Genomic DNA, 72,089 nt, shown 5'->3' on the forward strand with positions numbered 1-72,089 from the left:
TGGCTTGCAATCCATGAACGTCTTGAAAGTAAAGACAGGCAAATTATTCTGACTTTGATTCACGTGTTGACCTGGAGATGAAAGAAAGTACAACGCACAAATGAGAGTTGAGTATACGATTCGAGAATTGGAATCGTCTTGTTGTAAATATCGTACCAGCTTGTTGAGCTGCTAAGGCTTTAGCCACACGTGTATTGATTAGGTCCATCAACTCTACCTGAGTCATGACAATATTTCCACGCCCACCGCCATGGCCACCACTGCGTCCACCTCCGCGTCCACCATGTTCATTCATGATTCTGCATCCATGAGAAGACTGGAAAGGTAAGGGTCACGGTTGAGTAGAAGTCAATCATAACTGTGACTTCTATAGATTGCTGAATTCCCCCACTATGTTGGATAATGGGTCAAAATCCCTTTCCACACTTGCTAAGCCTCACTGGGACTCACATGCACCCCACATTATTATTACGTGTGCACCCGTAATGATATTGTGATTTGCTTTTTCATCTCAATTCCACTTAACTTGTGTCAAAAGGTTCCTCAGATTCAAGTGTCAAACAGGTATTGTCACAAGTCTAGAGATTATGTTATACTAACAACGCCTTGTAATGTAAACAAGTAATACATATAGTCGTACTATAGTGCTGAGTATGCAACCATATGCAATGCTATTAATAAGTGCATGCTAGATATGTAATGTATACAATAAATAAAAGACGAACCTTGCAATCTGGAGCAGAGTGTCATGGTCGATTTCGGAATTGTTTCGCTTATAGTCTGGTTTTATAAAAACGTTTTAAAACCTAATTCACTATAACCAGTGGCTCTGATACTAAATTGTCACACCCCCAAAATACCACAAGCGGAAAAACACTGCGAGGCATGTGATGTACAAGGATCTAGCCACTAATCACATTGAACTAACAGTAATCTAATAAATGAAATTCCCATTCAATGTAAATAGTGTAAATCAAAACATTAGTTTAACAAAAATTTATGTTTAGCGGAAGCATAATGAATTGTTTAATCGTTTAATTGGCAAATGCTTAGTTTAAAGACATGTTGATAATTACTCGATACCGCAGTGACGTATGTTTGTTTGCCCTCATCAGTGCCTATCAACACTGGCCATGTGGTTAAGGTCATTAGTTCACGCCCGTCCTATCCAGGTACGGTGTGAGGTTGTCAAGCCTAATAGCGTTATCAACTAATACCCCGTTGCCCTCCGTGCAATTGGTTCGGTAGTAAGTAGGGACTTTGAGTGATAGAGTTGAGTTGATTATCCAACATTGAAATTAAAGTACAGTTTGTAACGTATCCCCTACAGGGACATATATATTCGTAAAGTATCCCCTCCAGGGATGTAAGTTTACTTGTTTGTTCCAACGGGACGCATGCTTGTGAAAGAGCAGTGAACTCACCTTAGATTTGCCCGGTAAGGTTACCAATAGCAGTTAGGGTTTTTATCTAAGTATTTCACATGTTAAGAAAATTACATGCTATAAGAATCATCACGTAACACATCATAGACATTTGGGCCACATAAGAATTCATATCACAAGTCCACGATCCACGTAATAACTTAACAGTTCATTTCATAATTCACAAGAGTGTGCGGCCCAGTTAGTTCTATGCCCAAATGAGAGTGTGCGACCTAGTTAAGAGTGTGCGGTCCGTTATACTATCCAACCCAAACATGAAGTGTGTGGCCTAACATCGGTGGCCCACTAGTGGAGTGTGCGGCCCAGTAACGTGTACAGCCCGGGGAGTCACTAAGCCCAAGTAAGTGTGCGGCCTGCTATAGTATGCGACACCCAATAGAGTATTCGGCCTCACCTTAGTGAGCGGTCATGCTGTCACATCCCGATATTTCCACGTATTACCGGTGGGCCCGGTGGGGAGTATCGTGACGTAGTAGATATCATCATAGTCAAACAACACAAATTATAAATGCAAAGAGGAAGCAAAAAGATAGATTCATTTCAACCAAATAGAATGTAATATTAAGTATCATAAGTGGCTGAAACAGATCCACAGGCGGATCAGATAAAAAGGAAAGCTGTTCAACAGACTTTGACATCTAGAGCTTGCAAGACTTGATTATTGATGCCTGGAGTAGCCAGCCTATTACGTATAGTACCTGTACTTAGCCTTTTTGGAAAATACGTCAATTTACACTGGTAAATACAACTTAACTGACTCATTTTGAAAAGAGTTTGAAAATTTGTTTGAATGCCCTTAGGCCAAAAATATCTTTTATAACTTTGGACAATTATTAAAAATAATCTTGTATACAGTTTTACTTATTTGTCGTCCATCAGGGCCGGTTTGTAGGGCTGGTCTAGATTAACTGACATGCCACAGGTATAATACCCACAAGGCTGATTCCTTTAAGTGGGCTACCAGTTTTTACACATGCAGCTGTCAGGTGTACGCCTACACCCCGTGCTTAGGTCGTGGCCATTTCTTTGAATGATGCCAAGGATATCCGGGACATGGTCATTTAACCCCCAAAGGCCATATACCAAATAATACATATTAAACGGGTCATGCAAATACATTAATCACAATACGATTTAAATGACTACACATACCCGACCAAGCGGTACTTTTATAGTATCGTATCCCAAGCCCGCATAGGGAAAATAAGTTAAGAATACTTACCTAAGCAAAGTATAAATCAAATACAGCAAGTGCACGTAGCTTTTACTGGGCTCCTAATCTGGAACGAAGGTTTTTAATAACCTATTAGAATCCTAATGGGTCTTTAATTAAGCTTAGACTTAGACCAGTTAGTTTTCAAAAGGAAGACACGGTTCAAACGCATGATAAAGCGAAGACCGGTTTAGAATGTGGTTTTGACCCGACAAGCTTGTATGCTTGTCTAATATGGGTAACTTAAACACATTCTGGATTTTGAGACAAAAACGATATGGTTTGACCCGTTTCGGCTAATATATGAAAACTAGTTACATAAGCCGATGCGAACGCGAAAAGTGCGTAACGAGTAACCATAAGAGTCATATACAAGTTTCCTAAGTTAATATGCCTTAATATGTTGTGAAATCAGTAAGATATCTTCTATTATGCCCTATATGAATTTAAACTCAAATTATGCCCCGTAAGGGCATTTTGGTCATTTAAAAGGTTATAAAAGAGTCTAAATATAATTCTGAGTTTCGGGTCTGATGTAATCAGTAAACATACTTAATTTACTAAGTTATATCAGTAGTGTATAACCTATATGTGAAATTTATCATTTCTAACCATACTATGCACCGAAGGGGCATTTTGGTAATTTCACCTAAGGTTTAAAGGTAAAATCTGGAATTCTGAGTTTAAAACTTTTGCTTACTGCTAAGGTATTAAAATTTACTTAAAACATCAGTAGGTATCAAGTCTTATATGTTTAAAATAGTTTTATTACATTCTATGCGTTAAAAACGCTTAAAAAGGCGATTTGGAGCCATTTCCGGGGTTTGAAAGGAAAGCTGATATTTTTATTATTCCAGAAGGCTCAAAATAACTTATTTATCATATTAGATCAGTAGAAAAAGGTTTGGGGTCAAAAGGTTTGGTAAACTCATTTTATAGCCTAAAAGGGCAAAACCGACAACTACCGAATTAAACTTAGAAGTCTAGGTTATGATCAGCCTAAAAATAAATAAAAATCTCCAAAAATCCCAAAATATTATTTTATATCAGTGGGTAAAATGTTTGGTATCAAAAAAACAGGTTTAGATAGGCTATATGCTAATTACGCCTATTTAATTACTAAAAAGTTTTCTAATTATGCTATTGAGCGTAACTCTTAATCTAGACCTCAAACTGATGTCAAATTCTAGGTACAAGTTTATAAATAAGTACCTAAGGTTTCTACTCTTTTACATTTTCAAAATTCATGTTTTAAGGTCATAAGGGCATAATAGTCAACATTTTTGCATTTAACGGAAATATGCATATGAATCGGATAACTAATGAACCAAGTCGTATAATCACATAGGGTTATACCTATATGAAACCTGGTCGTAAATAAGCTCTTAGGCATTTCTAAACTATGCTCTAATGGGTCAGAACTGAAAGTCAAAGCGAAAGTCTACTTTTGCGACTTTCGGTTCCGAACCGAGCTTAAACTGAAAATTGTCGAGTTGAACATGTTTAGACATTTTCTTATATTAATTACCAAGTTATATTAATGATTAAACAGGTTGCATAGCTTCTACATTGCTAATTATGCATTAATTTGAAAATAAGCTTTCTGTTGACTTTTTAAGATCAAGTTTGACTCGACAATTGACCTAGTTAGAGTGGGAATCAGAGGGTGCCCTTTTAAGGGTTTATTGCCCACATAATTACCAACTCATAGGTACTTTCAATTTGAATTTTGACTAGAGGGATTAAGATTAATGACGAAGTCAAATCTTAATTACGATGGTTTGACTTTACGCTAAATAACTAAGCTAAACTGAATTAAGAAAGGTTAATGATGCTTACCAAGGTCCTATGCACGACTAATGATCACTAGGAATGAGTCTTGAGCTCCAGGAACCTCCAGAAACCAAGTTGTGAAGGTTTTGAATGAATGATCCAAATGTTTGCAACAATGAGCTTCTTATATAGTGGGTTTGATGCAATTTGATCATGCCATACAAGTCTAGGATCGATTCCAGATGATTACAAGTATCCCTAGGCCCTTTAAAACCATCAAACAAGCCCCAAGTATAAAAAACAAGCTCTCAAAGTCGGTTAAACAGGCTGTACAGGCAGTTGTGCTTATTTTCAGCATCTGGGGGACTCAGGCGGCCCGCGTAAGGACCCTTAAATGTCTTACGCGGCCGGTATGAGGGTTGATTCCGGTCACCAAGTTTCAAAAGTTGCACAAATGGTCCTTGGTCCTTCCAAAAGGTGGTTTTTTACTTTGATTCTTGCACTTTTAACCCCCAAACTTTACTTTTAAGAACCCCAAGTCATAAACCAACTTTGTTAAGTCCCCGGTTATTCATACGTTCACCGAAAAGTCTTAAATTTTAACGTTGACGCTTTTAACCCCTCGTATACGAATATTGTCATAACTTTCTCATACGATATCGAAACTTTGTGAAATTTTTATCACACATTCTCGTGAGTATAATTTATCATTACAAAGCTTCGGGTTCGCTAAAAGGTCACTCAGAGGTATACTTTGAACATGTTGACACATTTAACCCCTGTAGTTTGTAATTCCTCACTTTCTTTCACAATTAGCTTCGTATGATCCATGATTTATTCGTTTAAGGGTATAAACATCATGTAGGGTTTTTGTAAAGTATATTTATCCATTGTTGAAATTTTGAACCCTTATATTCACATACTTTCTGTTTGTCAACTTTAGTCCCTCTAAAGTATTCTTTCACGTGTTTAAAGCTTATGACACGTGTCAATACATTATTGGACATAAATTTTCTAGGTGTTACATCCTCGCCCCCTTAAAAGAAATCTCGACCTCGAGATTTACTGAAACAAATCAGGGTACTTCTCTTTCATTGTGGACTCTACCTCCCACGTGTATTCGGGACCCCTACGGGCATCCCATTTAACCTTTACAATAGGCACATGCATCCTCCGAAGCTTCTTTACCTGTCGATCCTCAATCGACAAAGGTTTTTCCACTAATTGCAAGCTCTCATCTATGTGCACATCTGTATGTGGTATGACTAGCGATTCATCTGCTAGACATTTCTTTAGATTGCAGATGTGGAATACATTGTGTATACCACTGAGCTCTTCAGGTAAGTTTAACTTATAAGCCACTGTTCCTACACATTCAATGATCTCGAATGGTCCTATATACCTTGGACTTAACTTACCTTTCTTACCAAATCGCATCACCCCTTTCTAGGGCGACACTTTAAGCAGAACCTTATCTCCAACCTCAAACTTCAGAGGTTTTCGCCTTCTATCAGCATAACTTTTCTGCCTATCTCTGGCAGCTTTCAGGCGATCACAAATCTGGACAATCTTGTCCGTCGTTTCAAAGACTATATCTGGTCCTGATAATTGAGCTTCTCCTACTTCTGCCCAACAAATAGGCGTCATGCATTTCTTACCATATAATGCCTCAAAAGGCGCAATCTGAATGCTTGTATGGTAGCTATTGTTATAGGAGAACTCGATCAATGGTAGATGGTTATCCCATACCACCTAAGTCATTCACACATGCAATAAGCATATCTTCCAAAGTTTGAATTGTACGCTCACTCTGCCCATCCGTCTGAGGATGGTAAGCCGTACTGAAATTTAAGCGCGTGCCCAAAGACTGTTGGAAACTTTTCCAAAAATGTGATGTGTATCTGGTATCTCTGTTAGTGATAATAGACACTGGTACGCCATGCAGAGATACAATCTTATCTACATACAATTGGGCTAACATGTCGGAGCTATAAGTTTCCTTAATGGGTAGGAAATGTGCTGACTTAGTCAGTCTATCTACTATTTCCCATATGGTATTATTTCCTTTCTTTGTCTTTGGCAACTTGGTGATGAAATCCATTGTCACCATCTCCCACTTCCAGGTGGGGAGCTCAGGCTGTTGTGGCAAACCTGACGGCTTCTGATGTTCGGTGTAACAACTCTCATTAAAATCCATAATTAGGATGATAATTAGTGAATAAGAAAACCCTAACTGAGACACCCAAGTAATTCTGCACTAACCCTAAAATTTCCAGAACAATTGGAATTAGGATCAGGGCCCCTAAAACTCAGGGGGGGGGGGGTAAACCCTAGTTGATAATTATCAACAATTTTCGTTGTCTAAGCTGAGAATTCTCGAGGTAATTGATTCACCAAGCCTATATCACTGACTAGGCTACCCTATAATTAGACCGCACCCTTACGGACCGTAAGGGTTACGGCTTACGGTCCGTAAGCAAGGCTATTTTTCGGGTATAAATAGAGGACCTTGGGACTTGAACAGGGAAGTTAAAACGACGCTCATAAGTTCTGTGTACGTCGAATTATTACAAATACAGTCCAAAAACACACACTAAATCACGAAGTGCTGCCGCAAAACAGGGTAATCACTCGATTGCTATTTCGATTCATTTTCCGACTGATCAATATATCCAATGGATGTTTAAGTGCCGCCCACATAGGGTTATACTTTGTCGTTCGTCGTTAATTCGATGGATGTTTAAGTATCGCACTTTGTCGTTCGTTGTGAGAATTTGATCTCGTGAGTTATCGTAAATGCTGTATTGATCACTAACCCGGTTTTGTGTGCATTATTATTTAAATTAGGTTAACAAGGCTAAACCATATTCTGTCCGTGTTAAATCTGCAATGTGAGTCATTCTCTTTTTATCAATTGTTTTACAATACTCCAAATTATTTTCAGAATTATAAATTACAGTGATTAAGTTTATGTAATCACCAAATTACAGCCGGTATGTGGGGTATTGTGCACATTACTACTGTTTTAATCACATTAGGTGGGCGAACCTAAAATTAAGTGATATACGTCATTCATTGGGGCAGCCAATGGTGATATGACCACAGTCACAGATCCGGTCGAGTGACAAATACTGTGGGTAGTTGGTAGACATCAGAAACATATGTAAAAACTCTTAATACTGTAAATTATAATAAACGAGTCATTTTAGTAAACTGAATGATTCACTCAGTATTTCCCGCTGACAAAACCTTTTTCAAACATGTTTCAGGTGATCTATTGTAATTCAGGAAAAGTGCTGGGGAGCATTTCAAGCTTAAGAAAGTGGCTCATTATAAATAGAGAAATATGTTTTCTAAAAATAAAGATTTCTCAGTAAAATCATGTTATTGTAAACTACCGGGATTTTATCCCGAGTTGTGAAATAAAATAATCGGGAAAATTTAGCTTTACAACGATCCTGGTAATAAACTTCCGCTGTTAAACTCAATTAAATAAATATCACGGGATTTCTGTCCGCGGCTCCTGAAACGGGTCAAACCGGGTCGGGGGCCGTGACATTCAGCTTTGACTTGCGCGTATGTCAAACATTTAGCTACATAGGCAGCTATAGACTTCTTCAAGCCTATCCACCAGTAATTTGTCTTCAAATCCTGGTACATCTTGTCAGTTCCAGGATGAACGGAATATTTAGAACTGTGGGCTTCCTGGAGGATGACATCCCAAAGTCCTCCATAAACTGGAACCCATATTCGTCCATTTAATCTTAGGATTCTATCCTTGCCGTAGGATAACTGTTTTTCAGTTACTCCTAGCTTTTCCTCAGGGTAGTTAGCTTCTAAGATAGCTTCCTTCTGCGCAGCTAACAACCTTTCATTCAAACTATTCTTTATCTCAATGCTCTTGGCATTGATTCTTATAGGCTTCACTCTTTCCTTCCTACTTAAGGCATCGGCAACCATATTTGCCTTGCCTGGATGGTATCTTATCTCACAGTCATAATCATTTAAAGTTTCCATCCACCTTCGCTGCCTCATGTTCAAGTCCTTCTGATTGAACAAATGTTGAAGGCTCTTGTGATCCGAATAGATCACGCACTTGGTTCCATACAAGTAATGCCTCCACAATTTTAGTGCAAATACAACGGCACCCAACTCTAAATCATGGGTGGTGTAATTCTTCTCGTGCACTTTTAACCGACGTGAAGCATAGGCAATGACCTTGCCTTTCTGCATAAGCACACATCCCATCCCGGTGTGTGATGCATCACAATATACTACAAACTCGTCAATTCCCTTAGGCAACGTCAGCACAGGAGCGTTGCTTAACTTCTGCTTCAGAATGTCGAAAGACTCTTGCTGCTTAGGCCCCCAATCAAACTTACTATTCTTGCGGGTGAGAAGAGTCAGGGGTGCTGCAATTCTTGAGAAGTTTTCGATAAATCGCCTATAGTATCCTGCCAGTCCTAGAAAGCTGCGAATCTCCGTAGGCGTCTTCGGCTCTTGCCAGTTCATGACAGCTTCAACCTTAGCGGGATCTACTTGGATGCCACGCTCACTAATCACATGTCGAAGAAATTGGACTTTACGAAGCCAAAATTCACACTTCGAGAACTTAGCAAAAGCTTCTCCTGCTGAAGTAGTTTCAGAATACATCGAAGGTGCTTCTCGTGGTCAGCTTGATTCTTTGAATAAATCAGAATGTCGTCGATGAAGACGATGACAAATTTATCTAGATAAGGCTTGCAGACGTGATTCATTAGATCCATGAACACTGCTGGTGCATTAGTGAGCCCAAAAGGCATCACTAGGAACTCGTAATGACCATAGCGAGTCCAAAATGCAGTCTTGTGTACATCTTCATCTCTAACCTTCAACTGATGATAGCCTGACCTCAAGTCGATCTTAGAGAAATAACTTGCTCCTTGCAGTTGATCGAACAGATCTTCGATCCTGGGCAAAGGATACCTATTCTTGATAGTGACCTTATTAAGCTCACGGTAATCGATACATAAACGCATCGATCCATCCTTTTTCTTGACAAACAATATTGGCGCTCCCCAAGGAGACGAACTAGGTCTAATAAAACCTTTAGTTAACAAATCATCTAGCTTCGTCCTCAATTCCTTCATCTCTGTTGGTGCTAACCTATAACGTGCTCTTGCAACGGGCGCTGCTCCAGGGATGATGTCGATTCTGAATTCTACTTGCCTATCTGGTGGTAAACCAGGTAGTTCTTCAGGAAATACTTCAGGGTATTCAGAAATGACTGGAATATCTTCAATCTTGGACTTCTGCTCATCAATAGTCACTTGTGCTATATAAATGACACAACCCTTCTTCAGACATCTAGATGCCTTGAGCATAGACACTTGCCCAGGTAATCCATACCGGGTATCTCCTTGAATGGTAAGTGACTCACCAGATGGAGTCTTGACCACCACTTGCTTCTTATTGCAAACGATCTGGGCTTGGTTATTAGATAACCAATCCATGCCTATAGCTATATCGAAACCGGCTAACTTCAAAGGAAGCAAGGACAAAGGAAAAGAGTGGTTCCTAATGGATATAACACATCCATCTAACACGGTCGAGGCGGTTTCTATGGTACTGTCAGCTAATTCAACCTCATATTTCACACTTAAGGTTCTAACGGGTAGGTTTAACAACTTACAGAACTTATCATCAACAAAAGACTTATCTGCTCCAGAATCAAATAACACTCTTGCATAAACATCATTAATGAGGAAGGTACCTGTGATCACGTTGTCATCCTGGATAGCCTCCTGTGCGTTCATCTGGAAGACCCTAGCATTGGTCTTCTTGGCTTCCTCAGGCTTCTTGGCGTACATAGGGCAATTGGTCTTAATGTGCCCTTTCTCATTGCAGTTGTAACATGTAGCATCTCTAATCCTCTTGCAATCTACAGTCTTGTGCTCTTTAGACTTGCATAACCCACATGCAGGTGGTCCTGATTGAGACTTAGTCTCAAGCCTGCATTTCCCAAAGTGGCGTTTTTGGCAAGTCATGCACTTTGGCTATTCCTCTGATCGCTGATTACCTTTGTTGGACCCAGACTCTCTCTTGTGGTCTGTATTACCTTTGTGCTTCTTCTCAGATATTCGTGAGGTATCATCCTCACACTTCCTCTTACTCTCTTCAGAGTTCTTGAGCGATCTTAGCCTGACCGCATCTAAAGTGAGGGATAAAGATAGATCAGCTGCTGATCTAAAAGTAGCAGGTCTTGAAGCCTTAACACTGGCTTTGATTTCTGGGGCTAAACCCCCAATGAAGCGAGCAATTCTTTTGGGTTCCGGGGTTACCAGATAAGGAACAAACTTAGACATGGTATTGAAGCTTGTAAGATAGGCTTGGCAATCTAGGTTTTTCATAACCAATGATAGGAAATCTGATTCAATCCTTTCAACCTCATGCTGCGGGCAATAATTCTCTTTAATGAGAGCAACGAACTGATCCCATGACATATTGTAGAGTGGGATCTTCCCAGCAGCTTGAATGAGAGACTTCCACCACGCTAGTGCCTCTCCCTTGAATGATTGGGATACATACTTCACTATATCCCTTTCAGCACATCCGCTGATATCAACAACAGTGTCCATTTCATCTAACCAAGTCATGTAATCAATTGCCCCTTTCTCCCCAGTGAAATCCTGGGGTTTGCAGGAAACAAAGTACTTATAAGTACAGGATTTGGTACGCGCTCCATCATCAAACACTATCCTCTTGGATGGAACACTGTGTTGGTTTGAGGAATGTTCAACATTCTCTTTCTTGGGTTCATCTTTCTTAGAGGGTGGCTTGTTGTGAGCTTCAGAATGAGTTTTAGGGACAAACTTAGAGTGGGGAACTGAAGAGGTCCTACTATGCGTCCCATTAATCTCCCTAAATTGCTTATCTACAGCTTTAGATATAGCTGTATCAATCAGTGTACGGAGCTCTCCTCTGGTTATATTAATCCTATCGTCATCGTGGTTTTCCAGGGAATGACTGTTTACTTCTTCTGACCTAGCCATGTAGCTCTAATTGCTACATAAAATCAAACAAGGACAAGGTTTATACAGAAGCTTATACAACATTTGATGATTTATTAACCATAGTTTTAAGAACCATTTTAGTTAAATATATAATTATTCAGGATCTTTATCATAAATCCTAAGTAATAAGTTAGTGATAGCACAAAATACCTAGTCACGTAGACAGATTTAATTTATAAACCAAGATTTTATAGAATCGAGGTATTAAGGTTTGAATCAAAGTTCATTACCTTTCCTTGATAGGGAGTTGTAGGCTACCACTGTCTTTAGTCTCAGGGGACATTAATTATAGCCTGTGGGCACTTCATCCTTAGGGGATGATTATATAAATAAGGGAATTTTAGAATAACTTAATCCAAGAATGACTTATGTGATTCTATCTGATCACATTTGTCAAGCATATTAATATGCTTCAAGATGTTTAACAAGGAATTGAATCTTTTGAATAGGTTTTACCATCTTGGCCATGTCTGCAACGACATTTAGGCTAGGTTTTACCTTTAAGATTCTTTTTAATATTTAACGCAGAACAATCCTAAATTGAGATGTTAACAAGGATCTGAATCTAATTGAGGAACTACCATCTTGGCCCTGTCTTTAGGTGACACATGGCTAGGTCTTGTCCTTTTTAGATTTTGCCATTTTATTATAATGGTAGATCTTATAATAGGAATATTATTTTAAATCTAACCGTTCCATTAAAATTTAAACAAGTACATGGTTGCCCAAATCGGGACTTCTAACTGAAATGACTTGCCCATGCAAGGGCAAATCAGAAAAATAACAAAGGAAATAAATAAAGAACAAAATAAAACGAATTAGGATTAATCCCATGTTCTTTGTCTAGACTCGAGAATGTGCAACTGTGTAACTGAGATTAAACACAAAAGGCTAGTGTTTAATTCACTAAGTGTCGGCTCTGATACAAACCTGTCACACCCCGATATTTCCACGTATTACCGGTGGGCCCGGTGGGGAGTATCGTGACGTAGTTGATATCATCATAGTCAAACAACACAAATTATAAATGCACAGCGGAAGCAAAAAGATAGATTCATTTCATCCAAATAGAATGTAATATTAAGTATCACAAGTGGCTGAAACAGATCCACAGGCGGATCAGATAAAAAGGAAAACTGTTCAACAGACTTTGACATCTAGAGCTTGCGAGACTTGATTATTGATGCCTGGAGTAGCCAGCTTATTACGTATAGTACCCGCACTTAGCCTTTTTGGAAAATACGTCAGTTTATACTGGTAAATACAACTTAACTGACTCATTTTGAAAAGAGTTTGAAAATTTGTTTGAATGCCCTTAGGCCAAAAACATCATAACTTGGGACAATTATTAAAAATAATCTTGTATACAGTTTTACTTATTTGTCGTCCATCAGGGCCGGTTTGTAGGGCCGGTCTAGATTAACTGACACGCTACAGGTATAATACCCACAAGGCTGATTCCTTTAAGTGGGCTACCAGTTTTTACATATGCAGCTGTCAGGTGTACGCCTACACCCCGTGCTTAGGTCATGGCCATTTCTTTGAATGATGCCAAGGATATCCGGGACATGGTCATTTAACCCCCAAAGGCCATACACCAAATAATACATATTAAACGGGTCATGCAAATACATTAATCACAATACGATTTAAATGACTACACACACCCGACCAAGCGGTACTTTTATAGTACCATATCCCAAGCCCGTATAGGGAAAATAAGTTAAGAGTATTTACCTGAGAAAAGTATAAATCAAATACAGCAAGTGCACGTAGCTTTTACTAGGCTCCTAATCTGGAACGAAGGTTTTTAATAACCTACTAGAATCCTAACGGGTCTTTAATTAAGCTTAGACTTATACCGGTTAGTTTTCAAAAGGAAGACACGGTTCAAACGCATGATAAAGCGAAGACCGGTTTAGAATGTGGTTTTGACCCGACAAGCTTGTATGCTTGTCTAATATGGGAAACTTAAACACATTCTGGATTTTGAGACAAAAACGATGTGGTTTGACCCGTTTCGGCTAATATATGCAAACTAGTTACATAAGCCGATCCGAACGCGAAAAGTGCGTAACGAGTAACCATGAGAGTCATATATAAGTTTCCTAAGTTAATATGCCTTAAATATGTTGTGACATCAGTAAGATATCTTTTATTATGCCCCATATGAATTTAAACTCAAATTATGCCCCGTAAGGGCATTTTGGTCATTTAAAAGGTTATAAAAGAGTTTAAATATAATTCTGAGTTTCGGGTCTGATATAATCAGTAACAATTCTTAATTTACTAAGTTATATCAATAGGGTATAACCTATATGTGAAATTTATCATTTCTAACCATACTATGCACCGAAAGGGCATTTTGGTAATTTCACCTAAGGTTTAAAGGTCAAATCTGGAGATCTGAGTTTAAAACTTTTGCTTACTGCTAAAGTATAAAAAATTACTTAAAACATCAGTAGGTATCAAGTCTTATATGTTTAAAATAGTTTTATTACATTCCATGCGTTAAAAACGCTTAAAAAGGCGATTTGGAGCCATTTCCGGGGTTTGAAAGGAAAGTTGATATTTTTATTATTCCAGAAGGCTCAAAATAACTTATTTATCATATTAGATCAGTAGAAAAAGTTTTGGGGTCAAAAGGTTTGGTAAAACTCATTTTATAGCCTAAAAGGGCAAAACCGACAACTACCGAATTAAGCTTAGAACTCTAGGCTATGATCAGCCTAAAAATAAATAAAAATCTCTAAAAATCCCAAAATATTATTTTATATTAGTGGGTAAAAAGTTTGGTATCAAAAATAAGGTTTAGATAGGCTATATGCTAATTACGCCTATTTAATTACTAAAAAGTTTTCTAATTACGCTATTGAGAGTAACTCTTAATCTAGACCTCAAACTGATGTCAAATTCTAGGTACAAGTTTATAAATCAGTACCTAAGGTTTCTACTCTTTTACATTTTCAAAATTCATGTTTAAAGGTCATAAGGGCATAATAGTCAACATTTTTGCATTTAACGGAAATATGCATATGAATCGGATAACTAATGAACCAAGTCGTATAAACACATAGGGTTATACTTATATGAAACCTGGTCCTAAATAAGCTCTTAGGCATTTCTAAACTATGCTCTAATGGGTCAGAACTGAAAGTCAAAGCGAAAGTCTACTTTTGCGACTTTCGGTTCCGAACCGAGCTTAAACTGAAAATTGTCGAGTTGAACATGTTTAGACATGTTCTTATATTAATTACCAAGTTATATTAATGATTAAACAGGTTGCATAGCTTCTACGTTGCTAATTATGCATTAATTTGAAAATAAGCTTTCTGTTGACTTTTTAAGATGAAGTTTGACTCGACAATTGACCTAGTTAGAGTGGGAATCAGAGGGTGCCCTTTTAAGGGTTTATTGCCCACATAATTACCAGCTCATAGGTACTTTCAATTTGAATTTTGACTAGAGGGATTAAGATTAATGACGAAGTCAAATCTTAATTACGACGGTTTGACTTTACGCTAAATAACTAAGCTAAACTGAATTAAGAAAGGTTAATGATGCTTACCAAGGTCCTATGCACGACTAATGATTACTAGGAATGAGTCTTGAGCTCCAGGAACCTCCAGAAACCAAGTTGTGAAGGTTTTGAATGAATGATCCATATGTTTGCAACAATGAGCTTCTTATATAGTGGGTTTGATGCAATTTGATCATGCCAAACAAGTCTAGGATCGATTCCAGATGATTACAAGTGTCCCTAGGCCCTTTAAACCATCAAACAAGCCCCAAGTATAAAAAACAAGCCCTCAAAGTCGGGTAAACAGGCTGTACAGGCAGCTGTGCTGATTTTCAGCATCTGGGGGACTCAGGCAGCCCGCGTAAGGACCATTACAGGTCTTACGCGGCCGGTATGAGGGTTGATTCCGGTCACCAAGTTTCAAAAGTTGCACAAATGGTCCCTGGTCCTTCCAAAAGGTGGTTTTAACTTTGATTCTTGCACTTTTAACCCCTAAACTTGACTTTTAAGGACCCTAAGTCATAAACCAACTTTGTTAAGTCCCCGGTTCTTCATACGTTCACTGAAAAGTCTTAAATTTCAAAGTTGACGCTTTTAACCCCTCGTATACGAATATTGTCATAACTTTCTCATACGATATCGAAACTTTATGAAATTTTTATCACACATTCTCGTGAGTATAGTTTATCACTACAAAGCTTCGGGTTCGCTAAAAGGTCACTCAGAGGTATACTTTGAACATGTTGACACATTTAACCCCTGTAGTTTGTAATTCCTCACTTTCTTTCACAATTAGCTTCGTATGATCCATGATTTATTCGTTTAAGGGTATAAACATCATGTAGGGTTATTGTAAAGTATATTAATCCATTGTTTGCATTTTGAACCTCTATATTCACATATTTTCCTGTTTGTCAACTTTAGTCCCTCTAAAGTATTCTTTCACATGTTCAAAGCTTATGACACGTGTCAATACATTATTGGACATAAATTTTTGATGTGTTACACATGCATATTTTGTTTGTACCTTGTGCAGTCAAAGGTTGTACCATATGAGAGTGTGCGAGGTGTGCATCAAGTGTGTGTACATTATGCAATCTGAAGGTGTACGGTGTATGAGTGTGCGGCTATTAGATGTGCGATCACTATTGAGTGTACGACCCCATGAGGTGTGCGGGGTTTGTTATGCCTTGCCGTAAATTATGGGTCAATATCATAACCACCCATGTTTCCAAAAATCAAAAGAACTTTCCATAGATTTACACTAACCCCTAACTTACAACCATTACATCCATATCAATGAGAACAACAACGTGTTCAATGATTCCCATGAACTCAAATCATCATTTAATCATTCATAAAGATTAGCATCATAATCCGCATTCAATCGGATCAAATAGCACAATCATCTACCAATCATGCAACCCTAGCTCATCAACATTAAAATCAAACCACAAAATCGGATCCATCAATTTATCGTTTTCATCATACTCAACAACTCTAACACATACATGACCCCTAAGTCAATGATTAAGTATCATAAAAAATTTCCAAATTCGTGATAACCATTATCAACATAGCCGATTTATCACCAACCCTTATCATCATACCGCTCTAGTTGTCAAACAACATGCCAATGATCGACCAGATTTAATTCAGTTTACAAACAAAACCTTAAATCATGTTTTAATCTATACACACTAATACACACCAACACATAAACACGTAACCAAGAACACCAAAGAATGTAAGTCAAATCAGTGATGGACATTGTCACACCCTCAAATTCCACACGCGGAGTGTTATCGTGAGGCGTGTGACTGACCAGGATCCAGCCACTAATGATTAGTAATAGTTAAAGTTTAAGTCCAAAACATTTAAGTTCAACCAACATAACTGATGCGTAAACGTAATCTGTTTAACGCGACAAACACTCCGGAACAGTGACATGGGCTTAACATACCTTAAGTAACCTTTACATAACTTAGAAATAAGTTTTAGAGGGTTTGGTGTGTTAAAATCAAGTTTATTCGATCGCATGGACTATTTGCGTCAAACTGTGAAAGTCTGCCGATTCGTATGGTATCGAACCTTCCGAAACTTGATCATAAGTTAAACATGTCCTAAATATCATTTACATAGCTTAGAAATAGGCTTTGAGGTGTTTGGTGCGCAAAAATAAACTTATTTGATCAACAGGGACTAAAAGCGTCAAAAAAGTGCATAAGTTTGCATTTTCGCGCATATCTTACATTCTGAATATATCCGGACATCCAAAAATTTATGTAATCATTAAAATATTTTATTTTAGTGATTGGCATGATAAAATTCCATTCGTTGCGTAATTTGGATCGTTTTTCGCGTCCGTTCGTGTTTCGTCGTAATTAACCAAACAACGCAACCGTACGACCAAACGAACCGACACCCGAGATATTTTTTAGCATATTTCATGTTCCCTATACTTTAACTTCATTGTAGAGCCTTGAAATGGGGTTAACAGGGCTTAAACATGTCAAAAATGCATCAAAACCAAGTTTTTCACATGCAGGGACCAAAACTGATTTTTTCTGAAAGTTAGGCCAGGCGGGGCGCGTAGTGTTGGTACACTACATCTGTTGATTTCGTCTTGAATCAAGTCATTCAATGTAATGTATAGATTAGGGCGCGTTTTACGAGAAAACTGGAGAGTATATGTGTTTAGGCAGTTAGTTTCGCTCTTTTGGACATGAGGTTCCGCTTTTCTGTCATTGTAAAGGTTCCGCTTATGTGTCATGTACACATAAGCGAAATCATGAGGCCAATATATAGCTGTTCCCATGAGCGAAACTATAAGCATCACCTTGTATTCCACGCCGAAGTGCTGCCGGTGTGAAGAACTGCATGTAATCGAGTGATAATCAATACGATCAGCAGTTTTAGTGAAGATTCAGGTGTTTCTACCTACATTTCTTGTAATTCCGCACCTAAAACGTAGTTGAACGCCTCTGAACGACTCAATCGGGTCAGAACACGATCCTACAAGTGGTATCAGAGCTTGGGAGGAGGAGTTCTGCAGAGATTAGCTGGATTTCATCATCTTTTCTTACTTCTACACCTTCTTTATTCAATTCAGAAAATTTTCACGGTCGAAATTCGCTCAAAATTTCACAGACTATGCGCAATTGAACATAGACAAATCCTGGAAAGTTTCAGATCAAAATACGGACTAAAAATGGATAAAATCACCTTCGGACTTGTTTCCGCTCTTATGGACAGTGTATAGTTTCGCTTCATTGATCATCAGGTTTCGCTCGAGTGTCACATTAGTGAGAAGTTTCACTCCAAAGTGCTTAGTAGTTTCGCTCGTGTGTCACCAGTATCAAGGTTTCGCTCCAAATTGCATTGTGGTTTCGCTTTTGTGAACACAAGTTTCACTCCAAAGGACATCAGTAGTTTCGCTCATTCGAACATCAACTAGTTTCGTTCTTGTGAACATACTAGTTTCGCTCTTGTGTCATACAGTTGAAGGTTTCGCTTGTTTGAACTTTATAGTTTCGCTCCAAGTACACATTAGGGTTTCGCTTATAGTGCAACATAAGGCTTCGCTCATTAAGACATCAACAGTTTCGCTTTTGTGTACATTCAGACAACTGGTTTCGATTTTGAAATACGTGTTGAAAAATCATGGATACCGAGTTTTATAACGCGTTCGCAAGACCGTCTAGTCCAGCTGCCGTTGTTCAAGCTATAAATATAGAAAACGAGACGGGAACCACCCAAAAGCCCCCGAAATTGATGAATATCGAAGAATATTACGGGAGGAAAGATAGATTCGAGAACTAGGTTCAGGCTAACCATCTTAGGTCTTGGGAATGCATATTAAAGAAATACGTGTTGCCTCGAACAGGCTTACAGGTTCTTAAAGAGTTATCAGAGTTCACGGATCAGGAACGGGTTATGTACAAAGCAGAGAAAATGATGATCAGTGTCACACCCCCAAAATCCACCTACGGAGTATCACCGCTTGGGAGCGTGACTGACCAGGATCAAGCCACCAATCATATCGAACAATGTAATTAATGTCAGTTATAATAAATGTAAACCAATCATTCAATACGATTGATGTTTCCAACAAAACATAGTTTAAGTAGCGGAAGCGTAACAATGAGAATCCAATGTATTTAAATAGTTCAAGTGTTGTAAGTGTAGCATAACATCCACGATCCAAGCTCCACAACGACCTGCTCCTCCCTGTGCAAGCTCCATATGTACCTAATGTCCTGCAAGGCATGTAACAGAGGATCAACAACTAGTTGAGCGAGTTCACAGTTAACAGTTCAGTAATAGTATAGTGTGAGTAGTAGTATGTTCGTTCGTTATGTCGTGTATCGTAATAGTTTCCATCGCGGCCTCCCAGGCAGGTATGCGAAGATATTAGGGGGATGTTCATCCCGTATATTCTAGACTAGGTTTACTTGTATCGCGACCTACCAGGCAGGTGTGCGAAGAATAGTAAATTACAGTTCGCGGCCTTCCAAAGGCAGGTGTGCGAAGTCAGTCATAATATCGCGGCCAACCCTTGGCAGGTGTGCGAAGATCAGTTCAATAAGTGTTACTAGTCTAGTAGTAGTTCTAACAGTGGAGTATGTACAATAGTTCAGCAGATCACATCACTACGTTCCCGTATAGATAAGTACCAGTAAATAATCAAATCTCATTCCCACCCTGGGAACCCCATGCCTTGGCTGTGTGAACTCACCTTGGTTTGCTCGGTATGTTATTGCTTCTAGGGTTTATTAATCGTCTATGTTCCGTTACACACGACCTAGGATATGTTGCACATGATACGATGTAAGTGGTTGCGTCAAATTAGGGTTTACAAGTCTATGATATCAAGCAATTGTGATCCGTGTGACATTTGTGCATAATTTGGTATGATAATGGTTGTTCGCACATACGGTATCATTCAGTATAGTATCATATAGTTTCTCATACAGGTTACTGAACTTGAATCACAAACACACAGTCTTTTCTAGTATAAGCAAAGCTCAGGGCATGTAACGTCGCTATAATTCACATCATATATATCAAATCAACAATTCAAACAGTTCATCAATAAACGTCGGATCTTGCATGCATATTAACCTTAGACATCATGTATTAATACAGTTCGGATCCCTTATGTGATGTGAATATAAAAGTCAGGCATGATTATGTAGTCCAAAGTTCGGCCAAGGATGAAATCATATAACACAAACAAACTCAGACAAGCTCACAACCACAAAGCTCGGTCCCTTGAGTCCTCTTGTAAAACTCGGACATTGGCAAGATGCCCACAAAATCGGGTAGGGGCTAGGGGAAATATAGTTCGGACCAAATAACACAATAACCTCGGCCCAATTAACTTAATAAACTCGGACCATATGTGTGTTGCTGAAACTCGGACCATGCATGATGCATTAAACTCGGACCAGCCATCAGTTAAACTCAGGTAACACAATGTCAAGAAATTCGGACCAGGTGGTGGGGTTCTAATCAGCAAACTCGGACAAGGAAGTCCATTAAACTCGGATCTCCTTTCATCTTAAAAATTCGGTCCAGCACTATTAAACTCAGACATGGACCCTTCCTAAAACTCGGACAGGTGCTGATGTTTAAGGTCGGACAACATGAGATACTCGGACATGTTATTCATATAGATACTCAGACAAGTATTTTAACAAAAGATACTCGGACATGTATGTTATATGATTACTTCGGACCACCCATACATGGCATTAAACTCGGACTTCATTCACATGGTTATTAAACTCGGACTTGTAACATCATAATAAACTCAGACAAACAAATGTTCATATTCCAGTTCGATCGTAGCAGTTACATTCTTAATTTCATACGAACAGAAACCCTAAATTTATCACTTTTGCATAGCAGGAAATCATTTTAACAGTTAACAACTTCATATTACCAAGCATATTTTGCCATCAACAATGATTTTACGACTAACCATTATCATAACACGCTAATCAAGATTCAATTCAGCAAATACAGGACCATTATATCAAGAACTAGGGTTTGCAAGAATTACAAGAATCAAGAATAGATGACAAATCAACAATCAATAATCAATGATTAGCAATTACCTTGTGTTGATCCTAGAGAAAGAGAGGAATCAATCTTATGATGTCTTGCCAATGCTTGGGTGATGATTTCCAGAGAATTGTGAACTACGTGCTTGGATTTTTGTGTGTGTGTGGTTTAGTGAAGGATTAGGGTTAAGTATAATTAAGTTTTCACTAATTACTCAATACCCCCTGAATAATTTTCTTTTACACAAGCATACCATCTTACAAGCATTTCACAGTTTGACCACCAAGTTCACATAATTGGCAAGTCTATCACAATTAATCAAACAACCATGCATAATCACACAATACGATTCATTGTATCAAAACGTATAAAGTTCCATAGCAATAAATTGTGTAAATAATTACCTACACAAACAATGAACGTGTAATAAATGCGAAATAGAATCTTGGAAATTCGAGTTGTCACATTATCCCCAACTTAAAAGAAATTTCGTCCCGAAATTTGGTACGCACTCACTGAGGAAGCTAGGTAAGTTATATCGTTCACTGGTTTTCCTGGGGTGTCTCATCATCCCCCCGTTGATTTGGAATTTCGTCCCGAAATTCAGTAGTAGTAGCTTCAGCCTCAGTAGTGGTTGCATTGGTTTCGAATAACTGGGGTACTTTTCTGTCATCTGATCTTCGCGTTCCCAGGTGTACTCTGGGCCACGTCGGGAGTTCCAACGAACTCGAACAAGAGGGTTTCTCTTGTGTTTGAGGACCTTAACATCCCGGTCCGTGATTTCATCTGGTTCCTGGACGAACTGCAACCGCTCGTCGATAGTGAGTTCCTTAAAAGGAATTATGAGGGTCTCATCTGATAGGCACTTCTTCAGATTCGACACGTGAAATACATTGTGAACTGTACCGAGTTCAGCTGGTAGGTTCAGTCTGTAGGCTACTGGGCCTATTCTTTCAGTGATTTCGAACGGTCCAATATACCGTGGATTGAGTTTGCCTCGTTTACCAAAACGAACCACACCCTTCCAGGGTGAGACTTTTAATAAAACCCGGTCCCCGACCTGAAATTCCAATGGTTTCTTACGCTTATCCGCGTAGCTTTTCTGGCGATCGCGAGTTGTCGCCATGCGTTGTCGTATCTGTGCAATTCGTTCAGTAGCGTCAACTACCATTTCTGGGCCTGTAATCTAACTATTCCCCCCCCCACCTCTGCCCAACCGAGAGGTGACCGGCATTTACGTCCGTACAATGCCTCGAATGGAGCGGCTTGTATGCTGGTGTGGTAACTGTTATTGTATGAAATCTCTACTAAAGGGAGATGATTTTCCCAGCCGTTGCCGAAATCGATAACACACGCTCGAAGCATGTCTTCTAGAGTTTGAATCGTGCGCTCAGACTGCCCATCCGTCTGAGGGTGATATGCTGTGCTCATGTCTAAACGTGAGCCAAAGGATTTGTGCATCGCTTGCCATAGCTCTGACGTGAATCGTGCATCCCGATCCGAAATGATGGAAATGGGCACCCCGTGCCTCGAAACAACTTCATGCTAGGCCAACATAGGTGGCGATGTGGGCCTTCATGCTAGGCCACCAATAAGTAGTTCTGATGTCGTGGTACATTTTGTCTGACCCTGGGTGTACCGAGTAGCGAAACTTGTGTGCTTCGTCCATCACAAGCTCTCGTAAACCGCCATAAAGTGGGACCCGAATACGCCCCGTTACATAGTAGGCGCCGTCTTCCTTTTGTTCCATTCGTTGCCTCGAACCGCGTAAGGCTTCAGCCATGACGTTTTCGGGTTTCAATGCCTCTATCTGAGCAGTTCATATCTGTGCAGGAAGACTGGACTGAATAGTAAGCTGTAGCGCTCGCACGCGCTTAGGTAGAGTGTCTTTCCGACTGAGGGCGTCAGCCACAACGTTGACCTTGCCTGGATGATACTTGATGGCGCATTCGTAGTCGTTCAGAAGTTCAACCCATCTCCGTTGTCGCATGTTCAAATCCTTTTGCTTAAGACTATGCTCGAGACTCCTATGATCGGTGTAAATCGTGCACCTGGTACCGTACAGGTAGTGTCGCCATATCTTAAGCGCGAAAACAACAGCTCCCAGCTCTAAATCGTGCGTCGTGTAGTTCCGTTCATGAATCTTGAGTTGTCGCGAAGCGTAAGCAATTAACCTTATCCCGTTGCATCAACACACGACCAAGACCCTGTATCGATGCGTCACAATAAACCACGAAGTCATCTGTGCCCTCCGGCAATGAGAGAATAGGTGCACTGCAAAGCCTATCCTTTAGGTACTGAAAAGCGGTCTCTTGGGAATCTCCCCAACGGTAGGTGACACCTTTCTGTGTCAGCATAGTAAGCGGCTGCGCGATCTTCGAAAAGTCTTTGATGAATCGTCTGTAATACCCCGCCAAACCCAAGAATTGGCGTATTTCCGTCGGTGTACGCGGTGCAGGCCAGTTCCTGATCGAATCTACCTTGGATGTGTCAACATGGATCCCATCCCCGTTCACCACATGGCCTATGAAGTGGACTTCTCGGAGCCAGAAGTCGCATTTCGAAAACTTAGCGTACAGCTGTTCCTTCCGTAGGAGTTCCAAAATAAGGCGTTGGTGCTGCTCGTGCTCCTCCTGACTCTTGGAGTAGATCTGAATGTCGTCGATGAAGACAATGACGAACTTGTTAAGATAGGGTTTGCATACCCTGTTCGTAAGGTCCATAAATACGGCAGGTGCGCTCAATAATATCAAACCATCCATCATATCAAACATAAAATATAGTAGGTAAAATAATTCATAAAACCCAATACGATTAATGTTCAAACCAAACTTTGTTTGAGTAGCGGAAACATAATAATGAAAACCCAAAATAAGTTATAAGTTCAAATATCGTTCATTGCGTCTCCTCGTCCTAACACGAAAACTCGACCTCTTGCCTCGTTGCCATTGTTGTTGTTGTTTCCCCCGTTGTTGTTGTTGTTCCCGTTGCCCTGGTTATTGTCGTGGTTCGGATTCTGGTTCAACTGAGGACAATCGCGTTTGTAATGACCTTCTGCCCCACACTGGAAACATCCCTGGTTTCCACGCTGTGGTTGCTGCTGCTGGTTCTGTGGAGCTGGCGGTGGGAGTTGCTGGTTCTGATTTGCTGGCCGTGAGCTTCTACAATCCTTAGCCTCATGACCCATCTTGAGGCATCTTTGACAACGTTCCCTGCGACATCTTCCGCTGTGGTGTCTGTTGCACTTATTACACAGTGGGTGAATTCCCCGATATCCACCCTGCCCCTGACTGCCAGATGATTGCTGACTCGAATTCTGGTAGTCATTTGTCTTGCGCTGCTGAGACTGAACAGAAACCGATCCCTTGCTGGAATCCCCCTCCCATTTCCTCTTGTTGTCACTGGGAGTAGCAGAAGTGGTGACAACAGCAGTGGTAGCCTTGACACGTTTTGGCAGCCTGTTCTGATCCACTGCCTGATCTGTAATACGATGAGAAAGGCGCTGAATAGCCTGGATATTATCAAGATTAGCCGATGTCACATGGCTCTGGATCTCTGGCGCCAAACCCTTGAGATACAACTCAATACGTTTCACTGGAGGGTCCACCATAGTTGGGCATAGCACGGCCAGTTCATTCGACCGTTTGGCATAGGCTTCGATCTCTGACCCAACCATTTTCAAGTGATACAGTTCATCTTCCAACTTGTGAATGTCTTCACGAGTGCAGTATTCCCTTTTGATTAATTCCTTGAAATCATTCCAAGGGGTGGCGTTAGCAGCTGCCAACCCTAGGATCTGTACTTGCGCGTTCCACCAAGTCAACGCGATTCCTTCCAAAGTGCCAGTGGCGTACTTAACCCTGCGAGCCTCAGGGCATTCACACATTTCGAACACAGATTCTAGCTTCTCGAACCAATGGAGGAGTCCCACTGCCCCCTCGGTGCCACTGAAAGTACTTGGACGACAGTCCATGAAGTTCTTGAAAGTGCAGACGGGCTGCTGCGCGTGTTGACCTGCTTGAGCAGCTGCAAGTGCCGCAACAACTTGAGCTTGAACGAGAGCCTCTAGCTGGGCTTGAGTTATGTTAATTCGTCCGGCCATTGATCTTCACATCAAAGGCAACATAAGTGAGGAAGGTTCGCGAATAGTGCGATGACAGAAGAGTGTAAGCATGTAAGTGTTCTCAAGCAATAACAAGTAGTGAGCAAAGTAATGTAAGCATACTACGAGCAAAGTTCTATGCAGTTCTAGCAAGCAGGTAATAAACATAAACCTTATTACCTAGGATGTCGAGTCTTGCACGTGGAGCGAAGCGTCGTTGTGGATCGTTGAGAGCACTGTTCTGGTTATAGTCTGGTTTTAATAAAAACGTTTTTTTCCCATATTAAAACCAAGTTCTCTATAACCAATGGCTCTGATACCAATCTGTCACACCCCCAAAATCCACCTGCGGAGTATCACCGCTTAGGAGCGTGACTGACCAGGATCAAGCCACCAATCATATCGAACAATGTAATTAATGTCAGTTATAATAAATGTAAACCAATCATTCAATACGATTGATGTTTCCAACAAAACATAGTTTAAGTAGCGGAAGCGTAACAATGAGAATCCAATGTATTTAAATAGTTCAAGTGTTGTAAGTGTAGCATAACATCCACGATCCAAGCTCCACAACGACCTGCTCCTCCCTGTGCAAGCTCCATATGTACCTAATGTCCTGCAAGGCATGTAACAGAGGATCAACAACTAGTTGAGCGAGTTCACAGTTAACAGTTCAGTAATAGTATAGTGTGAGTAGTAGTATGTTCGTTCGTTATGTCGTGTATCGTAATAGTTTCCATCGCGGCCTCCCAGGCAGGTATGCGAAGATATTAGGGGGATGTTCATCCCGTATATTCTAGACTAGGTTTACTTGTATCGCGGCCTACCAGGCAGGTGTGCGAAGAATAGTAAATTACAGTTCGCGGCCTTCCAAAGGCAGGTGTGCGAAGTCAGTCATAATATCGCGGCCAACCCTTGGCAGGTGTGCGAAGATCAGTTCAATAAGTGTTACTAGTCTAGTAGTAGTTCTAACAGTGGAGTATGTACAATAGTTCAGCAGATCACATCACTACGTTCCCGTATAGATAAGTACCAGTAAATAATCAAATCTCATTCCCACCCTGGGAACCCCATGCCTTGGCTGTGTGAACTCACCTTGGTTTGCTCGGTATGTTATTGCTTCTAGGGTTTATTAATCGTCTATGTTCCGTTACACACGACCTAGGATATGTTGCACATGATACGATGTAAGTGGTTGCGTCAAATTAGGGTTTACAAGTCTATGATATCAAGCAATTGTGATCCGTGTGACATTTGTGCATAATTTGGTATGATAATGGTTGTTCGCACATACGGTATCATTCAGTATAGTATCATATAGTTTCTCATACAGGTTACTGAACTTGAATCACAAACACACAGTCTTTTCTAGTATAAGCAAAGCTCAGGGCATGCAACGTCGCTATAATTCACATCATATATATCAAATCAACAATTCAAACAGTTCATCAATAAACGTCGGATCTTGCATGCATATTAACCTCAGACATCATGTATTAATACAGTTCGGATCCCTTATGTGATGTGAATATAAAAGTCAGGCATGATTATGTAGTCCAAAGTTCGGCCAAGGATGAAATCATATAACACAAACAAACTCAGACAAGCTCACAACCACAAAGCTCGGTCCCTTGAGTCCTCTTGTAAAACTCGGACATTGGCAAGATGCCCACAAACTCGGGTAGGGGCTAGGGGAAATATAGTTCGGACCAAATAACACAATAACCTCGGCCCAATTAACTTAATAAACTCGGACCATATGTGTGTTGCTGAAACTCGGACCATGCATGATGCATTAAACTCGGACCAGCCATCAGTTAAACTCAGGTAACACAATGTCAAGAAATTCGGACCAGGTGGTGGGGTTCTAATCAGCAAACTCGGACAAGGAAGTCCATTAAACTCGGATCTCCTTTCATCTTAAAAATTCGGTCCAGCACTATTAAACTCAGACATGGACCCTTCCTAAAACTCGGACAGGTGCTGATGTTTAAGGTCGGACAACATGAGATACTCGGACATGTTATTCATATAGATACTCAGACAAGTATTTTAACAAAAGATACTCGGACATGTATGTTATATGATTACTTCAGACCACCCATACATGGCATTAAACTCGGACTTCATTCACATGGTTATTAAACTCGGACTTGTAACATCATAATAAACTCAGACAAACAAATGTTCATATTCCAGTTCGATCGTAGCAGTTACATTCTTAATTTCATACGAACAGAAACCCTAAATTTATCACTTTTGCATAGCAGGAAATCATTTTAACAGTTAACAACTTCATATTACCAAGCATATTTTGCCATCAACAATGATTTTACGACTAACCATTATCATAACATGCTAATCAAGATTCAATTCAGCAAATACAGGACCATTATATCAAGAACTAGGGTTTGCAAGAATTACAAGAATCAAGAATAGATGACAAATCAACAATCAATAATCAATGATTAGCAATTACCTTGTGTTGATCCTAGAGAAAGAGAGGAATCAATCTTATGATGTCTTGCCAATGCTTGGGTGATGATTTCCAGAGAATTGTGAACTACGTGCTTGGATTTTTGTGTGTGTGTGGTTTAGTGAAGGATTAGGGTTAAGTATAATTAAGTTTTCACTAATTACTCAATACCCCCTGAATAATTATCTTTTACACAAGCATACCATCTTACAAGCATTTCACAGTTTGACCACCAAGTTCACATAATTGGCAAGTCTATCACAATTAATCAAACAACCATGCATAATCACACAATACGATTCATTGTATCAAAACGTATAAAGTTCCATAGCAATAAATTGTGTAAATAATTACCTACACAAACAATGAACGTGTAATAAATGCGAAATAGAATCTTGGAAATTCGAGTTGTCACAATCAGTTTGCTTCAGCAAGCTATAAAAGAAGGCATATTCATTTTGCTACAGCAAGACAAAATTGCAAAGTCAATTTGGGATGCACTTAAAGTCAAATTTGAAGGTAGTGAGAATATGATCAAGAGCAAGAAAGCGCTGCTAAAGAAAGAGTTTGATCTATTTAGTAGCTTACCGGGAGAGGATACAAAGAAGCTGATCGAACGCTACTGTCACCTAGTACGATCAATGTCGATGTTGAGTATTACAAAAGATCGTGAAGAGTGGGTAGACAAGTTAGCCGATGCGTTACCACAGAAAGAATGGGGAACGTATTTGATGATTCTGAAAAACACGGGTGTTTATGATGGGTTAACGATTTCTCAGTTCATCGAAAAGATAGAGAGTCAAGATCTGGAACAGCAGAAGATCGCCAGGATGAACAGTCCGAGTGGTCAACAGGATGTAAAGATGTATTACAAAGGCAGTGTTCCGGTTCCAGAATCTGAGAGAAGTCCGAAAATCCAAACTGCATTTAGTGCTAGAGATTCATCAGAAAAGGCTGATCAGGGTTCAAGCAAAATCAGCATTTCCGAGTGTCAATCCTAAAGAGTCCAACACAAGCTTTCAGTCTCAAAGCACGAAAACTGGAAATGGCTACGTAATTCAGTGCAACATAGCTCTACATCTTCCAGAAGGTCAAAGCTTTTCAGAAGATACTGCTAAAGACCACATGGCTTTACTTGGTTCTGTATTGTTGTCATATGAGGGTCTTGTAGCTGGTAGGATTGGAAATCCTATGCTTACAAAGGAGGATTACGATCAGATAGACGCCGAAGAGATGGAATTAATGGATATCAAATGGTGTCTTGCTAGTGTTCTTAGACGTGCTGAAAAGTTTAAGACAATTACTGGGAGAAATGACTTTCTTGATGCTTATGTATCTACTTTAGGTTTTGATAAATCTAAAGTTACTTGCTTTCGATGCAGGGAGAAAGGCCATTTCAAACGAGAGTGCAAGGGTAGAGAAGCTAGTGGAGCTCAGAATCCGTTCGGAAAAGATGACTACTACCGGAAAGCAATTTATCAGCAGGTTGGTCAATCACAAGATTCACAGACGGCTCATGGTAGGAAGATTGAGGATTCTAAGAGAGCATGTTTGGTGGACTTCAACTGGAGCAACTACATATCTCCTGATAGCAAAGTCTGTTTAGTTGATCAACATGATGAACAACTACCTGAAGGCTTCAGTTGGGATATGTTTGTTGATGAAAAGGGAGAGTTCAAAGCTTTCATTGCAAAGATTGTCAAAGAACCAGACATGTTTGCCACCTGGATGAAGTCTATTGGAGAGACGGTGAAAAGTGTGGAGGAACAGTCTGTTACGTCTGATGAAAGCTCAGAAAGTGTTGATGAAAGTTCTCAGAGTGCTGATGAGAGTGTACAGAAAGATGTTAGTTTAGAAAAGGAAGTTGTATTTGATCAAACACCATCAGATTCTGGTGGATCAGATGCTGATGCTGAAAAATCTGTACAGTTTGATCAATCACCAGTTGATAGTAGCAGTGATGATGAGGAAGAAAAACATATCAATATTGCTAAAACTCATCTTTCTCCTGAAAGTTTTCATTTCTATTTTGCAGATCGCATGGAGAAACTGGAGGAGAAACGAGCTGCTAAAGAACAACAACAAATGAAATCTGAAGATGTTGTTCAGAACGAGAGTGTTGAAAGTGTTGCTGAGAAGAATGTTGAGAATGAACAAGTGAAAAAAGAAGAAAAGATGTCTGAAGCTGAGAAGGTGATAGAGACAGAAAAGGTGGTTGAAGTAGTGAAAACAATCGAAGTTGAAAAGATTGTTGAAGTTGTAAAGCCTTGTGAGAAGTGTTTGGAAGCTTGCAAGGGATGTGCAGCAAAAGATGAGATAATTGCTGAGTATGAAAAGAAGATGGAGCAGTTACTGTTCAACCTCAACTATGTGAAAGAATCCTATGATGTCTTGAACAAAACAGAAACTGGTCTCCAAAAGACAAACTCAGAAAGAGAACAAGCACTAACGATGATGAATGCAGTCATGATGACAAAGCAAAAAGCAATCAATTTCTACATCGAAGAAAGTGCTAAATGGAAGCAAGAGTTAGAGACTGAGAAGATCGAGAATTAGAGAATTAGACGTTTATTACAAAGTTATTCAAGTTATGATTATCTCATTGATCGTATTTACCCAACTGTTGCAGGAATGGAAGCTTTTCAAGATGAGAAGCCGAAGAAAAAGAAAGACAGTGGTAAGAAACCGACTCTTAGATATAACAAGTGTCCACCTCCGATTTGGGAAGGATATTCACCTAGAAAACCAAACAAGGAGCAACTTGAAAAAGCAGTCAATATAAAGCTAAAAACCGACACAACTGACGTTTTACTAGATAACATTGATGTCACGTTTACCTCGACTGACACTGATCATGAGTCTGAGTTAATCAAAAAGGTGGTCGATCAGGTGTTGGATACTAATGAGGATGAGTCAAAGTCAGAGTCTGGAGGGTCAAAATCGTCAGTCAACAGTTCAAAATCGTCGGTCAAACGGTCTTACAGTAAAGAATTTTTGTTATCAAAAGCAAATTTGGATGATGAAACATTTGAAGTAGCATACACTTTAAATGATTCAGACAAATTATATTCTGACAAAGAATTTCCAATAAGAAGTGTTCGTTTTGACTTGATCAAAAAGGTTTTCAAAATGACAAAAATTAATATTTCTGAAATAAAAGATTTAAATCTTACTGAAAAACTTAAAAAGTACACTTCAAGAGTTCAACAACGTTTAAACAAGAAAAAAGGTTACAATTCTGGTTCGGGTTCTCAAAAGAAATCAAACCAAAATCGTAGCTACAAAAAGAAAGGTTTAGGCTTTATTCTACCAGAAAATCATAAAAATATGAAAAATTCAAAAACAAAAACTGAATTTGTTTCAGGAGGAAGTTCAGAAGACGAACAGAAGAAACCGTTCTGGAGACAGTCAAATCAAGAGTTTCTTGCTGATAAAAGAAAGAATGGAACTGAAGTGTGGCAATCAAAAGAAACTCGTACCTGTTACAGATGCAATGAAGTTGGTCATATTGCATGGAACTGTCAGAAAAATGCCAAAACAAAACAGGGAGTTTCTCAGAAGTTGAAAGAAAAGGTTGTTGATGTTGAACCATCAACCGAAAAACTTAAAGTTTTTGAAAACTCAACTTATGAGGTCGGTGAGTGTTCTAAAAAGAATGTTATCAAACAGAAAGCTGAAACAACCAAGTGTGGGTTGTTAAAAAGGTTAGTGAGAAAGTCGGCGATGAATCTGGTTCCACAAAGCCAGAAGAGCCACAGATTGAGGAGAAAATTTCAGTGAATGATGAGGAATTTCCATCACTGAAGTTTGAAGAGGTTAAAAAGAAAGTTGGAAAAATTGAAATCTCGAATCAGTTTTACAAAGAGAAAAATGAATTTGATGTCGAGAAAACATTTAATGGAAGTGCAAAGAAAATTTTTGGGAAAATGTTGAATGGGAAAGCAAAGGGGGTTAAAGATTTTTATGCAACTAAAAAGGCAACATACAACCCTACTGCGCAAGAATTGAAAGCCATCAAGTCTGAGAAGACTTGGATGTAAGTCTGTTTCCCATAATAGTCTTAGGACTATGCCAGAGATCCCAAGTTTTTATCATGGATCAGGAATCGTCATCATTTTAGTGATTGTAAAGTTTGTTTGAAAGATTTTCAAAGTGTTTAAATTTTACAGGTGAAAGGACTACGCCAGAGCTTCCAGGTTGGTAATTGAGAAGCAGGAATCGGCATCTTTGTGACTAATTTTACAAGTGGTATTTGTTGGTCATACCTACAAATGGTATTGATTGATGATCTTACAAGTGGTTATTTTTACAAGTGGTACAAAGATTGTTTGAATGCAACACGGTAAATCAGGGACATTAAGTTGTACTTGATTTACTAACATAAAACTGACAAGATGATGAACCATAACCCCGATTTTAACTCATGTGTAATCTACAAGTGGTAAAAACAAATTCATTATTCCGGAAAAATCATTTTGATTAAAATAAACTTAAGTGTTTTGAAATCTAAATGAGAAAATGATTTCTGAAAGGGGGAGTTCTGATTGTTTATGCCTTAGTGGATGGCGAATTGATGTGATTCGATGTCAGTTGTCAAGTTTTTGTACAGTTTGTTTTGTGTTCTAGTGGGTCAAGAGCTTAGTGTGTTTTCAATTTTTCTTTAATGTGTTTGCATTTTAGGGGGAGTAGTATATTTTCAGAAAATCCAAAAACATTAGAAAAATTTGAAAAATACAAAAACATGATAAAATCAAAAATGAGTTTTGTTGTGAAAAGAGGAAATGATAGTACATCAGTAGACTGTCACAGCATGCTAAAGATATGTAATGAGAAAATGTGATAAACAATCTCACTGAGGATATGCCAGTAGATTTTTGCACATTTAGTAGATTGTGACGAGATATAAACATAAAAATTTCAAACTTGTTTGTTCTATGGGTTAACAACGACTTGAATATATGGGTAACCCATGCGATCTTGTTTGAAAGATCCCTTATTCTGAGATACTAGGTCTTTATGCTCAGTGATATCTGGGGTATTATCCTGGGACTTCTGCTGTATGGAAGTACTGACCTAGTCCCCGGATAATGCTTTCCACAAATGCTTGAAACATGGCATCGCCCTCAGCAAGCTGATAAAACAATAAAATTGATAGTCGCTGCTGTTGTAATCAAAAGATCCTCTAAAGGGGACACACCGAAAAGTCGAAGCCGTCATCTCTTTGCGTATACGGAAGTATCGACCTGAGCTCTCACGGCCCTCGCATCTAACCCCTGACAGATATCAGCTGTGGTATACTCACCTGTAAGACTGAATATTGGGATCTGGATACGGGAGTATATTCAAGAAGTAGGACACACGAATAAGTTTAAGTGCTTAAAACATTAATTCGTATCTCGAAGCAGTTGAAATTTGTGTGAAAATTTAAGTGGAGAAACATACTGACAATCTAAGTGAATTGTTTAGAACTTAAAATGAAATACAGCTTAACGGTGTTAGTGACATGTCTCATAAACTGATATGATCCTCTTACATGAACTCACAAAAATATTGCTTGTAATATTTCAGTTTCTACTTTATTCTGATCTTGCAAATAGTGCTTATTTTCTTTCAGAAAAATCCAAAAAGATTTTGTGTGCGCTTTAGCATAAACTTTTGAAAAAGTAAAAAAAAAAAAATTCGACAACTGATGTTGGAAAGCTGATTTTCAAAATTCTATGTGCTAAACATGATGACATTGTTGTGAGGGGGAGTGTGTTTTGAGTCTCAAAATATGTTTTCTAAAACAACAAGTGGTTCATCATGTATGTGTAACCTGAGAGAAAGTAGTTGTTGGTGAATATGTTATGAGAGGGAGTCATCTGACTATGTGAGGAGTTAGTGCACTATAAATTGTTAAATCTAGAAGATTTACTTCTGGGTTAAGTATGTGCAGGTTTATCCAAGTTTCGATCCTGGAAATTGAAGTTTCTGTAGTTTGAGCCAAGTTTCGATCTTGGAACATGAAGAACCAGACAATGATCCTGAAGCAGAAGTTGCTGAAGAACAAAGGAATGCCAGCAAATCGAGAGGGGGAGTCTGAAGATAGAGAGAGAGAGAGAAAAGCCCAGAGACTGATCAAGACTGAAGATGTGAAGACACAGCATTGTCGTAACTCGATGAACGACTCCATCAACATCTGAGGGGGAGTTTGTTGGTACACTACATCTGTTGATTTCGTCTTGAATCAAGTCATTCATTGTATTGTATAGATTAGGGCGCGTTTTACGAGAAAACTGGAGAGTATATGTGTTTAGGCAGTTAGTTTCGCTGTTTTGGACATGAGGTTCCGCTTTTCTGTCATTGTAAAGGTTCCGCTTATGTGTCATGTACACATAAGCGAAACCATGAGGCCTATATATAACTGTTCCCATGAGCGAAACTATAAGCATCACCTTGTATTCCACGCCGAAGTGCTGCCGGTGTGAAGAACTGCATGTAATCGAGTGATAATCAATACAATCAGCAGTTTTAGTGAAGATTCAGCTGTTTCTACCTACAATTCTTGTAATTCCGCACCTGAAACGTAGTTGAATGCCTCTGAACGACTCAATCGGGTCAGAACACGATCCTATACGTAGCCCAATGCCTCTTCTTACGCCGCCCGTGTAAACTGCCCAGTTCAGCAAACTAAGTTTTCTGTTTCAGCAGCTTGTTTTCTGGTTTTGTACTTGGTTTCTTCATACCATGGGCTTGTTTTAAGCACCCATAGGTTTGTAAAAACAGTGGGCACACTTGGATGGTTGAGAGCAAAGCTCGTAGTTCAAGAAACGATCCTAACGATTGTCCAATTTCTATAAATACCTGCTTTCCCCATTTGCAATCCTCACACCTTGGTTCATTTCTGCTCTAAGTTGGGGTTTCCACACCTCATACCTGAGCAACTTGAATCAAAACTCCATTTCTTGGACCTCTTGTAAGTTTCTTTCATGCTTTTATGTGTTTTTAAGCAAAAAGTCAAACAGTGTTTGACTTTTTGCTTTGACCAGTCTTTGGTCAACACGAAGTTCATTTGAACTTCGCAACGTGGGCGTAATCACGATGGTCATAGTCCGTTGTGACTATACCTACTGATTACCACGTTGATTAGGTGTAGTGACGAGTCATAGTTTTGATCAAAATACGCGTTTACTCGTATTTTGCAACCAAACTATTCTTGGGTATCAAAACCCTTTGTTTTGATAACAAACTTGTTTTCTAACTTCGTTAAACATGTTTAACTCGTCACTTTAGGTTTAGTGCTTATATAGGGTCGTAAGATAAGCGGTCTAAACAACCGCTTAGACTTTCGAACCCGACCCATTTGGTCGAATTTTAGGATCCGACCAAACATATTTTGTGACCATAGTTGTATAGGGAATAACCTTCCGAGATTATACCTTATGGTCACTACGTTTAGTTAGATGTATGATAGGTAGTTTATATGCCTTAGGAAAATGACAGAAATTCCCTTTCTACGCATAAATTCATTTTAAGCATATGTAACCTAAATTTTGACATCTAACCTGATTAGGTAACATTATTAGACATGTTAATGCATATAACAGTTGTCATAGGACTAGTTAGGCGGTTCGAACGCGTTTTACGTGAACGACACGTTAAAGTAGCGTAAGCTACCTAAACGAGTCGTAATGAGTCGTAAGCACTTAGGATAGGATCTGTTTTAGAATGTAGGTTTTGTTAAACCATATAACATGAGTTACTAGACTCATTTGGTTTACGAAACCTCATTTTATCCAATCCTCCGATTTAGGTCCGGTTTATTAACGTAGTTACCTATATTAGGTGTCGTTTGATTCCGTGATCCCTCTAGCTTAGCTTGGTTGTTATTCAAGACTTCTAAGCATTCTCAAGTGAGTACATAGTTCCCCTCTTTTAGTGCTTTCAAATGTTATGGGGTGATACACATGTGCCTACTTGTTACTTTCATGTTTTTCGTGCTTTTATAATATATACACATGTCCCAGTCTCTAAGACTAAATCCCTGGCCTCTAAGACCAACCTCCCAGTCTCTAAGACTAAACCTCCCCAATCTCTAAGATTGAACCCTTCAGTCTCTAAGACTGAACCTCCCCAGCCTCTAAGGCTGAACTCCCTCAATCTCTAAGACTGAAATATGAATTTTGAAATGTGTAATTGTGCCCTTTTGTTTGTAAAATGTTTGTGCCCCGGATCTGGACTTTTAGTGTATGCAATGTAAAAATGTTTTCATGAGAGCCCTGGTGATCATAGTCTAGACTCGAGAAAGAATCCTAGTTCGCTATGATCGAGGCTCTGATACCAAGCTGTCACACCTTGGCTTTTGCGGAAACGTGGGTTTATTTGGTGTGACTTCTTAATACCATAGCAACAATCACAACAATACTATATGAAAATAAAACACAAGATATTCATCCATTCATTAATTTTAACAATACCATAACACAATTGTCTGGAAACAACTACCCAAATTAAGTTACATCCATGACTTGCTTAAAAATGAGTTCACAACCGACTTAACAAAAGACTCTAAATAAAACGGGGTTTGGAGACATGTGACCCGTCCAGCCAAGGGTTACACCTCCCAAACCCAACAAACTTGGATGACATCTTTATTTATTACGCAGCTTAACGTGCATCACCTGCCAGATCCGATCAATTCCCTGAAATACATGTAGTTTGAAAAATCAACAAAAAGTTGAGTGAGTTCATGTGTACGTGAGTATGTATAAACCTTTGTAAACAGTGTATGTATGAAAGTCCCTGGTATGTAGCAATAAGGAAAAAGAGATCACCAATGGGTTGCAAAGCCACATGTATGTGTGAAATGGTGCAGGAAGTACTCAAACCTAGCAAATTTGTACCGGGCTTCCGGCTGGAAGACATAGTCAACCACTATGGGCCGCCCCGGCCTCACGGGTGTGGGCTCGCTACACCCAAATAGATCTATCACTCATGTCCCTCGGTCCTACGACGAGGATTAATGGCCTTCAGTGTTGTACCCACCACTTACATGATCTAAGTAGTAAACCCTCCTTAAGCTAACCATACCATGTATAAAAATGTCTGTATAATTGTAACATGTATTCCATCCCCGAGGTTGTAAAACTGAAAACAGTTAAAAAGAAAAGGGGGACATGAACTCACTGAAGTTCGTCTCCTGTATCGTAACGTCAACTCAAACTTGACCAGCTGCCTAACGACCTACAACGTACTAATGTCTATTAGACGAACGGGCCGTTCCTTGCTTTTGTATTTCAGGTTTGAGTTACGTTACTTTGTTATTGTTCCAAGTCATAACTTCTTGTTAAAATAATACTAATTATTTTAACTTGATTTTTATTTTTAGGATTTCGGAATAATAGTTAGGCAACTATTTCATATTCATACTTCTCAAGTATTTTATATGTGTATTTCCTTCCCAATGATGGGGGTATTTATACAGGTATTTTTGGTGGTTCCGAAAATAATATATTTTTAAACTCCACTTAGAAAAATATATTTAACACATTTGTCGAAAATAATGTATTCCCAAGATATATATATTTTTTCCCAAAAATAATATATTTTCATTCTTTGTGTCCAAATAATATTTCCCAAAATATATTCGTAAAAGTATTTCCCGAATTATAAAACGTGATGGCATTTTGCTAAGTTACGTTATTTTGCCCTAAATAATATAACTAGTTCACAAAATAAACAAATAATCACACAAGCGTTTTAATGTAAAATATATATTCTAAATATATATTTATCCATTTTTATTTAACAAAATCAACCTCCGATACTTATATTTTGATACAAAATTTATAGCGAAGTTTATGTGCGTAGCACAAGTTATAAAATATACTTGTAACACTTGTTTAGAAAATATTTTCTAAGTGTTGAAATTTTTAGAAAATTTCGCCAGAGTTTCCCCTAAAAACGGAGGTGTCCATGCTTACTAGCATATCTTTTTGTTTTCAAAGTCAATCAACAATCATCAACAATCAATCTTTACATTACCAAGAGCAAAAATATATGGGTTACACCCTAATCATGAACTTGGTAAAGCTCTTAGTGGACTTAGTCACCTTCCAAAGCGTATTTATTTCTTTAAAAATCATTCTTTTAAAATAATTTAGTGTTTACAACTTGTAAACAATTTTTACAAAAATAAAACTCTTGAACTCTTCTTGTAAATAAAAGATTTTCACACTTATTTCACTTCCAAAAATATGTAAGTGTATGTAAAAATCATAATTTTTTAGAGATCATTTCTTGAACTTGGTTTGTTTACAAAAATATTTTGTAAAACTTGGATCAACATGATCATCCATCAACTTGTTCACTTATATTTTAAGAAAATCATTTTTATTCAAGTTCATGATTAAACTAGAAGGTGGTTATTTTATGTATCACATAACCACTTTCTATTCTTGTTAAATCATGTTCCTAAACATTATTTAACAAGATCATATGGTGATTAACATCACACAACCAAGCATCATCATAAAATTAACAACATACTCATAATAACATCCTACTAGTCACATTTCATCTTCATGTAACTTTTATATGTAAAGCTTCATGTTCATTATTCTTGTTCTTGTTTCTTTAGTGTTTTGAACATACTAGTCTTACTACAACTTTTAACCATAAAAGCAAGATGATCAAGAGTTAAACAAGAGCTTACTACTAGCACAAGGCTAGGGAAGAATCTAGTGAAGAAGATGATGAGAAATGATGATGAAGAAGCAAGAAACAAGGTCCCTTGAAGCTCCACAAGTTGCAAGCTCCTTTAATCCTTCTACTACAATTGAATGAAGCTTGAAAAATGGATGGAGATGGTGGTTTAGTGGTGGTGATGGGGGCGGTCAAGGTGAGCCGAGAGGAGGGAGTGGGGTGTGAGGGTGTGGTGTGATAATGAGAAGTGATGGTGGTGATCTATGGCTCCATACTTATATAGATATGTTCTTAATGTTTTGGTAAGTTCAACAAGTGACCATGTATTATAAAAATGGAATTAAATCAATGAGAAGATTATGAAGTATGGTGTAGATGCTTGGGACCGAAATCGGTTTGGGGGGGGGGGCTAAGGTAAAGATTTTGCAACTAAATGGTTAAAGGTTAGTTAGAATTCAAGTATAACTTCCATATGTTAGTTAGTTGCTTTTTAGTGGGTGTTAGAGTGTTCGGGGATCAAGACTAGCCAAGAAATAAATAAACAATGTATTTGGCAAAAATTTGGTGTCCCGGGTGATGTCCGGTTATACAGTTAGATACTATTCCGTTAAAGTACTTAATTATTCCTTAAAGTGTCTTATATATATATTTTTGTAACACAATTGATCCCCGGCACTTAGGAAAGTATACAGGACCATTCTGCCATATTTTTGCACTTTACTAGTATGTTGCGGTGCTGAATTTAATAAGTAAATGCAGAATTCTGCATTTAAAGTGTGTTTTAGGCACTTCTCGACACTATAACTATCACCTAGTGACGTAGTTTTATGGTCCTCACTTCCCTACACTCCATACTAGTGTAGTACCTTATTCCTGGCCCATACTGGGTCTCAAAACACTGTCTGTCTATGTGCTGGCATTGTCAGCATGTTTCTGAATTATCCGTTCAGTGTGCTAACTGTGCTTTGTGCATCAAGTATGTCACTACTGTTTGTGTGTAATAAATGGAGTGACAATATGAAATATGATGCATATGTATGTATGATACAAAAATCATAAAGCAGTTTAAATTGCCAGTTGTAATCAAGCACAATCATTAAGCACATAATTAAAATTAATTAATTGTACGGTACCTGTAATGGTGAGGGTTGTCACATTCTCCCCCCGTTAAGAAAATTTCGTCCTGAAATTTTAAGTTCTGCTTCTAGTTGCAGGGGTCTTGGGGAATAAATGCGGGTACTTTTCTTTCATACGATCCTCACGTTCCCACGTGAATTCTGGCCCGTGCCGTGCATTCCATCGAACTTAGACGAGTTTGACACTACTCCGGCGTGTCTTGTTAACATTCCAATCAGTAACCTCAACAGGTTCTTCTATAAAGTGGAGTGTGTCGTCAACATGAACTTCGTCAGCAGGAATGACTACTGTTTCTTGAGTTGGACTCTTTTTCAAATTAGATACATGGAATGTATCATGAACACCATTATGTTCAGTAGGTAGGTCCAACTTGTATGCTACCAAACCAACCCTTTTAAGAATTTTGAATGGACCGATGTATCGCGGATTCAACTTTCCACGCTTTCTGAAGCGTGCCACACCCTTCTAGGGTGAAACCTTCAATAAAACCATGTCTCCTACCTCAAATTCTAGAGGTTTCCTTCTTAGGTCCGCATAACTCTTTTGTCGATCACGAGCCGCTTTGATGCCCTCTTGGATCTATGCAATCTTGTCTGTCGTTTCCTGGACCAATTCCGGACCAACTAGTTGTCTATCACCAGCGTCAGCCCAACAAATCGGTGATCGACATTTGCGCCCATAGAGAGCTTCGAACGGTGCGGCTTGAATACTTCCATGGTAACTGTTATTGTACGAAAATTCAACCAACGGTAGGTGAGTGTCCCAACTCCCACCTAAGTCTATAATGCAAACTCGCAACTTGTCTTCTAGCGTTTGAATCGTTCATTTGCTCTGTCCGTCTGTCTGCGGGTGAAATGTTGTACTCAGATTTAACTGAGAACCAAATGCTTCTTGAAAGGATTGCCAAATCCTTGACACGAATCTTCCATCTCTATCAGAAATGATTGAGAAAGGTACTCCATGTCGTGCAACAATCTCTCTCATATATATCTCAGCAAGTTTGCTCGTGTTATCTTTTTCCTTGATAGGCAGAAAATGTGCAGATTTCGTTAAACGGTCTACTATTACCCAAATTGTATCGTGGCCCTTGGGCGTCCTCGGCAACTTCATTATGAAGTCCATTGAAATCTGTTCCCTTTTCCATTTGGGTATTTCAGGTTGCTGCAGAAGACCTGAAGGCTTCTGGTACTCGGCTTTCACTTTGGCGCAAGTTAAACATTTACCAACGTATATCGCAACATCGCCCTTCATTCTGGGCCACCAACAGAAATCCTTAAGATCTTGGTACATCTTATCCGCTCCTGGATGAATCGAGTAACGTAACTTGTGAGCCTCATCAAAAATAACCTTTCTCAAACCACCAAACAAAGGAACCCAAATTCGTTTCATGAAGCATAATGTTCCTTCCACATTTGGTACCAACTGCTTCTCCATCCCACGGAGGTATTCATTCTCAATATTTCTTTCCTTGAGAGCTTTGTTCTGCGCAGCACGAATGCGCAATGAGAGGTCTGTTTGAACAATCATTTCCAAAGCCCTAACCCTTATGGGCTTGATTCTTTCCTTCTGACTCAGGGCATCGGCGACCACATTTGCCTTTCCTGGGTGATACTTGATTTCACAGTCGTAGTCGTTCAATAGTTCAACCCAGCGTCTTTGCCTCATGTTAAGCTCTTTTTGGTTGAAGATATGTTGCAGGCTCTTGTGATCAGTGAAGATCGTGCATCGCGTACCATATAAGTAATGTCGCCAGATCTTTAAAGCAAACACCACCGCGCCTAACTCCAAGTCATGCGTGGTGTACTTTTCTCGTGGACCTTTAGCTGGCGGGAAGCATATGCTATAACTTTCTGTCGCTGCATCAATACGCAGCCTAAACCCTGACGCGAGGCGTCGCAATATACCACGAAGTCGTCCGTGCCTTCGGGTAGAGATAGGATAGGCGCGTCGCAAAGCTTGCTTTTCAATAGTTGAAATACTTCTTCCTGTTTGTCTCCCCAATCAAACTTCTTGTCCTTTTGGGTGAGGGAGGTCAAGGGTTGAGCGATCTTTGAGAAATCCTCAATGAACCTTCGATAATAACCAGCCAAACCTAAGAACTGTCGAATCTCGGTTGGCGTCTTAGGAGTTTCACAATTCTTGATCGCCTCGATCTTTGTGGGATCCACATGAATTCCATCTCCATTAACCACATGACCAAGAAACTGGACTTCGCGCAACCAGAACTCGCATTTCGAGAACTTTGCGTATAACTTCTCCTTTTTAAGTAGCTCTAAAATGGCTCTTAAATGCTGCTCATGCTCTTCCTTTGTCTTTGAGTAGATCAAAATGTCATCAATGTACACAATCACAAACTTATCGAGGTACGGCTTGCAGACTCTGTTAATCAAATCCATGAATACGGCTGGCGCGTTTGTCAGACCAAACGGCATAACCAGGAACTCGTAATGTCCATATCGAGTCCTAAAAGCAGTCTTTGGTATGCTTTCCTCTTGAATTCTCAACTGATGGTATCCTGATCGTAGATCGATCTTCGAGTAAAAGCTTGAACCTTGTAACTGATCGAACAAGTCATCGATCCTTGGCAAGGGATATATGTTCTTGATTGTCAACTTGTTCAGCTCCCGGTAGTCGATACACATGCGAAAACTACCATCTTTCTTTTTAACAAACAAAACTGGAGCTCCCCAAGGCGAGAAGCTTGGTCTGATAAATCCCTTATCTAACAACTCCTGAAGTTGCGTTGACAACTCTTGCATTTCCGAAGGCGCAAGTCGATAGGGTGCCTTAACTACAGGCGCGGCGCCTGGAACTAAGTCAATATGAAACTCGACTTGTCTTTGTGGCGGCAATCCTGGCAAGTCTTCTGGAAAGACTTCAGGATATTCTTTTACGACTGGGATGTCTTCTATCTTTGGTTCAGCGACTTCTTTATCCACGATGTGTGCCAAGAAAGCAACACATCCCTTCCGTAAACACTTTCTAGCTTTCAGGCAGCTAATGATCCTCAAAGGCGTATCACGCTTCTCTCCATGTGCTACGATTGTTTCTCCATCCGCCATTGGGATGCGAATGGTCTTCTCGTGACAAACAAACTCGGCCCTGTTGCTGGACAACCAATCCATCCCTACCACCACGTCGAAGCTTCCCAACTCGACTGGTAGTAGATCTAGTGTAAATTCGTGTTCTCCCAGCTCTATCACGCATCCTCTGATGACTTCATTTGTTTCAACTAGCTTTCCATTAGCCAGTTCAACTGAGTATGGAATGTCTAACTTACTAGTAGTTAACCCAAGCATATTCTTAAAGTCTAGCGATACAAAACTATAGTCGGCACCAGTGTCAAATAGAACAGATGCAAAGCGTTGATTTATAGGGAACGTACCAGTGACAACATTCGGTTTCTGGCGTGCTTCCCTCGCTCCAATGTTGAAGACTCTGCATTGCGCTTGATTCAGTTTTGGGCATTCCCTTTTAAAGTGCCCCATGTCTCCACAGTTGAAACAACTTGGTCCTCGACCATTCCCATTTCCACCTTGCGCATTGCCTTGGTTGCGATTCCCACCTCCAGCTTGGTTCCCAAAATTTCCCCGATTGCCATTTCTGCCGTTCCCTCCTTGTGGGCGGTTTCCATTTCCATTACCCCCACGGTTGTTGTCACCAAAACCCCTTTGGCCACCATGGCCAGAACCAGTACCAACCCAGCATGTATTCTTCGAATGACCCTCCTTCCCACAAGCCTCACATCTCCTCAATCTGCACTGGCCAAGATGGTGATACTGGCATGTATCACATTTGGGCAGAGCGCCCATATATCCTTTCCCTTTTTGTTCACCGCCAGTCTTTACTTCAGCTGGTGGGTTTGTATCCCTCTTCTTGCTGGCACTGTCGGTACTTTTCTTAAAGTTGGAGAATTTCCTCTTGTTATCCCCTGATGATTCGACGTGTGTCTTCTTCTTCTTTGGTTCAGAAACTAAAAACTTGTTCAATCGGATGGCTTCCTCGGTAAGTGCCACACTAAGATCAATGGCTTCAGTAATCGTTGAAGGCTTGGACGTGGTTACCATGCTCATGATCTGGGGTGCCAACCCCAAGATGAAGCATTCAATGCGTTTAAATTCGGGTGTGACCATGTACGACACCACATGGGAAAGATCATAGAATCTTTGAACATACTCAGCGATTTTTGGGCCTTCCATCTTTAGGTTCCAGAATTCCATTTCTAGCTTTTGTATCTCAGCTCGCGAACAATACTTCTTCCTCATGAGCTCCTTCAGCTCATTCCATGTTAACGCATATGCCGCCGCTTCTCCCAATGTTTGCACTTGCAGATTCCACCACGATAGAGCACCATCAAGAAACAACCCTGAGATGTATGTAACTTGTTGCTCAGGGGTACACTTGCTCATCCTCGGAATCGAATCTGTCTTTTCTGCCCACCTGACGAAGGCAACAGCACATCCAGTGCCATCGAAGTTTAGGGGCTTACAGTCAAGGAATTGTTTGTAGGTGCAGCATGTACATGCAATATTGTTAACAGTCAGTATTAGTGGATGTGTAATGTGTCTCAAGGAACTTAACATTACCATTGGGTGGGTTGTTATTGTTGTTGTTGTTGTTGTTTGAAGTATTCCTGCTTGTTTCTGCTTGGGAGGCCGCATACTGTGCTATAGCTGCGGCAATTAGCCCCTGAAGTTCAGCCTCAGAAGTAGGCAGTTGTGCGTTTTGTCGTGGAGGCATCTACTAAAAGATGATCATATTGGTCAGATCATAGTAAGTATAGAAATATGCGTACGTAATAACATTCATCGACGAAATAACACATAACGTCCCATGTTATAATATAAAACAAATAATTCCACAAAGCATGTAGTGAGAACGTTGCCATTGGGGTTTCATTAATCATGACCACAATATAGTTTTACATGTTTTACAGTACATCATACATCCAAAACAAGATCATAGGGTTACATCACCCCCACAAATATACAAGTCAGTCTACACAAATCATATACAAAAGTGTGGTCTTCCAAAAGTCTTCGTATGCTGGCCCAATTGCGACTTTCTCACCAAAACATCCTACCTGCACTAAACCAAAATATAGCTACACTGATGGCGGAGGAGGAGGAGGAAGATAAGAGAAAAGCAGCCGGCGCATGTGCACCCAATCCTCCTCAAGGGCATGAATAACGCGCAGCACATAGGCAATCTGCTGCTCAGGTGTAAGGAAACGAACATCCGAATCAGGGGGTAGCGGGAGGGGAGCGTGTGGTGCGGCAAAAGGAGTCTGACAGTGACATGGGGGAGGACGTGGAGTCCTCTCTAACTCCCCGACTCGACGACTCAGGGCATCCTGGTGTAGCTGCAGGGATGCAAGTATGTCCTCAGTGGAATATCCGACATGGAAAGGGTGATACGGGTCTGATAACGACATAACATTGGGCGTAGACCACAGAAACGGCTCGCCCGAAGGTACAAAAGATGATGTAGTGTGAGGGAACTGGGACATGAACGGAACAGATGACGATACAGGTGGAACCAAAGCAGGCTCCTGCCTCGATGAACCCTCCCCAAGACGAGGTGGAGGAATATCCTGGAGGAATGTGATGGGAAGGTCGGAGCGATGGACATCAGTGATGTGTGGGTGGGAAAACGGAACATCAATAGGTGCGGAAACAGGTGCTATAGGAGGAGTGATTGGTAGCACGAACGGGGGATAATCACATCATCGATCCACCCGTTGTGGGTGTCGGCGTATCGAGGGTCGACATGCATGGCAAATAGTGCATGGTCGACAACAAGTGGTGCAAGAGCGGGTGCATCAGCAATAGGAAATGGGAATGGTCGAGGACCAAGTTGTGAAAGGGCTGGTGCATCCAAAAGAACAGGGTCGTGCACCGGTACAGGATCAGGAGCAATAACAGGCTCTGGTGCCATGACAGGCTCAGGGTCGACAAAGTCCATATCAAAGTCGTCAGGTATATCAAGAAACAGATCAATTGGAGCGACTGGTGCCTCCAAGGGCTGGTCAACTGGAATTAACTCGATCTCGTGATCGGGATCAAAATCAGAAGGAAAAACTGGATCAAACTCGTCCTCGAACTCATGATCAAACTCAAACTCGTGGGGTGAACCAGGTGCAGTTGACATCGCTATATCTGAGTCAGCGCCAGGAGAGTAGTGCTGCACGCCCCGGTCGTGCTGTGACAACCCTCACAAAACCAGGTATCCGTACGACTTAATTAACTATTAATTGTTGCCTAATTACTGTGCTTAACTGAGATTTCTGATAAACTGCTACTTGATTATTGATACATGTACATATCTGCATCATACTTTGATTTTTCCGTCACTACATTACTTATTTACTGAACTTTAGTGACAAACATGATGCACAAAAGCACAGTAGCCTTTGAACGGATAACCTATTGAACATGCTGATATAGCCAGCATCAGGCAAACACTGCCTCTAAAGGCCTGAATGAGCCAGAAATATTTTACTACACCCATAGTGTGTGTAGAGATACAAGGGTTGTATAATTGCGTCTCTAGGAATAAGATACAAAGATTGGATGTGCCTAAAACGTACTCTAAGCACAAAACACAGCATTTTTATTTACATACTAGCTTCTAGCTAATTAATAAAGTGCCAAAACATGGGGAATTATTCCTGACACTTTGCAGAATAGATTGTGTCGCAAAAAAATATTATTTACAACGCTTAAAGGATTACTTAAGCACTTTAACGGATTACTATCCGACCGAACAACCGGACTATACCCGGAACATAAAAATATTGCCAGAAATATTATTAGCCTTTTTCTGAGCCAGTTAGGGTCCCTGATTACCCTAACACCCGCATTATAACGCGTTAAACAACTAACGGGGTTAATCTCTAAACTTAACCAACTTAACTTAACTAAACTCTAACTGAACGATCAAGATCCAACCGGGTGACCCCACCCCCCTTTAGGCCGGTTCCATTCCAATGGAACTAAGGGTACACCTTTTAATTATTTAATTAGATTTCGTGGATATCTAGAGCATGAAACCGATGGACGATAGCGCTAAAATTTCTCTATATAAACACACACACACTCCACACAAGATCACACACACACAAACCAACACACTCTCTCCCTCTCTCTTTGGTTCTCGGCCGAGAGCACCCACATCCATCCATCATAGTTTCGGTTCTTGTCTTGCCATTCCAAGCTCACACAAGTGTCGGGGATCACGTACGAGGAAGCTTGAAGCAAGCGGAAGTTGAAGGACCACGTTCATTTGCTTTTATCCACGCCATTTTCGCCAAAGATCTTCCCTAGCCCCGAGCTAGAGGTATAACATTTAAAACTTGTTCTTGATCGTATCTAAAGTGGTTAAAAGGATTTTTAACGGTTAAAAGTCGGTAACCCATCTTTTGAATCTTTAAAGTCTACAAAAACTCGAATATCGGTAAATATATTTTCACAACACTGTTTATGATTATTTTGTGAAAATGTATAAATATTATTTTTAGAGTAAAAATAATATTTACTAATTTTGTCGAACCCAAAATAATACAAACGCTTATACAACAAACATATAAGTTACAATGGTAATTACTATTACCACTTAATCGCCAAAACGTAACTTACGCTTTATACGGAAATATTCATAAACGCATATGTTGTCAACATATTATTTTGGAAAGTATTATGTAAAAAGAAAATATATTATTTTTGAGAAAAATAATTATATTTTGGAATGAGAAATAAAATATATTAAGTGAGACTTAACATTATAAACACGCATGTATTAATTCCCCCATCCTTGGGAAGGAGATTTTCTACCAAGTATATACACGGAACGGTTGTCTAACCGTTTCCCGAAAATGTAAACTATAAAGCTAAGGCACGGCCATCCGTCTAATAGAATTAGCACATGTAGGTCGTTGCGCAGCAGTTGGATATTTGGATTACTTGGTATTGTGACGCACTCACTGTGAGTTCATGTCCCCCTTTTCTCTTAACTATTTTCAGTTTTATAAACTGCGGGGGTGAAATACATGTTACAATGATTATGAATATGTTTATACATGGTATGGTTAGCGTAAGGAGGTTTACTACTTAGATCATGTGAGTGCGTAGGCACAACTTGAGGCCATTAATCCTCGTAGTAGGACCGAGGGACAGGAGCGGTAGATCTATCTGGGTGTAGCGAGCCCAGCCCCAGGTCCAGCTGAACGGACCTCGGGGTGACTTAGTGCCCGACGCATAAATCCGCTAGGTTTGAGTTATCCCTACTTGCACTTCACACATATCAATGGCCTTGCAAACCATTGGTGATCTCTTTTTCCTTATTTGCTACATACCAGGTTTTTGATAAAGATAAAGGTTTATTTACTCACTTTCGCATGAACTCGCTCAACATTATTGTTGATTTTTCAACTTACATGTAATTCAGGAAATTAACGATCTGGCGCGGTATGGCTTGTTTTCTGCTGCATTAGGCCCGAGGTCATCCAGGGTTCGAGGCTTGTGACTCTTTCCTGGACAAGTCACAGTCCCTGAACCATGTTTACTTTAAGTTTGCATTTGTAATGTTTAGACAAGTTATGGTTGTTGGGTGTTAACCCGTTAAGACAATGTTTTACTATTTTATTTTCAATGGATGATCTTGCATATTTTAATTCATATAGCTTTGTTATGATTAAGTTATGGTATTAAGAAGTCACACCAAATTAACCACGCTTCCGCAAAGCCAGGGTGTGACAGCTTGGTATCAGAGCTCTGATCATAGCGAACTAGGATTCTTTCTCGAGTCTAGACTATGATCACTAGGGCTCTCACGAAAACATTTTTACTGCATACCACTTAAGTCCAGATCCAAAACCTTTTTATAAACAAATGTTGAGCATATTTTATTTATTATTTTAGGCTCAGTCTGGGAGGCTGAGGCTCGGTCTGGGAGACTGAGGCTCGGTCTGGGAGGCCGAGGCTCGATCTAATGGATCGAGGTAGTTTGCTAGTGGGACTAGGGAGTCAGTCTGAGAGGCTGGGAAAGTTTGCTAGTGGGACTAGGGAGTCAGTCTGGGAGGCTGGGAAAGTTTGCTAGTGGGACTAGGGAGTCAGTCTGGGAGGCTGGGAAAGTTTGCTAGTGGGACTAGGGAGTCAGTCTGGGAGGCTGGGAAAGTTGGCTAGTGGGACTAGGAAGGACAGTCTGGGAGGCTGGGAGGCTAGTGGGACTAGGAGGATTATGTGATTATTACTTGGTAATTTATGTGATTACCTGATTTACTGATTATTTGTGCATACTTGTGATTGTGTTACAGACACATGGATACATCAGGCACCGGAGACTCAGATACCACTGGACCTCTACCCATAGTGTCGGATGACATTGTGTCATCGGAGCATGAGGTGCATACCTCAGACTACACGAGCACGGATGATGATGACTTCCAGCCGTTCGCTCTACTCGACGACGCTGATGAGCATACTGATGACTCCTTGCCCTTCGCTTTACCCGAGGGTGCCTATGAGCCTATTGATGGCGATCCTGCTGAGTATCTTCCCCTTGTTGTGATTCCAGCTCCGATTCCTCTTGCTTCTTACCCAGCACACGAGCTATTACTAGACGCCGAGGCTGACGGCGACATTGATCTCTACGAGGACGAGCCTTTTGAGGACGAGGTTCCTGATGCAGCCCCTTTACCCGCTGGCGGTCTCTTGATGATCGCTGGTGCCCCAGCTGGAGACTCGCCCGTCCATTCGCCAGTCCCAGACTCCTTTGAGTCTGTGGCATCTGTACCATCACACGGGGCGAGCACGCAGCATTTTGTTCATGACTCGGACCCCGATCAGGCATCTTCTGCCGCCCCCATTCCGAGCTTTGTGTTCGAGCACGACGATATTGAGGATTCCGATCCCGTTTTTCCTCCGGGATTTGATCCTGACCGCGATATTGAGTATATTCCTATGGACCAGCATATGGAGGACCCTGTTGATCCTGCTGATCCTATCGACCCCATTGATCCAGAGTTTGATTTTGACATGGCTTTTGACGACCCGGAGCCTGCCGTGGCCCCAGAGCAGGCAGCTGCTTTCGATCCTGTGCATGAGCATGACCTGGTACATGCTGACGTTCCTATTGAGCCCGTTTTGGCTGACCCGCCTGTTGGCGATCTTCCTATTGATGATGTCCCTTTGTTAGTTGCTGATCATGCTGTTGATCCTGTCATTGCTCCTTTTGATCCTGTACCCATTGAGCCTGAGCACGCTCTATTTGCAGAGCATATGGATCCACCCGATGAGGAGGCTCAGCACGGTTGGATAACGGCTGACGAGGGTGTTCCACCGCTTCCACCACATCACACTGCTGCACATCATGCTGATTTTTCATTTCAGATCCCACCGTTTGTACCTCCAGCAGGGCCTGGAGAGGGCTCTTCAGCCCACCCTTTTGGGCACATACCGATGCCTATGCCTTTCATGCCCCAGATGACATCTGTTCCATCTTCTGTTTCACCTGTTCATGTAGCACCATTCGATCCCACCAGCACGCCACTGCTTTGGTCATCTTCCTCTCCGATGCCACCCACTGATCCATATCATCCATTCCATATGGGGCATACCATAGAGGACGTCTTGATGTCCTTTGTCCATCAGCATGAGTCCCATACACAGCGACTCCAGGAGCTCGGGAGAGCTCAACTATCACTAGGTCCATACCATGGTCAGACATCCTCATCTTTTCAGCCTTTTCGATCATTACCCCCGGACTTTGCTGCCCGACTTTCGACTATGGAGCAGCAGATCGCTTCTGTTATTCGCACCCAGCAGGCGATGGAGGAGGATTGGCTTCATTTACGCCGCTTACTCTACACTCACTTTCCCCCTCCTCCACCCCCATCCGCTTAGAGCTCATTGGTACCATAGTGGTAGACGATGGTGAGACGACCGCGATTGTGACTGCACAGCCTTTTGGAGACCATCTGATGATTTCTGATTTTTGTTGATATTTGTTGATGTACTGGATGTATGTGACACTGATGTGATATTGTTTTTGACAGGGGTGATGTAGCCCCTATTTGATTTGTGATTGTATGATACAGTGACGTACTGATACCCTTACCACATTATGGTCTCGATATATATAACAATCGCCGTATTCTCACCATATCTGATTCACTTGATTGCTTATTTATGTTTTGTGACATGGGATGTTGTATGTATGATATTTGCAACATGGGATGTTGGGACATGGGATGTTGTATGTATGATATTTGCAACATGGGATGTTGGGACATGGGATGTTGTGTGTATGATATTTGTGACATGGGATGTTGGGACATGGGATGTTGTATGTATGATATTTGCAACATGGGATGTTGGGACATGGGATGTTGTGTGCATGATATTTGTGACATGGGATGTTGGGACATGGGATGTTGTGTGTGATATATTGATAACATGAGATGTTATATGCTATTACTATTACTATATACGTATGTTTATTATGGCCTAATCGACGTACGCATCTTTAGAAGATGGCACCAAGACGTCAACCGCAGCCGATGCCCACTACTCCTGAAGAACTACAGCAAGTTATTGCTGCCGCCATTGCTCAATATGCTGCCTCGCAAGGAGGACCAAGCGGAAGTAGCTCGAACATTAACGGCAACCAAAATCCTCCTCATGGTAACCCTAAGTCATTAAGACATACCATGGCCTAAATGGATTCCTTTAGCAGATGCTAATGCCGTTCCTATGATGTAATGTATGTGCAGGGTGCACCTACAAACAATTCTTGGACTGTAAGCCCATAAACTTCGACGGCACAGGTGGTGCTGTTGCTTTCGTCCGCTGGGCAGAGAAGACCGAGTCCGTACTTCGCATGAGCAAGTGCGCTGTGGATCAGCAAGTCACTTACATCTCAGGGCTATTTGTGGATGGAGCCCTATCCTGGTGGAATCTTCAGGTCCAGACCCTTGGCGAAGCCGCAGCTTACGCACTGACCTGGACAGGGTTGAAAGAGCTTATGCGCAAGAAGTACTGTTCTCGCGCGGAAATTCAGAGGTTAGAGACCGAATTCTGGCACCTAAAGATGGAAGGTTCGAAGATAGCTGAGTATGTTCAGAGGTTCCACGATTTGTCGCATGTGGTACCCTATATGGTTACGCCCGAGTTCAAAAGGATTGAACGCTTCATCTGGGGATTGGCTCCTCAGATAATCAGCATGGTGACTTCTTCCAAACCTGCAACCATCACAGAAGCCATTGATCTGAGTGTGGCTCTCACCGAAGAGGCGATTCGGTTGAACAAGTTTGATGAGATTGAGCCCAAGAAGAAGGAGACTCATGTGGAGTCATCTGGTGGTAGTAAGCGAAAGTTTTCGAGTTTCAAGCAAAGCACCGGGATGGTCGTTAAGAAAGGGGAAGTGAATGCGCCAGCTCAAGATACGGCTGGTGGTAGAAAGAAAGGGAAGGGATACATGGGTGCACACCCCAAGTGCAACTCATGCCAAAAACATCACTCTGGTCGTTGCAGCCTGAGAGTTTGTGAATCATGTGGGAAGACTGGTCATACGAAGGATTTCTGTTGGGCTAATGCTGGCCGGGGAGGCCAAGGAGGAAATGGGAATAGGAACAACCGTGGTGGTGCTGGGAACCGCCCACACGGAAACCAGGGAGGTGATGGAAACCGTGCCAACAATGCTAACCAAGCAGGCGCCATGAATCGGAACCAGGGAAACCATCAAGCTGGAAATAATGGTGGAAACGGGCAGAGGCCCGGATGTTTCAATTGTGGAGATCAAAGGCATTACAAGAGGAATTGCCCAGAATTAAACCAGGCACGCGGAAGAGTATTTAACATGGAGGCCAGGGAAGCGCGCCAGGATCCCAACGTTGTCACTGGTACGTTCCCTGTAAACCAACGCTATGCATCTGTTTTGTTTGATACTGGTGCCGACTATAGCTTCGTATCGCTAGAATTTAGAAACATGCTTGGTTTAGCTGCTAGTAAGTTAGATATTCCTTACTCGATCGAATTAGCGAATGGGAAGTTAGTAGAAGCTAACGAGGTGATTCGAGGTTGCGTAATCGAGCTGGGAGAGCGTGAGTTTGCTCTCGATCTACTACCAGTCCAGTTGGGAAGCTTCGACGTGGTAGTAGGGATGGATTGGTTATCCAGTAACAAGGCAGAGATAGTTTGTCACGAGAAGATTATTCGTATCCCGACCGACGATGGTGAGACCATTGTTGTTCATGGGGAGAAGCGTGAGACTCCGTTAAGGATGATTAGCTGCCTGAAAGCAAGGAAGTGTTTGAAGAAAGGATGTGTTGCTTTTCTAGCACACATTGTGGATAAGAAGGCTGCTGAGCCAAAGATCGAAGACATCCCTGTCGTGAGGGAATACCCAGAAGTCTTTCCAGAAGACTTGCCTGGCTTGCCACCTCAAAGGCAAGTGGAGTTTCGCATCGACTTAGTCCCAGGCGCCGCGCCTGTGGCTAAGGCACCTTACAGACTCGCTCCGTCTGAGATGCAAGAACTGTCGACACAACTTCAAGAGTTGTTAGACAAGGGTTTTATCCGACCAAGCTTCTCGCCTTGGGGAACTCCAGTTTTGTTTGTGAAGAAGAAGGACGGTAGTTTCCGTATGTGCATTGATTACAGAGAGTTGAACAAGCTGACGATCAAGAATAGGTATCCCCTGCCAAGAATCGATGATCTGTTCGACCAGCTTCAAGGTTCAAGCTTCTATTCAAAGATCGATCTTCGATCCGGATACCATCAGCTGCGGATACAGGAGGAAAGTATTCCGAAGACAGCTTTCAGAACTCGATATGGACACTACGAGTTTCTGGTTATGCCGTTTGGTTTGACGAACGCACCTGCAGTGTTCATGGATTTGATGAACCGAGTTTGTAAGCCATACCTGGATAAGTTCGTGATCGTATTCATCGACGACATCTTGATTTATTCGAAGACAAAGGCTGAGCACGAGCAGCATCTTAGAGCCATTCTGGAGCTACTAAAGAAGGAACAATTGTACGCCAAGTTCTCTAAGTGTGAGTTTTGGCTAAGAGAAGTGCAATTCCTTGGGCACGTGGTGAATGGAGATGGAATTCATGTGGACCCAACCAAGATCGAGGCGGTCAAAGATTGGGAAACGCCAAAGACGCCAACCGAGATTCGGCAATTCTTGGGTTTGGCTGGCTATTATCGAAGGTTCATCGAGAACTTTTCTAAGATCGCTCAACCATTGACACTCCTCACGCAGAAAGATAAGAAGTTTGATTGGGGAATCAAACAGGATGAAGCATTTCAGATTTTGAAGGATAAGCTTTGTAACGCGCCGATCTTAGCTCTACCGGAAGGTACCGACGATTTTGTGGTATACTGCGACGCATCGCGTCAAGGATTGGGTTGTGTGTTGATGCAACGCCAAAAGGTTATCGCCTACGTATCACGCCAACTGAAAGTGCATGAAAAGAACTATACCACTCATGATTTGGAGCTAGGCGCAGTGGTTTTTGCCTTAAAGATCTGGAGACACTACCTTTACGGTACAAAGTGTACAATCTTCACAGATCACAAGAGCCTCCAGCATATATTCAATCAGAAGGAGTTGAATATGAGGCAAAGGCGATGGGTCGAGTTGTTGAACGATTACGACTGCGAGATCAAGTATCATCCAGGGAAGGCGAATGTGGTCGCTGATGCCCTAAGTCGTAAAGAGAGAATCAAGCCCATAAGGGTTAGGGCTATGGAAATGATAATTCAAACCGACCTTTCCTCGCGCGTTCGTGCAGCACAGAAGGAAGCTCTCAAGGAGGGAAACCTTGAGGAAGAATATCTCCGTGGGATGGAGAAGATATTGGTGCCAAACAGAGAAGGAACATTGTGTTTTGAGAAAAGGATTTGGGTTCCTCTGTTTGGTGGTTTAAGAGAAGCTATCTTTGATGAAGCTCACAAGTCGCGGTACTCTATCCACCCTGGAGCGGATAAGATGTACCAGGATCTTAAAGATTATTACTGGTGGCCTAGGATGAAGGGCGATGTGGCTATTTACGTGAGCAAATGTTTAACTTGCGCCAAAGTGAAGGCGGAATACCAGAAGCCTTCGGGACTTCTGCAGCAACCAAAAATTCCCCAGTGGAAGTGGGAAGAAATCTCCATGGATTTTATTACGAAGTTGCCAAGAACGCCAAAAGGCCATGACACTATCTGGGTGATAGTGGATCGCTTAACGAAGTCAGCACACTTCTTGCCTATCCGCGAGAAGGATCATACAAGCAAATTGGCTGAAATCTACATGAGAGAGATTGTTACACGCCATGGAGTACCTCTCTCGATTATTTCTGATAGAGATGGGAGGTTCATATCGAGGATATGGCAATCCTTCCAGGAAGCTTTTGGCTCAAAGCTGAATATGAGCACAGCTTTTCACCCGCAGACCGACGGTCAAAGCGAGCGGACGATTCAGACGTTGGAGGACATGCTGAGAGCATGTGTGATGGATTTAGGCGGTAGCTGGGATAAGCATTTACCCCTGGTTGAGTTTTCCTACAATAACAGCTACCACACCAGTATTGGTGCCGCGCCATTCGAAGCGTTATATGGGCGCAAGTGCAGGTCGCCGCTCTGTTGGTCTGACGCAGGTGATAGACAATTGGCAGGTCCCGATGTAGTTCAGGAAACTACAGATAAGATCGCGCAAATCCGAGATCGCATTAATGCGGCTCGTGACCGTCAGAAGACCTACGCAGATCTGAAAAGGAAACCTCAGGAGTTTGAGGTTGGGGATATGGTTTTGTTGAAGGTATCACCCTGGAAGGGTGTGGCACGCTTTGGGAAGCGTGGGAAGTTGAATCCGCGCTACATTGGTCCTTTCAAGGTTTTGGAAAGAATTGGGACCATAGCATACAAATTGGATCTACCTGTCGAACTGAATAATGTTCATGATACATTCCATGTATCCAATCTGAAGAGAAGTCCAACTCAAGTTAACGTTGCCATTCCTACCGACGAAATTCATGTTGATGACACGCTCCACTTCGTTGAAGAACCTGTCGAGGTCACGGATTGGAAAGTGAACAAGACCCGCCGGAGCAGTGTCAAGCTCGTCAAAGTTCGTTGGAATGCTAGACATGGTCCTGAATTCACCTGGGAGCGTGAGGACCGAATGAAAGAGAAATACCCCCACTTATTTCATGAGGATCCTGCTTCTACAAGCAGAATTTAAAATTTCGGGACGAAATTTATTTAACGGGGGGAGAATGTGACAACCCTCACAAAACCAGGTATCCGTACGACTTAATTAACTATTAATTGTTGCCTAATTACTGTGCTTAACTGAGATTTCTGATAAACTGCTACTTGATTATTGATACATGTACATATCTGCATCATACTTTGATTTTTCCGTCACTACATTACTTATTTACTGAACTTTAGTGACAAACATGATGCACAAAAGCACAGTAGCATTTGAACGGATAATCTATTGAACATGCTGATATAGCCAGCATCAGGCAAACACTGCCTCTAAAGGCCTGAATGAGCCAGAAATATTTTACTACACCCATAGTGTGTGTAGAGATACAAGGGTTGTATAATTGCGTCTCTAGGAATAAGATACAGAGATTGGATGTGCCTAAAACGTACTCTAAGCACAAAACACAGCATTTTTATTTACATACTAGCTTCTAGCTAATTAATAAAGTGCCAAAACATGGGGAATTATTCCTGACACTTTGCAGAATAGATTGTGTCGCAAAAAATATTATTTACAACGCTTAAAGGATTACTTAAGCACTTTAACGGATTACTATCCGACCGAACAACCGGACTATACCCGGAACATAAAAATATTGCCAGAAATATTATTAGCCTTTTTCTGAGCCAGTTAGGGTCCCTGATTACCCTAACACCCGCATTATAACGCGTTAAACAACTAACGGGGTTAATCTCTAAACTTAACCAACTTAACTTAACTAAACTCTAACTGAACGATCAAGATCCAACCGGGTGACCCCACCCCCCTTTAGGCCGGTTCCATTCCAATGGAACTAAGGGTACACCTTTTAATTATTTAATTAGATTTCGTGGATATCTAGAGCATGAAACCGATGGACGATAGCGCTAAAATTTCTCTATATAAACACACACACACTCCACACAAGATCACACGCACACAAACCAACACACTCTCTCCCTCTCTCTTTGGTTCTCGGCCGAGAGCACCCACATCCATCCATCATAGTTTCGGTTCTTGTCTTGCCATTCCAAGCTCACACAAGTGTCGGGGATCACGTACGAGGAAGCTTGAAGCAAGCGGAAGTTGAAGGACTACGTTCATTTGCTTTTATCCACGCCATTTTCGCCAAAGATCTTCCCTAGCCCCGAGCTAGAGGTATAACATTTAAAACTTGTTCTTGATCGTATCTAAAGTGGTTAAAAGGATTTTTAACGGTTAAAAGTCGGTAACCCATCTTTTGAATCTTTAAAGTCTACAAAAACTCGAATATCGTTGGATAAAAGGTCATGTCGCGTGTAAAAGTCGTAGTATTCGAATATGTTGGTTGTAGAGACCCGATCTACGATGTGGTGGCTCTTATCAACGTTTAACCCGACTTTGTTAAGATCCCGAATCTTGACATACACTTGTTTCTTTTGTACAAGGGTTAAAAGGTGAAACTCCACCACACGGGAAACATGAACTTGTGTAAAAATGTTTTGACATGAAAAATAGTATTTAAAACGAGCCGATCTACGTATGTACAAGTGGTACATTCGTAGAACCAAGTGTCGAGAAAATCATGTTTTATATAAGTTGGATAACATGTTAATGAATATGATTTTTACAAACTACAAGTGTGTAAACACTTGTGAAACGAAAGATCCGACAAAATAACAATTTTTATAAAAGTTGTCGGGAAGTTGTGAAGAATGATTTGTTCCAAAAACGGGGTTTTTGCAAGACTAAGCTATTTTATACATAGATCCACTAATTATAAGGTGATCTACACTATGATTTTCGGAAAAACTACAAGTTCATGTAATATTGTGATTTTACATACTAGTCTACAAATTTGATGTGTTGAAACTGGTTTGAAGTATCGGAACTTGATTGGTTGATTTGAAGAAGTGTTGAAATGATTTTGTAAAAGAAAATGATACGCTTAAAAGCGTGGCCACCTCCAGTTACAGGGAAAACTCTGGCGAAATTTTCTAAAATCTAACACTTAGAATTATTTACAAGTGTTAGACTACTTTTGACATATTTTCAAATATATTTCGCCATGACTTTATTTACAAATATTCGGAGGTGGGGTTTTCACAAAAATAAACGTGATAAATATTTATTCGGTAAATATATTTTTCACAACACTGTTTATGATTATTTTATGAAAATGTATAAATATTATTTTTAGAGTAAAAATAATATTTACTAACTTTGTCGAACCCAAAATAATACAAACGCTTATACGACAAACATATAAGTTACAATGGTAGTTACTATTACCACTTAATCGCCAAAACGTAACTTACGCTTTATACGGAAATATTCATAAACGCATATGTTGTCAACATATTATTTTGGAAAGTATTATGTAAAAAGAAAATATATTATTTTTGAGAAAAATAATTATATTTTGGAATGAGAAATAAAATATATTAAGTGAGACTTAACTTTATAAACACGCATGTATTAATTCCCCCATCCTTGGGAAGGAGATTTTCTACCAAGTATATACACGGAATGGTTGTCTAACCGTTTCCCGAAAATGTAAACTATAAAGCTAAGGCACGGCCATCCGTCTAATAGAATTAGCACATGTAGGTCGTTGCGCAGCAGTTGGATATTTGGATTACTTGGTATTGTGACGCACTCACTGTGAGTTCATGTCCCCCTTTTCTCTTAACTATTTTCAGTTTTATAAACTGCGGGGGTGAAATACATGTTACAATGATTATGAATATGTTTATACATGGTATGGTTAGCGTAAGGAGGTTTACTACTTAGATCATGTGAGTGGGTAGGCACAACTTGAGGCCATTAATCCTCGTAGTAGGACCAAGGGACAGGAGCGGTAGATCTATCTGGGTGTAGCGAGCCCAGCCCCACGTCCAGCTGAACGGACCTCGGGGTGACTTAGTGCCCGACGCATAAATCCGCTAGGTTTGAGTCATCCCTACTTGCACTTCACACATATCAATGGCCTTGCAAACCATTGGTGATCTCTTTTCCTTATTTGCTACATACCAGGTTTTTGATAAAGATAAAGGTTTATTTACTCACTTTCGCATGAACTCGCTCAACATTATTGTTGATTTTTCAACTTACATGTAATTCAGGAAATTAACGATCTGGCGCGGTATGGCTTGTTTTCCGCTGCATTAGGCCCGAGGTCATCCAGGGTTCGAGGCTTGTGACTCTTTCCTGGACAAGTCACAGTCCCTGAACCATGTTTACTTTAAGTTTGCATTTGTAATGTTTAGACAAGTTATGGTTGTTGGGTGTTAACCCGTTAAGACAATGTTTTACTATTTTATTTTCAATGGATGATCTTGCATATTTTAATTCATATAGCTTTGTTATGATTAAGCTATGGTATTAAGAAGTCACACCAAATTAACCACGCTTCCGCAAAGCCATGGTGTGACACGTGCAAGGAAGCGGATGCCACAGACTCAGACGAGTTTTGTCACGGCCCCCGACCCGGTTTGACCCGTTTCAGGAGCGGCGGGACAGGAATCCCGTGGTATTTAATTTAGGCGACAGCGGAAGTCTTTTCAATACAGGATCTTTCAATAATTTAAACTGCCCATTTCATGACTTAGGGATAAATTCCCGAAATTTACAATAATGTGATTTCTCAGGGAAATCTTTATTTTCAAAACATGTTCATTTATTTATTTACATTGAGCCACTTTTCTAAGCTGGGAGTGCTCCACGGCACGTTTCTTTGCTCATACCAGATCATCTGAAACATGTTTGAAAAAGGTTTTTGTCAGCGGGGAAATACTGAGTGAATCATTCAGTTTACTGAAAGCGACACATTTGTTATAATCTACAGTATTAAGGGGAATTACAATGTTTCTGATATCAAACCAACTACCCACAGTACTTGTCACTCGACCATCCATTGGCTAGCCCATTTGTCCAATGGTGTCTGTGACTGTGGTCAGATCACCCCTTAGCCACCCGTTTGTCCAAGTGTGACGGGAAATAAGTAATGTATACAAAACCCCACATACCGGCTGTAATTTGGCGATTACATAGACTTAATCCCTGTAATTATAACTTTGAAAATAGTTTTGGAGTTTTGTAAAACAGTTGACTCACAAACTGTGAGAAAAGAGTTTATAAAAGAGGAATGACTCACATTGCAGATTTACGAGCAGAGTATAAGCTTTACTGATTAACCTTTTAACCTAATTTAAATAACAATGCACACACAAACGGGATTAGTAACTAATTCAGCAGTTACGTCAATTCACGAGATTAAACCCTCACAACTATTATCAAGTGCGATACTTAACAATTCAATGGATTCACAACGAATGACAGAGCATAGTCCGAATTCGAACAGCACTCAAACATTCAAGTTGAAATCACAATGAATAACAAAGTACAAGCTCAATTTGAGCAGCACTCGGACAATCGTTGGATAGTTATAATCGATCGGACGTTGAATCGTAATAGCGATCGAGTTATTACCCTGATTGCGGCAGCACCTCGTGATCGTGTGTGTGTTTATTGTGGTACTATAGCCTTAACTTGACGTACAGACAGCAACTTTACGTCGTTTTAACTTCTACAGGTTAGTGCCAATGTCGGCTATTTATAGCAAGTTTTGGGGCTCCCTTACGGACCGTATGCCCGAACCCTTACGGTCCGTAAGCTAAGCAGTCTAATTCATAGGCTGCCTAGGCTCGGGTATAGCTTGGGTGACTCAACTTTTCAACTAATCAGAATTAGGCAACGTTCATTTTAGATAAATATTAGACTAGGCTTTGCCCCCCTCGAGTTTTAGGGACCCTGATCCTGATTCTGATTGTTCTGAAAATTTTAGGGCTAGTACAGAATTACTTGGGTGTCTCAATTAGGGTTTCCTTATTGACTAATTATTGTCCTAACTATTGATTTTAGTGGCAGTTGTTACATCCTCCCCACCTTAAGAAAAATCTCGTCCTCGAGATTTACTGAAATAGATGAGGATACTTTCGCTTCATTTCTGATTCCAGTTCCCAAGTGTATTCTGGTCCTCTCCTGGATTCCCATTTGACTTTTACTAGCACTAGTCGCTTATGTTTGAGAAACTTGATCTTCCGGTCTTCTATTTGTAAGGGTTTCTCTACAAATTTTAGCTTTTCATTTACCTCTATATCTTGAAGAGGTACTAACAGGGATTCGTCTGATAGACATTTCTTGAGATTGGATACATGAAACACATCATGTACTCCAGCTAACTCTTTTGGTAGTTGTAAACGATAAGCTACTGGTCCTATTCGTTGGATCACTGGGAATGGTCCAACATTTCTGGGACTCAGTTTTCCTTTCTTACCAAAGCGTACTACTCCTTTCCAAGGAGAGACTTTCAATAGTACTTTGTCTCCGACTTGGAATTCTAACGGCTTGCGGCGATTGTCTGCATAGCTCTTCTGACGATCTCGAGCAGTCTTCAGTCTTTCCTTGATTTGCGATATCTTGTCAGTAGTTTCTTGCACAATCTCTGGACCTGATAATTGACTTTCTCCTATTTCTGCCCAACATACGGGAGTTCTGCACTTGCGTCCATACAGTGCTTCGAATGGAGCAACTTCGATGCTTGAATGATAACTATTGTTATAGGAGAATTCAATTAATGGTAAATGGCTATCCCAATTACCACCAAAGTCAATTACACATGCTCGGAGCATGTCTTCCAGGGTTTGTATCGTCCTTTCACTTTGTCCGTCCGTTTGAGGATGATATGCGGTACTTAAATTAAGTCGAGTTCCCATTGCTTCTTGGAAACTTGTCCAGAAACGGGAAGTAAAACGACTATCTCTATCCGATACAATGGAGAGTGGGACTCCATGTAAGGATACTACTTCATCTACATACAACTTGGCTAACCTTTCCATGCTAAAGGTTTCCTTAACTGGTAGAAAATGAGCTGATTTGGTTAATCGATCCACAATTACCCAAATAGCATCATTACCTTTTCTGGTTTTGGGTAACTTAGTAACAAAATCCATTGTTATGAGTTCCCATTTCCATACAGGCATTTCTAACTGTTGTAGTAGTCCTGAAGGTTTCTGATGTTCGGCTTTAACATGTGAACAGGTTAGACACTTAGATACGTATTCGGCTATATCCTTTTTCATTCCTGTCCACCAAAAATTATTTCTTAAATCCTGGTACATCTTATTATTTCCTGGATGTACAGTATACCTAGATTTATGAGATTCTTCTAAAATCTTATTTCTTAATTCTCCTTGCTTAGGTACCCAAATTCGTTTCTTGTGGAATCTCCAAATTCCATCTTTTCCTTGTTCTAATTCCTTTAGGTAACCTTTCATTCCTTCGGCATCGTCCTTGATTGCCGTTCCCTGAACTTCCTTTATTTGTTCCATTAAATCTAATTGTAGATTTAACCTAAGAGCACGGACTCGCTTTTGCTTTTCATGATATTTACGACTTAAGGCGTCTGCAACTACGTTTGCCTTTCCTTCGTGATATTGAATATCACAGTCGTAATCACTTAGGATTTCCATCCACCTTCTTTGCCTCATATTTAACTCTTTTTGCCCAAATATATACCTTAAACTCTTATGGTCCGTATAGATAGTAAACTTACTTCCATACAGATAATGTCTCCAAATTTTAAGAGCAAAAATTATAGCTCCTAGTTCTAGGTCATGAGTCGTATAATTTTCTTCGTGCTTTTTCAATTGCCTAGAGGCATACGCAATTACCTTTTTGCGTTGCATCAACACACATCCATATCCTAATTTTGAAGCATCACAGTATACTTCAAAATTCTCAGTTCCTTCGGGTAAAGCTAAAATTGAAGCATTTGTCAATTTGTGCTTTAGAATCCTAAAAGCTTCCTCTTGTCTAGATCCCCATTCAAACTTAACGGCTTTACAGGTTAGCTTAGTTAAAGGTATAGCTATCCTAGAGAAATCTTTAATAAATCGTCTATAATATCCAGCTAATCCTAGAAAACTTCTAACTTCCATAGCCGTTCGTGGAACTTTCCAATTCGTGATTGCTTCTATTTTAGCAGGATCTACGTGAATTCCTTCGTGATTCACCATATGACCTAAAAAATTGCACTTCTTGTAGCCAGAATTCGCACTTCGAGAATTTGGCATAAAGCTTTTCCTTTCTTAACAATGTTAAGAGTGCATGCAAGTGCTCACAATGTTCCTCCTGACTTTTGGAATAAATGAGTATATCGTCAATGAACATGATTACAAATTTATCCAAGTATGGTTTACAGATTCTATTCATCATGTCCATAAATGCAGCTGGAGCATTTGTTAATCCAAAGGGCATGACTGTAAACTCATAGTGACCATACCTAGTTCTGAAAGCAGTTTTAGGTATGTCCTCCTCTTGCACTTTCAATTGGTGATATCCAGATCTTAAATCTATCTTAGAGAAATACCTAGCTCCTTGCAATTAATCAAAAAGATCATCAATCCTAGGTAATGGGTATCGGTTCTTAATTGTAACCTTATTCAATTCCCTATAATCGATACACATTCTCATCGATCCATCTTTCTTTTTCACAAACAACACTGGCGCACCCCAAGGGGATGAACTAGGTTGTATAAATCCTTTGCTTAGTAATTCATCTAATTGCTTTTTCAATTCTAGCATTTCAGTAGGTGCTAATCGATAAGGTGTCTTAGCTATTGGTGCAGTACCTGGAATTAAATGAATTCTAAACTCTACTTCCCTATCAGGTGGTAAACCAGGTAATTCTTCTGGAAAAACATCTGGGTATTCTGAAACTATAGGGATGTCCTGGAGTTCCTTGCTTTTAGTGTTAATGATTACAGAAATCATATACACCATTTCTTGTTTCCTTGAATAACTAGCCAATTTCAATACTGAAATGAATTTCAGTGGCTTTCGAGGTCTATCTCCTATAATTAGAATTACTTCTCCTGTGGGAGTACGGATTTCTACGGAATTCTTATCACACAGGATTCGAGCATGGTTGGCTATTAACTAATCCATTCCTAATACCACATCGAATCCGGCTAAATTCATAGGTAACAGGTTTGCAGAAAACTTATGACCTAACAATTCTATCTTTACTTCTTGCAAAACCTTGTCTAGGTTGACAGAATTTCCATCTGCCGTTTCAACAGTAAAGATCTGCCTAAGGGTATTTAGAGGTAAGTTAAGAGCTTGACAGAATGCAGTATTAATGAAACTTTGGTTTGCACCAGAATCAAATAATACTTTTGCATAGACGTTATGTACTAAGAACGTACCCGCTATCATGTCTGGAATGAGTTCGGCTTCTTGAGTGGTCAGCTGAAATGCGCGAGCATTTTTCTTAGTAGTTCCTTCAGTCGTTTTAGCTCTACTGTCTGCTGGTTTAGCTAACTTAGGACATTCAGACTGGAAATGTCCGGTTTCTCTGCAGTTATAACAGACTCTTGTTTTCCTTCTGCAGTCTTCTTCCCGATGTCCTTTCGCCTTGCAGAAGTTGCAAAATATGTTGCACTGTCCATAGTGTTTATTTTTGCAATTTCTGCAGAAAGGAGGTGACGAGGATTGCCATGTTCCTCTCTTTTTGAACTTATTGTTACTATTAGCCATGCGAAATCCTTGGGTAATCTTCTGAGCCAATTCCTTCTTGCGATCTTCTTCTCTGGTGCGGACTAGTTCATCAGTTAAGGTATTAGCTAATTCCACAGCATCGTCAATCGTGCGTGGTCTCGCAGCTTTAACAATGTTACGGATTTCTCAGATTAATCCCCAAATATAACGGGAAATAAGTACCCGTTCTAGCGAAGCCAGGGAAGGTACCACTCTCGCATATTCGAAGAATGTCGAAGTATATCCTCGACAGTCTACACCTAACATACGATGACTCAGGAACTTGTTTGCCATTTGTTCCTTCTCGTATTCGGGACAGAATTTTCTTTCGACAAGACTCTTAAATTCTTCCCAATTCATTGTATAGGCCACCCTTCTTCCTTTTGCTTGTAGCACCGTGTTCCACCATTCTAGCGCTCCTTCTTTGAACAAGTTTGATGCATACATCACTTGATCTTCTTCAGCACATTTACTTATTGCAATTACTGCCTCGGTTTTCTCTAACCAACGCAGTGTTGCAGTTGCCCCTTCATTACCTGCAAATTCTGCGGGTTTACAGGCAAGAAATTCTTTGTAAGTGCAACCAGGCGTTGCAGCTTTCATTCTCTTAGGGAGTGGGGCCTGTTGCGGATCATGATCGTCATGATTTCCGCCTCCATTTATGATGTTACTGCCGTTATCTTCCGGAATACGTTTACTAGGAATTAATTGTGGGTTGGCAGGTTTCTGAACAGCAGCCACGATTTCTGGAATAGCATTGGCTATCCCTTGAGCAATAAAGTGTTCAATATCTTGTCTAGTTATATATTGATCTTCCTGATTTTGCTCAGACTGATTTACTTCATTAACTGGTTCACTATTAGTGTTTTCCATCTGCTAATTAGTATTAATAGGAATTATTAGTGCTTAATTATTGATAACAAAATCACAGATAAACACATAGATCAGTATAACATGCAAGCATAGCCAAAATTGTCGATGTCTCGACTTCTGTTTTGTTTTATATATTATACCTGCTTCAATACACACTTTTTATCTTACATTGTTTTATTGCCCATTTTACAAAGTCAGTTTTACTATATTAATTATAATACAAACAAACTTCTCCAAACCCCTCCTATCTTTTGGTTCACTGGTAGTTTCAGTAACGACGCTCCCTCTCGTCGTACTTCCAAGAAATCTGCTCCCCCATTTCCCGGATCCTATTCCCGGTGCCTATCAGTTCTTCACCAAACTAACGCAGTTCAGCTAAATTTTCATAGCTCATTGGCGGATTAGGGATAGGTTCTGGATCAAACTGTGGGAGAAAACTATAGGGACTATTAACTATATTTTGAAATTGCCAGTCATTGGTCCACCACTTCTCCATTTGGCCTAATGGTCGGGTGTGAACTAGTGGGTCTGGAATAGCTGGTCCTAGGTTTATTGGGAATTGGGCTGTAGCAGGATAAAAGAAAAGATTATCGTTGATAGGCTCTAAAACATCACAATTAGCCAGTAGGCGGTCTATTTCGTCCTGGAATGTGATTTCCTTAGTCTGTTTAGAGCTTTCTCCGATCTCTATTCCCTTTTGCTTTAGGTCTCCCCTATTTCTGCTGGCTTGGAACTTTCTCCAGTTTCTATTTCTTTTCCCTTGCTCACACTCACAGGGTTTTCTATTTTAGGGATTCTCCTAGGTTTCCTTCGGCGCACCTTTCGCCACCCTACATATCTTCTCTTCTTTTTAGGTTTTGCTTTTTCCAACGGTGGAGCTTGGAATTCTAGCGGTTCCTCTATGTCAGCAATGTAACCAGTGAAGTTGTGGGAGACTTCAATTGGCACAGGATAGAGGTTGAGGTTCTGAAATGCTTCCGACATCTCATTCATGTTGTACGGCATATATGCAAAATACACAAAATGTTAAGTTAAAACTTTGGAACAAAGCTTAACAAATAAACATTTTTATTGCACACCAGTTTGTACAACATAACAGCAAACAGAACACACTCAGATCTATTTATTTATTTACTGGGAAGTAAATATTTCTAGATTTAAAGCTTAAAGATTTGCATTTTCTGCTACAGTAGCGAACAGATACAGATTTGCCCATTTTTCATCTAAATTATTTTCCCCTGGTGGATTACTGCTAATTTCCTGAATTTCCGGGTTAAACCTCACTCTTTTGGTTTGGGGTTTCTTTTTCTCTTGACCTTTTCTAAGGATTGAATTCCTTTTCTCCGGTGTAAGTGGGTTTTCATAATTTGCCTTTCGGACAAAGATTCCCTCTTCTAAATTGGTGGGAGATTTGGAGGAAGAGGTTCCCTGTTCTTTAAGTGTACTATCTAATCTGCGGTAGATAGCAGAAATCTTTTATTTACCCATACTGTAATTTTAACAATTAATCAGTTAATAAGCATGTATTCACAGAATGACAAATAAAATTTTCCTAATTAAAATAGTGAGCTTAATCAGTAAGCTTAAAACAGTGGCTCTGATACCACCTTTTCCTGTCACGGCCCCCGACCCGGTTTGACCCGTTTCAGGAGCCGCGGGACAGGAATCCCGTGGTATTTAATTTAGGCGACAGCGGAAGTCTTTTCAAAACAGAATCTTTCAATAATTTAAACTGCCCATTTCATAACTTAGGGATAAATTCCCGAAATTTACAATAATGTGATTTCTCAGGGAAATCTTTATTTTCAAAACATGTTCATTTATTTATTTACATTGAGCCACTTTTCTAAGCTGGGAGTGCTCCACGGCACTTCTTTGCTCATACCAGATCACCTGAAACATGTTTGAAAAAGGTTTTGTCAGCGGGGAAATACTGAGTGAATCATTCAGTTTACTGAAAGCGACACATTTGTTATAATCTACAGTATTAAGGGGAATTACAATGTTTTTGATATCAAACCAACTACCCACAGTACTTGTCACTCGACCATCCATTGGCTAGCCCATTTGTCCAATGGTGTCTGTGACTGTGGTCAGATCACCCCTTGGCCACCCGTTTGTCCAAGTGTGACGGGAAATAAGTAATGTATACAAAACCCCACATACCGGCTGTAATTTGGCGATTACATAGACTTAATCCCTGTAATTATAACTTTGAAAATAGTTTTGGAGTTTTGTAAAACAGTTGACTCACAAACTGTGAGAAAAGAGTTTATAAAAGAGGAATAACTCACATTGCAGATTTACGAGCAGAGTATAAGCTTTACTGATTAACCTTTTAACCTAATTTAAATAACAATGCACACACAAACGGGATTAGTAACTAATTCAGCAGTTACGTCAATTCACGAGATTAAACCCTCACAACTATTATCAAGTGCGATACTTAACAATTCAATGGATTCACAACGAATGACAGAGCATAGTCCGAATTCGAACAGCACTCAAACATTCAAGTTGAAATCACAATGAATAACAAAGTACAAGCTCAATTTGAGCAGCACTCGGACAATCGTTGGATAGTTATAATCGATCGGACGTTGAATCGTAATAGCGATCGAGTTATTACCCTGATTGCGGCAGCACCTCGTGATCGTGTGTGTGTTTATTGTGGTACTATAGCCTTAACTCGACGTACAGACAGCAACTTTACGTCGTTTTAACTTCTACAGGTTAGTGCTAATGTCGGCTATTTATAGCAAGTTTTGGGGCTCCCTTACGGACCGTATGCCCGAACCCTTACGGTCCGTAAGCTAAGCAGTCTAATTCATAGGCTGCCTAGGCTCGGGTATAGCTTGGGTGACTCAACTTTTCAACTAATCAGAATTAGGCAACGTTCATTTTAGATAAATATTAGACTAGGGTTTGCCCCCCTCGAGTTTTAGGGGCCCTGATCCTGATTCTGATTGTTCTGAAAATTTTAGGGCTAGTGCAGAATTACTTGGGTGTCTCAATTAGGGTTTCCTTATTGACTAATTATTGTCCTAACTATTGATTTTAGTGGCAGTTGTTACAAGTCTGGACCAGGTGAATCAGAAGGACCCTCCTCCACATGAGCCTGAACAATAGGAATAACGATATCATCAGCAATCGGGGCCCCACCCTCATGGTCGTCCTCCAGGGGACCCTCAATGAAAAGATCGATGTCGTCATCAGACACAACATCGAGTGGCAAATCCTCTACGGGAAATGCGGCAAGTGGAGCAGGAGCAAGGATCTCAGCAAGAGGTAGATCCCCAGCTAGAATGCCATCAGCGGGCTGAACCTCATCCCCGAAGTCGGGTAGAGCGAATGGCTGAAAATCAACATCATCCGTGCTCGTGGTATCCGACGTGTAAACCTCTCCCTCGGATGGTATCTCATCGTCCGATACAATCGCCATGGGGTCCAATGTATCTGATACTCTAGTATCGGAAGAAGAAGCCATAGTGTCTATAACACAACCACACATATGCACATACATCAACATATAATCAAGTAATCATGTAAGTCTCAATAATGCAAGCAAGTAATCATCCTAGTCTTCCCCAGACTATCCCTCCCAGTCTCTTAGACTGAACTTCCTAGCCCCTCAAACTAACTCCCTGCTCTCTAAGACTAACTCCCAGTCTCTAAGACTAATCCCCTGGTCTCTAAGACCAACTCCTGGGTCTCTAAGACCAAACCTCCCAGTCTCTAAGACTAAATCCCTAGCCTCTAAGACCAACCTCCCAGTCTCTAAGACTAAACCTCCCCAATCTCTAAGATTGAACCCTTCAGTCTCTAATACTGAACCTCCCCAGCCTCTAAGGCTGAACTCCCTCAGTCTCTAAGACTGAAATATGAATTTTTAAATGTGTAATTGTGCCCTTTTGTTTGTAAAATGTTTGTGCCCCGGATCTGGACTTTTAGTGTATGCAATGTAAAAATGTTTTCGTGAGAGCCTTAGTGATCATAGTCTAGACTCGAGAAAGAATCCTAGTTCGCTATGATCGAGGCTCCGATACCAAGCTGTCACACCCTGGCTTTTGCGGAAGCGTGGGTTTATTTGGTGTGACTTCTTAATACCATAGCAACAATCACAACAATGCTATATGAAAATAAAACACAAGATGTTCATCCATTCAATAAGTTTAACAATACCATAACACAATTATCTTGAAACAACTACCTAAATTAATTTACATCCATGACTTGCTTAAAAATGAGTTCACAACGGACTCAATAAAAGACTCTAAATAAAACGGGGTTTGGAGACATGTGAACCGTCCAGGCAAGGGTTACACCTCCCAAACCCAACAAACTTGGATGACATCTTTATTTATTACGCAGCCTAACATGCATCACCCGCCAGATCCGATCAATTCCTTGAAATACATGTAGTTTGAAAAATCAACAAAAAGTTGAGCGAGTTCATGTGTATGTGATTATGTATAAACCTTTGTAAACAGTGTATGTATGAAAGTCCCTGGTATATAGCAATAAGGAAAAAGAGATCACCAATGGGTTGCAAAGCCACATGTATGTGTGAAATGGTACAGAAAGTACTCAAACCTAGCAAATTTGTACCGGGCTTCCGGCTGGAAGACATAGTCACCACTATCGGCCGCCCCGGCCTCACGGGTGTGGGCTCGCTACACCCAAATAGATCTATCACTCATGTCCCTCGGTCCTACAACGAGGATTAATGGCCTTAAGTGTTGTACCCACCACTCACATGATCTAAGTAGTAAACCCTCCTTAAGCTAACCATACCATGTATAAAAATGTCTGTATAATTGTAACATGTATTCCACCCCCGAAGTTGTAAAACTGAAAACAGTTAAAAAGAAAAGGGGGACATGAACTCATTGAAGTGCGTCTCCTGTATCGTAACGTCAACTCAAACTTGACCAGCTGCCTGACGACCTACAACGTACTAATGTCTATTAGACGAACGGGCCGTCCCTTGCTTTTGTATTTCGGGTTTGAGTTACGTTACTTTGTTATTGTTCCAAGTCATAACTTCTTGTTATAATAATAATAATTAATTTAACTTGAGTTTTATTTTTAGGATTTCGGAATAATAGTTAGGCAACTATTTCGTGTTCATACTTCTCAAGTATTTTATATGTGTATTTCCTTCCCAAGGATGGGGGTATTTATAGATGTATTTTTGATGGTTCCGAAAATAATATATTCTTAAACTCCACTTATAAAAATATATTTAACACATTTGTCGAAAATAATGCATTCCGAAAATATATATATTTTTTTCCCAAAAATAATATATTTTCATTCTTTGTGTCCAAATAATATTTCCCAAAATATATTCGTAAAAGTATTTCCGGAATTATAAAACGTGATGGCATTTTGCTAAGTTACGTTATTTTTCCCTAAATAATATAACTAGTTCACAAAATAAACAAATAATCACACAAGCGTATTAATGTAAAACATATATTCTAAATATATATTTATCCATTTTTATTTAAGAAAATCAACCTCCGATACTTGTATTTTGATACAAAATTTAGGGCGAAGTTTATGTTCGTAACACAAGTTATAAAATATACTTGTAACACTTGTTTAGAAAATATTTTCTAAGTGTTGAAATTTTTAGAAAATTTCGCCAGAGTTTCCCCTAAAAACGGAGGTGTCCATGCTTACTAGCATATCTTTTTCTTTTCAAAATCAATCAACAATCATCAACAATCAATCTTTACATTATCAAGAGCAAAAATATATGGGTTACACCCTAATCATGAACTTGATAAATTTCGAAAACGCGTAGTAACTTGCTAAAGCTCTTAGTGGACTTAGTTACCTTCCAAAGCGTATTTATTTCTTTAAAAATCATTCTTTTAAAATAATTTAGTGTTTACAACTTGTAAACAATTTTTACAAAAATAAAACTCTTGAACTCTTCTTGTAAATAAAAGATTTTCACACTTATTTCACTTCCAAAAATATGTAAGTGTATGTAAAAATCATAATCTTTAAGAGATCGTTTCTTGAACTTGGTTTGTTTACAAAAATCTTTTGTAAAACTTGGATCAACATGATCATCCATCAACTTGTTCACTTATATTTTAAGAAAATCATTTTTATTCAAGTTCATGATCAAACTAGAAGGTGGTTATTTTATGTATCACATAACCACTTTCTATTCTTGTTAAATCATGTTCCTAAACATTATTTAACAAGATCATATGGTGATTAACATCACACAACCAAGCATCATCATAAAATTAACAACATACTCATAACAACATCCTACTAGTCACATTTCATCTTCATGTAACTTTTATATGTAAAGCTTCATGTTCATTATTCTTGTTCTTGTTTCTTTAGTGTTTTGAACATACTAGTCTTAATACAACTTTTAACCATAAAAGCAAGATGATCAAGAGTTAAACAAGAGCTTACTACTAGCACAAGGCTAGGGAAGAATCTAGTGTAGAAGATGATGAGAAATGATGATGAAGAAGCAAGAAACAAGGTCCCTTGAAGCTCCACAAGTTGCAAGCTCCTTTAATCCTTCTACTACAGTTGAATGAAGCTTGAAAAATGGATGGAGATGGTGGTTTAGTGGTGGTGATGGGGGCGGTCAAGGTGAGCCGAGAGGAGGGAGTGGGGTGTGAGGGTGTGGTGTGATAATGAGAAGTGATGGTGGTGATCTATGGCTCCATACTTATATAGATATGTTCTTAATGTTTTGGCAAGTTCAACAAGTAACCATCTATTATAAAAATGGAATTAAATCAATGAGAAGATTATGAAGTATGGTGTGGATGTGGGGTGGGTCCACTTGGGACCGAAATCAGTTTAAGGGGGGGGGGTGGGTTAAGGTAAAGATTTTGCAACTAAATGGTTAAAAGGTTAGTTAGAATTCAAGTATAA

General features: G+C 40.2%; 1 protein-coding gene across 1 annotated transcript; it reads right to left on the bottom strand.

Annotated features, from left to right (window-relative positions):
* Positions 1-29,527: 29,527 nt before the first annotated feature.
* On the bottom strand, positions 29,528-43,882 carry LOC110913535 (cold shock domain-containing protein 3-like). The gene is made up of 2 exons (XM_022158355.1): positions 42,859-43,882; positions 29,528-29,574 (listed from the first exon to the last, which is right to left on the bottom strand). Exons 1-2 carry the CDS (start codon positions 43,880-43,882, stop codon positions 29,528-29,530), a joined length of 1,071 nt encoding a protein of 356 aa, XP_022014047.1.
* Between the last annotated feature and the right edge of the window lie 28,207 nt (positions 43,883-72,089).

The sequence above is a fragment of the Helianthus annuus genome, chromosome 15, assembly GCF_002127325.2.
Source record: "Helianthus annuus cultivar XRQ/B chromosome 15, HanXRQr2.0-SUNRISE, whole genome shotgun sequence".
Classification (NCBI taxonomy): domain Eukaryota; kingdom Viridiplantae; phylum Streptophyta; class Magnoliopsida; order Asterales; family Asteraceae; genus Helianthus; species Helianthus annuus.

Excerpts from the sequence above, each read along its gene's own strand:
- LOC110913535 (XM_022158355.1), bottom strand. The coding sequence starts at position 43,882 with ATGAGCAAGTGTACCCCTGAGCAACAAGTTACATACATCTCAGGGTTG. Across the intron at positions 29,575-42,858 it reads GAAACCGAATGTTGTCACTG|ATTTTTCAGCATCAGCATCT; the intron begins GTACGTTCCCTA and ends CAAACTGTACAG.